The sequence below is a fragment of the Lepidothrix coronata genome, unplaced genomic scaffold, assembly GCF_001604755.1.
Source record: "Lepidothrix coronata isolate B3197 unplaced genomic scaffold, Lepidothrix_coronata-1.0 Scaffold16, whole genome shotgun sequence".
Classification (NCBI taxonomy): Eukaryota; Metazoa; Chordata; class Aves; order Passeriformes; family Pipridae; genus Lepidothrix; species Lepidothrix coronata.
In genome coordinates this window covers 6,739,311-6,790,432 of record NW_016690196.1, presented here as the reverse complement: position 1 = coordinate 6,790,432, position 51,122 = coordinate 6,739,311, and the positions used below count along the sequence as shown (strand labels likewise).

Below are 51,122 nucleotides of genomic sequence, written 5' to 3'. Positions count from 1 at the left end.
AAGAGACATTATAATCACCTCAAAAGGGACTGAACTTCTCTTACGTTTGTCTAATTTAAGAGAAACCAGACTATTTCTCTCAACTCATAGATCTCTCTATTTTCCTGTTCTGGAAAACTGAGCATCAGTGAAGTAACAGGAAATAGCTGAAAAATTAGCAAAAAAAGGCCATTACAAAAAAAATGAAGTGAAAATGAATGACACCACCGTGAAATATATGACTGTAGTTAAAAAATCCTTTCAGTGCATCCTCAGAACTTGTTGCTGAACTATCAGTTTTTAAGAGTCAGGACTTGTGTCCCCACATAACTACTACACTAGAGTTTTACAGTATCAACCTTAGAGGCTTCCAGTTCAGAGAAGGAAGGCTACAATTCAACTTGCGTTTGCAACATTCTATACCCATCTTCATTTTCAAACATCTGTCACACATGCTACATTTCTCTATCCTTCACAAAGTTCATAGCTAAGAACAGGCTCACAAAGGACTTTTGCTCTGGGGTCAGTTACAGCATTCTGGTTCTTCAATACACAGCTTCAATTAACTTTGCTGCCTGCTTTTGAGCTGTGTCTTATTTTCCAGAGATCCATAATGTGCCTTAAACACAATAGCCACTACATAAGTCTTAAGGAAGTCTGCTCACAACTCTTCTTGTTTTTAATATTTGCTAGGCCGTGCTCAGCTGAGATCAGATCTCAAATCAGTTCTTTCCCCTGAACTCCCTTCTTTACCCAGAAACCGCAATGGGTGTAATGGGCTATTAAACAATTTATGCTACCTAAAACCTTGTTCTAGAACTGTATCAACTTGTTTCTTAAACACTAAGGGTCACAGCCTGTTTTGACCCATTTATGAACTCATTAATCAAAAGGGGGGAAAAAATGAAAAAAACTTTGAGTTGTTTAGCTCAGCCCTGAGTGCACCGAGCATTCCCTACCCCAGCTCTCACAACCTGCACCTCTGACCTCCTCACTCACCTGGGGCCTTGCCAATCAGGTACACACACAATAATACCCTGCAACTGCAGCTACTCACAGACCGACCTACTTATTCCCACGCACATCCCTTTCCATTTTCACCAGAGGAAGGTTTCTTCATGTGTTCAGGCCCTTCCTCACTAACACCTCAATACCACAAGAAATCTCAAGACTCAGAAGCAGCAGGCATGACTGGGAGGCAAACTGAAGTACCATCCCGAGAGAGTTTAAAGCATCCTGCAACACCGATACCAACTGTGTGGAGCACTCGCCTCGTCTTTGGTATACCCCAAGCTCCAGGTGAGAAAGCACACTCCAACAAAAAGCAGGCAATTAGTTAACTCTGAAACAGATTTTCTTTCTGAAATGAAACACTTGTGAGCTCTCACAATTCCCCTCTTTCCCCCAAAAAAATCACACTGAGCCAGCAAAAGAAATGGTGATACAATGTAGGAGCCTAAATCAACCTGCCCCTTTGTGTTCATCTCAATTTCTCCCATCTGCAAAAATATGGTAAGATTAACAATTTCTTTCTATTTTTTAGACAAAATTAAGATTGCAATGGTTCTTTCTGGTACAACATCCATAACTCCTCACTACCGAGTCTCCAAACCAGAAATAGCTGCTGGGACTTAAAAGATCAATGCTGCTCATATATCACAAGAATCTTTATAGCTTTGGATGATGCACACTTCATCTACCTCAAACTCGATTTTATACGTCTGAATTCATACAATTCCCAGATCAAAATGTTTACATGAGATTTTAAAAAAGCTTAAAAAAAAAAATCACACCAATTCAAGGCTGTGAAAAGAAATAATGTAGGTTTATTCTAAAGAGAGAGCATTCTCTTGAAGTTCTGGCTATCAATTAGGATTTAAGAGATGTAGGTTTAACTCCTAGTTATTACTTAGATTCCCTGCAGCAACATATACAAAATCTCCAATCTTACCTTGAGTAGTATGATTACTAAATTGATTTTCATCATCTGAAGTAGAACTGAGGGTTAATCCCAAATCTTCCAGCCTCTTCTTCTGCTTATTTTGGGGGCTGCTAAACTCGGGTTCTGTCCTTCTCTTCATTTTTTTGCTGAAATGCTGAAAGAAGATAATCACACTTGGCAAACATTAAGCAAATTAACTTTCTGTAAGGTACAGCAGCATAGTGACATAGATCATTTTATGGACTGCTCGCTATTATGCTTCTCAAATTTATTTAGATAACTTAACTACATGACAGTTGATTATTACTACTACTGAATCAAAGACACATTTTTTGGTGTGGTTGAGTAAAATGAAAGATCAATCTAATGGAGAATGTGCAAGGTGGAACCAGTTTCTCACAAGAGACTCTGAACAACTCTGACCTCACCTCTGGAAATGTTAATTAATAAAGGAGCTTTCCTACATGACTTTTGTAACAGAACATTATTAAACATGTGTGCTCCAGTTGGGGGTGGGGGTGTGTTTTTCACCGGAAATCACTGGCAAGATAAGAAGCTTCTAAGTGTGGCTGATAAATTTCACATAAACCCAGAGAAAAGACAAACGCTTAAGACAGAGTTAACAGAAGCCAGCTGGGAAGGCCTGCAGAGTACAAGAACCAAGAAACAGGAAAGCAGGTGAAAATTAAAAGGCAGAAACACTTAGCACGCTAGCTAAAACCTCCCTGTTATTGAACAAAAAAAAAAAAAACAACAAACAATTAAACCCCTATTGGTGTTTATTATTCTACATAGGAACACTGGGCTAGAAATGGTGCCCCAGGTCACCAATTCAAACCCTCTGTTATCTAACTTATTTCCGCAAGCACATACAGGGCCGTTTAAGGCCAAAAGCTTTATTCATCCCCACAATCCTGACTGCAAAATGATCCCATAACGTCACTGCACTATGGCTAGAAAATCTTTTCCATTCTACAAGAAATTCTGTTACAGACAACTCACCTTTATCTGCTCTTGCCTCAATTTAGGGTTTTGCTTTTTCCCCTGCTTCTAACAAACTGGCCATTTTCTATTTTTTCTGAGATAGTCTCTTATTAGGCTAACATGCTCTTAGTTTACCCCCGACAGCTCCCTCTAGAGAACCCCACTAAGAGTCGCTCACTGCATCTGCCTTCCTGACAGATTTCAAACCAAGAAAAATTAAGGGCAAAGTCAGTCCGTCGGGAGGCCCTCTGCTGCACCACCGATGTGCCCGCGGGGCGCTCCCAGCCGGCCTCGCACAGAACCACAGAATCAATTAGGTTGGAAAAGACCTCTGAGATCATCGAGTCCAACCTATGGCCGAACAGCACCGTGTGAACTAGACCACAGCAACAAGTGCCACATCCAGTCTTTCCTTAAACACCTCCAGGGAATGCGACTCCAGCACCTCCCTGGGCAGCCCATTCCAATGTCACATCATCCTTTCTGGTAAGGGACTCCTCCTGATGTCCAACCTAAACCTCCGCTGGTGCACCCTGAGGCCATGTCCTCTCCTCCTGTCGCCTGCTGGCTGGCAGAAGAGGCCGACCCTACCTGGCTACAACCTTCTCTCAGGCAGTCGTAGACAGCAATAAAGTCCCCCCGAGCCTCCTTTTCTCCAGACTGAACACCCCCACCCACTCCTCACATCACTTACCCTCCAGACCCTTCACCAGTTCTCCTGCTCTTCTCCGGACCCTCACCGCACCACCCGCACCGCAGCCCCCGGTGCCGGGGCCGAGCCGCGGAGCCGCCCGGGGGGAGGGAGCCCGCGGGAACCGCTGGCGGCCGCGCCCCACGCTGACTCGCACACGGCCGGGGCCCGCGGGCAGCGCTGCGCTGGAGCGGGCGGCAGTGGCGGCAGCACCGGCCGGGGTGGGCTCCGGAGGGCTCCGGCTTGTAGAACACGGCGGGGGAAGGACGGGAGGCCGCCGCTCCTGCTTTCGTTTCCCCGCTCGGACGCGGCGCCGGCCCCGCCTCCGTCCCGCCCCTCGCGCGGGGCCTGCCCGGCCCGCCGGCGCGCGGCAGTGACGCACCGCCCGATCCCGCAGGCGGGCCGGGGGCAGTCCCGGGAGGTGTGCGAATGTAGCGGGATGCGATGTGAAGTGCCAGATATTTTTTTTTTTTTTTTTTTAAATATGTTGGATGGGTAAACGTGTGTCTGTCGTGTGTCGTATCCGGAGCTGGGGTTGTTCATCCTGGAGGAGGTTCAGGGGTGACCTCGTCACTCTCTACAACTACCTGAAAGGAGGTTGTAGCCAGGTGGGGTCGGCCTCTTCTCCTCGGCACCTAGAGACAGGACAAGAGGACATGGCCTCGACCTGCGCCAGGGGAGGTTTAGGTTGGGCATCAGGAGGAATTTCTTCACAGAAAGGGTGATTGGACACTGAAACGGACTGCCCAGGGAGGTGGTGGAGTCACCGCCCCTGGAGGTGTTTAAGGAAAGGCTGTTCATGGCACTCAGTGCTATGGTCTGCTTGGCAGGGTGGTGTTAGGTCAAAGGTTGGACTCGATGATCTCAGAGGTCTTTTCCAACCACAGTGATTATGTGATTCTGTAAGCTGCCTTGTACTTTGCATTAAGCTGTAAACCTGGGGACATACAGCTCAGCACACAGGCCTGAATGCTTAGTCTCAAAAACAAAAGCAAACATGGTAACACCAAAGGATAGGAGGATCCTACTTGAGAAGTGTAGTTCAAGATTATCTAGTTGCTGTTTGTGTTGCTGTTTGTTGTGTTTGATTAGGTCAAGTTATGGCAAAAGGGACCAGGAGGAGGGAAGGACAAGGAGGAAATAAAACATTGACTAGTCAGAATACACCTTTGGAAAAGAAAACCCAGACTTTACCTGGGGGGAGAGGGGCACAGCTGGAGTATTAATTTGCCTGTTACATGTCCTGCAAAGTTAAATGACAGTTGTTGCTAAGGCTCTGCAACAATCTGTAGCAGGATGCTCTGCCTGGAACGGGGAAAACAACAATGCCCTATTTGCAAAGCTGTCAGTGGTAAATGAAGAAGGGGTCATCATGCTGCTTTTGGTGAATCCAGTCTGACTTCTTAACACCAGTTAAACATCCTGATAGCGAGATGAAGATGTGATAAACCTGGTGAAGTATCCAGATAAAGGAATAAACAAGTGATACTACTGATAACATACCTAAAGCTGCTGAGCTGACACAGCTGGCCTGGAGACATATGACTGACAGTCAGTCACTTTATACTATAAAAGCCCAGTCCCAAATTTAACGGGCAGGGTCTTCTGACATACCCCTTCTTGGAGTGTATGTGTGGAGATTCCTGCCTTGTGGGGAGACACCCTTCAAGGTTACTCCTTGAGGCTGAGGAAAAGAGATTTGGTCATTGGTATGGGTTGAGTAACATCAATCTCTACTTAATAATTGGGTTTTGCTAGCTTTAATACAATTGCTTTAATATAATTGCTCCAATACTGCTTCATAGTGCACTACAATAGTTGTTATAGCTCCTATAATGTGTAGTAAATAATTCCAATTAAGATATTTTTGTCTGATTATTGTCATAATAAATGATATATATATATATATATATATATAAATATTTCTGGTTTGCCATCCCACGGGACACAGTTGTATAAAGGTTCAATTACACCTATATAATCCTTTACACTTAAACCGTTGACAAAGCCTGGGGCTAAGGCTGGATCCAGCCAGGCTGCTCTCAGAGGAGTTTATAAAGCAAGGGTGCCCTTTCTGCACCTCGTTACTCAACGGGAGGCCTTCTTAATAAACTTTTGTCTGAAGCTCCCATTCTGCCTGTGACAGGCTCACCAAATACTAAGATGGTAGATTTTTCTTGCACATGTGATTGTCAGATTCATCTTGGTCTCTGTAAGTCTCCATGAGTTAAACATTCCCCTGTGATGTGATGATCCCCTTCCATAATCCATTAGCACTCCTTCCCAACTATTTCTCTGATGCTGATAGACAATGTATTCCTCTGAAATTGTTTGATTAACACACTGCTTGACAGCTGTCTTCCAGTGGAAAGCAGCAAGTCTTGAACCTGCATCAAGACTGCTGTGCACCAGCTGTGACTAGCTCAGCTGTAACCTGAATTCTGGAAGCACTTGATGCCATCCCAAGACAGGAATGTTATGATCAGGATATAACGTCTCCAAGGGGACACTTAGATGTACAACCAAGTAGAAGAAAGGATCCAGAACTTAGACCAAAGGAGAGCACACTGCTAGAAACACAGGTCTGGTTTTGTCAGTGAAAAGCTTTTGCAAGTGAACAGTATTATTACTTCACCTCTCTCTGTGGACCTTTATACATTATGCACCAATAAGAGTGGAAATGGTTTGGTATACCACTTACATTCTTCATGTTCTAGTGAAAAGAGGACACACTCAGAAATTGCACCAAAGATTACCATTCTGTTACCCGGGCAAGTGTTCTCCTTCTCTGCAACACCAATATAATAAAATATATATATATTTCACAAAATGAAATGAGCAAAAAAAACATGGAAGAGATACACAGTAGAAGAATTTGCAGTCCTAGGTAACCAGAGTATTTTCCTTCTACTCCTCTTCATTGAGAATGCCTGTTTTACATCAGCCTATTTCATGAGCATTTTGAGGAACATTCTTTTGCACATCCTAGAAAGCACATATTCACAAAAGAAACTTTCAAAAGCACATACAGCAAGTGAATATTAAAAGAGAAAGAAGAATGTGCAAGACATAATGTCTCCTTCACAAAAGAAATCTTACACTAAAATTTTAAGCAAGTTGCCTGGCCCTCAGATCAGCCCCCCCCCCGTTTAAGTCCTACCAATCAAATGTCAGAATGCACTAACTTCCTAAGGACAGCATCACCTTTTTAATGGGATCTTTCTTCCTGTGGAAGAAGGTAAGAGGTATGATTTGTACCTACTAAATCAGCATTAGGCTAGTCACAGTCTTTTATCAGTGCCTCAATACAAGAGTCTTTCAAGTAACTTTACATACCCACACTGCTTACAGCAGTCAAAACATGAAGCAAAGTCATTAAATGAGATGGCCTCTCTTTTCTCAAAAAAACCCCATAAAAATCTAAAGATGACTAGGAGAAAGACATTCATCTCAGTGGCTGCACAAAGGAAGACTAATGCAGAAATGGATTTATATTTTCGTTCTTAAACAAAATAAACATAGAAACAAAAGAGCACATACAAATAGCCGAAGACATACTACAGATGAGAAGGGCTTCCCCATCTTCTATGAGTCCTTTCCACGTAACAGCTAAGTCAAAAGCATAAGCCACTGGAAAATGGAACTTGATAGACAAATACATGATAGGATGAGGCAAGACTTGCTCAGTCTCTTAGGGACGAGTGATTTTCTGTGAGAGTAGTATAACCCACAGCTCAACAGTGATGTTTTGTAAACAATAAAATGAAGTGCTTCATTCTGTGGCTTGTGGTTGCCTACAGATCCTGCTTTCCTACCCTGCCAACAGGACATTTCAATAATTTGGAGAGCAGCACTTCTGAAGAGACAGAGGTTCCTCTCCGCTGCTGACTAAATGTTTCTGAAGTCACTGCTAATAATTTCTGGATTTGCTGCTTCCCAATTCTAAAACCCTTTATGCAAAAGCCTGAAGAGGGAGCAATCCAAAGACACTACATGAAAAGAGCACTAGCTAAGGAATTCTGGAAGATATAATCTCCTTCATCCCTACCTAATGGAAAATTATTTACATAAAAAGAGAGCTGATGACCAGTAGCTCAGCTCACAATGCACTTACGGCTGATAGGGTCCATAACCCACCCTTTATTACCTTTACTGCCCGAGGCCTGGGATGACTCTAGCTGCCATATGAAATTCAAGGGGAAAACCCACCCTGACACTTTTTCCTGACATACGAATTTCCTGCCTGCTGGTGGGGATGGCCAAGTTCTCAAATACCTCGGGCCATTCCCTCTGCTGCCTGAAATAAGGGAAGCTGATGTACACATTTAAACATGTCATTCACTGAGGAAAAGGGCAATGATGCAATACAAACTATTACATTACACCAAGCGGGTCACAAGCTATCATGGAAGCTTAGGGTTTGTAGGTCAACTAGCTAGCATAACAGCAGTTTGTTCTCTCCGACCCCAATTCTGTTTTAGAGATCAAGGTTCTGTATATTCATTGAAAAAACAAGGTACTTCTTCAAAATGCTGCTAGTTCTGAGCTTCAGCTTCTTCATAGAGTCTCTGCTTCCAGGTGTCCAGTCCGCTCCTCCAGCAGCACTCAACCAAACACCATTAGGTTGGTTCTGGGCAGCACACAGGCAAACAAGTCCGCAGTAACAGTGTTCAGATAATGTAATAGCTTTCATTATAGTAAGAATCCTCCTCAGACTCCTCACTGTCACAACTGCTTATCGACAAGATGGAGTAGGTGGAGGAAGTGACATTGTTGTCATTGTCTGTGGCTGGTTTCACCATCACATTCTGTTTCTCTGCATTCAAAACACACAGATACAAAAGTTAGCTGTGACTGCAGTACCCACAAGTGTTAATTACCTGTTGTCTGAAACTATATTATAGCCTCTCACTGAAGATTGATATATGTCTTTCAAGCTGCAGGGCATTGGCCTTTTTCTTTTCAGTTTTCAGTATTAAAAGAACAAAGGGTTGGGAGTTTTTCGTTTATTTGTTTTCTTAAGTGTTCTCTCTGTCTTTTCCTGTTAAGATAACAGAGATGAGGAGGAGATATTCTCCATCCCTTCACAGGCACACAACTGGCAATGGAAATGGCCAACTATTACAGTGCCTTGGCTAACTATTACAGGTAAGAAAGAAGAAGGAACAAAACATGGTAAGAAGCTCTCACACAAATAATAGTTGCTCAGGACACTTACAGGCCCATCAAAACCTTCATACATTTAAGACTGCAAGCTGTCCTTCTGGTGCCCATTCTACTAAGGCTCTTGGAAAAGTTTCTTGGAAGCTCTGACAGCTTCTCAAGTGCCACTTTCATCATTATTCTTCTTTCAGTGGGTTTACTTCTTAGGAATTAATTTCAAATAGACACATGGTTATCCTCATGTCAATCAAAATGTTTCCATCACTGAATAAAAAGATGGCAGAGAAACCATTTAACCTTCCTCCTCAAGTGTGTCACGGTTAAGTTAAATGATTTCCTTACAGATAGTCATTTATGAAGGTAGACTATGAGCTTATTTCCTTTTTTTTCAACCAAGGATGAAGACCATTGGTTTAGCATGCAGAGGGCTCCAATGAAGGCACCACTGCAGCCAGTCCTCATTAGCTACCTGATGAGACACTTCAGGAGCTATGGCATACTCTGCCTACATGCACATATGTCAGTTCTGCAGAGGTGAAAGCAATTCATGAAGCTGAGCCAGGCACTCTCTGAGCAGTGCAGCATTTCCTGAGGGAATCAGGCTGAGATGGTTACATAGGTTCTAATTTCAGGCTTGAACTAGCACTGCTTAGTGATGTCATTCTATGTCACCAAGGAGCATCTGAAACATTTCAAAAGCACCTTTCTTTCATTAGGTAAAAGGCTTGACACACTGCGAAATGAAGGATCATGCACTGACCTCTATGAAGCGAAAAGAAGACAATTACTTAAGGGAACAGAGCAATAAAAATTTGTTAAACAGCAGCAGGAAAAGATGTCTACATTTTAGCACCTAGATACCAGTGTCAAGTGCTCTAGAAACAAACCTGGAAGAAGGAAGCAAGAGTAGGAATAGCCCACACCAGAGTTTTTCTTAAAGCTATCTACACCATGCACTGTCTTTTAGCTACAACTAGGCAAGATGTTATGTCTTTAGACCACAGTGACTTTAATTCCACAAAAATAAACATGGCAGAGCAACTGCCAGTTCAGCCATACACTTACATGATATACCAATGTCCCTTTCAGAGATTTCCTATATAAATCTAGCACATGGAAGAGAATTCAGAGCTTCTTATCTGGCACTGCCCTGTTGAGTTTTTGAAATTGTGTACTCAACAGTTTAATTAAAAGTGCCTGGCAATTATTCAAGGACCATTCTATATAGTTTTGTTTTTATTTAGTGATCTCTTTGAAACAGCGTAACCTTTAGCATGATTAAATTAAGATACCCTGCTAGACTGTGCAATTCATACTTAAGTCTTTTTCCAAACTTTTTATTAATTTTATTTTACTGTGCAGTAAAGCTAGTTACTCAAGAGATCTCAGAATTACTTTTCTAGTGTTTCTGCTGCAGTACCCGAGCATCTTCTTGGTATATAGGTGCCAAAGAAAGTTGTACAAAATAGATGGAATAAAAGATTGTACTGATCATGCCACATCCACCCACCTCTCACCTTTCCGCTTTCTGATAAGGGTCAGGCGATGCTCTTTCATTTCCACATCCAGTTTTTCTACCATCCTGTCAATGCAGTTATCCAGCACAAGAGAGCGTGTCTTTGATTTGATCTCCTGCCTGCAGATGGGGCACTCCACTTTACGTTTCGTCCACTCATCGATACAGTAGGAGCAGAAGCTGTGCGCACAGTTCAGAGTGACAGCCTGTGGAATTCAATCAAATGACACTGGTCACAGCATGCCCATACAAGCATTGTAAAGAAAAAACATACTGAAGACAGAGAAACATTAGATGAACACTTCCTATAAGGAAAGAGAGGGGAGAGCCTAAAGCCCCTTTTCTCTAGCTTTAAAGGGGTTACACACACAAACTCTCCCATGCCAGAGGGCAGGCCAGTTTTACAAGCAAGTTAATGGAGTCACTGTAAGTCACAGCAAGGCAGAAACAAACAAAATGAATTAATTCTAAGTTTCCCTAATTTGAAAAGGATAAATTATGAAAAAGCTCAGATACTGCAGAATAGTATTTTAAATTACTGAGAAACTAGAAATTAAAATTTGAGCTAGCTCTTAATCTGTTATAGCAAGACTAAAACATCAGTTTTCCCCATAGTAGAAATTAATGTAATGCAACTGAAGGTCTAGCAAAACATGAACAAAACTAACAATCTCCATGTCAGAACATATCCTGTCAAATCTAGAATCAAATGAAAACAGACCAATTTCTCAAAGAAAGTGTTTATCTGAACAATATAAACGGTTCAGGATTTGATTGATCTAACCTCTCCATATATCTAAACCTGAAACAGTCCAAATCCAGCCAACTTAAAGCAAGGTCCACTACAAAATGATTCCTCCCCAATAAGGCCGTCGGCAGCAACTCAGAGTTCAAAAATCTGCACAAGTGCTCCAAGCTTATATGCATTTTAGGATTAAGCATGTCTATGCAGGTGGAGACATTAAAGTTGAATTTTCTGTCCAGAAGAGTCAGGGCAAACAGAATGGATTTCTGGATCAACCCTTTCCCATAACAACGCACTGCAGGTCTGTTGGGACTGTTAAACTAGTGAAATAAAGAAACAGGCTTAACTATTGCATTAACAGAACTAGGAAAAGCTACTCAAGTCTCTACTGGCAAACCCATACGGGTTTAAACATACCTCAATAAAGTGCTCAGAACAGATTGTGCATTGCAACTCATTCTCCAACACATCATTCATCTGATTCAGCACCTCTTCTTTTTGGGCTCTCACCTTTTCCTTCTCCTCCTAGTGGAATAGTACATACAGTCATGTGTCAACAAAGAACAAGATTTTACTCAATATAATATTGGCAGGAAGCACGTGTGCAGGAGAAGGTAGTACAAATAGAAAATCATACTGCAAGTCTCCACATGTCAAGTCTGTGCCTATTATAATACCCAGCTATGTAACCTCCCTCCTCTTTGTAGTCACAGCAGTATTGAGAATATTCCCATGCAGTGCAGAGAACTTAGATGGAAGAACAGCAGCCGCTACCAAAATTCCCTTCAGCCCTAAGAAACTACCAGCTGGATCACTTTTTCAGAATCTTTTCCAACCCATTCCTGGCATGAGTTTAGCTTAAGTCAACAGTTCTTTTGATGTCTGATATAAAAAGCATAACACCCAACAGACAAAACACCTCAAATGTTAAAAAAATGAAGCGTAAAAGTTTAAAACATTTACTTGCATTTAACAGCCCAATAATCTTTTTTTGGTTGTTTGGTGTTAAATTAGGCTGATTAGGCTAGGTACCTGCTTTATCTTCTAAAAATAACAGAGAAATTCTTCCAGTTGAAGCTATAGTTGAAACAGCAGCAGAGGTCCAAAGATAACATAAAAAAAAAAAACCAAAGCAAACTGCCAGAGGTAGATATTATGATAATTTCCAAGAGTAAGACACAGAAAGAATCTCCTTAATTATTTCCCACTCACCACCTTGTGTCATGAGCAGGAAGAAATACGGCTTATCTCATTCATTATTCAAATTCCATGTTGCTTTAGTCTTACACTCCTTTATACAACTGCTGTCACACTACAGTTTTACTTATATGCACTTTAACTGAAAATGAAACACCTCACTTTTCAAACATTTCTGGGTGTTTTTCTGTTGGTGTTGGTCTGGTTTTTTGTTTTTAAGGAAAGAGTAGAATAGGCCCATTTCTCCTGCACAATGCGCAGTTCAGCTGCTCTTGGCTTTCTTTATGACTGAGAAAGATCTAGTAACAACTGTTCAACAGTAGTTTATGAACAGGGCAAGGTGCATCCTCCCCCAGTCCTGGGAACCAGAGTCAGCTGCCACCTCAAAACACAGAAATTTCTGCACTATGGGAGGCCAGGCAGAACTAAGACAAATGTAAAATAAACTATTTTCTCTACTGCAGCATATCGTTTTTCACTTATGAATAAAACTGAGAATTCACTTATTCCTTACCTTTGTTTCTTCCAGTTCTTTATTCTTGGCTCGAATTATCTCCTCAAAGTCTTTTTTGCTACGGCTCAGCTCTTCCATCAAAGCATGATGCTGTAACAATACCATCCCAGAAGTTCTGAGTGGCCTTATAAACTATCCTATTAAATATACATGGTCATAGTCATAAGTTTCAGCATACTCATTTCTCCTCATCTCCTCCTAAAAGAGCAATATTGTCATTGCCAAACTCATATGTACATATGAGTTGAGCAGTTTATCCTTAGCTTAAAACTGGAATGTACTGACAGTTATTTATGACCTTCCCAGTGTCACTGCACTTTGCATTCCCTCTCCCAGCTACTCTTTCATTTCAGTTAGGTTTTACAGTCTGTTAGACACCAGATCAGCGATTATTGGGTCCGAACCACCTTGTGGCGAGTGTGTGTGTCTGTGGAGGGGGAAGGGATGGGTCAAACTTCACAGAGGTGAGGTGGATCTGTATCCCTCATGGCAGGCTCCTGGACCCCACATGGGAAAGCCCCAGAGTAGCTGTCAGCCACAAACAGTCTGGGAAAACTATAACACACCACACCTCTTGGAGCCCCTAAACCAGGCTCAGACTGGCAGGGACAGTGAGAACACTGCCCTTCACTCGAGGCTGGAGCCCCAGAGTGGCTGGTGAGTCAGAGACGCTGCCTGGAGGGGTTGGCCATAGGGACCAGAGTAGATAAACCATGTGTTTGCCTCGTGTCATGGCCCTGCTACTTGGACGTGTGAGAGCTGGTCTTTCACAAGGTTCCAGTGGTAGCTATATAATGTCTCTCCTTCTTCCTCCTTTTCTCCTTTTTGCTCTCTCTGCTTCTCTTTCTTTGCTCCTTTCTTGATGTTTTGAGTGGCTTTGAGCTGGAGGGATTGGATCTTAAGTGTTGTGGATTAACAGTATATGCTGAGTCAGTACTGTGGTGGAACATTTTTGTGTAACTTGTGTGGTGTGCTTTTGAACTTCGGCCAAGTTCCCTTATTTGCTCCCCTAAATTAATAAAGAAATCCCTTGGGAACAAGACCATGACTTATTCTCTTCATGCTATCTCAAAGTATTAAAGAACAGTGTATCTATATATTAAACTCCTAGCTAAGCCCAGGAGCCGGCAGCTCCTGGAGCTGGAGTCTTACACAGTCAGCTAAGGCAAAGTTCTCATCTTCTACTAAGAGGCCACAGCAGCAAGAAAGATTTAAACATTCAAGTCAAAAAGTTAGACCAAACCTAGACTCATAACCACTTGCCTCTTGCAGGACCTGGGCCAGCTGCTCCTTCAGATTCTCTTCCCCATGTTGCCACTTTTCTCCCTGGGTGGGGTAAGAAGTGAGACAAAAAAAAAAAAAGACTTGAAGAAAGCAAGAAACAGAAAATTACTATTCTGCATCCTCGCTTTAGAGGATATGCTTAAAGAAAGAACACTGGTTTTCAAAAAACCCTGAGATGTCCCACTCTAGTGTACCACTGAAATTAGAGTTATCATTTACTGTGAAGAATTAAAATGGATATAACATTTGCAGTTACATTTTTGGAACACCTCCACAGTATTCTAGCTCTTGAAGGCACCAGCATGTTCGTAGAAGCAAAGAGGTCAGCAACAGCTTAAAAGCTGCAACTCTATCTTTGAGCACATCCAAAGAGGTCAGACATACCTAAAGCTGAACTTCACACTGTGCCTGAGGACAGAACTCCAGACTTTCTGTACTTCTGATACTGGTATCTTGCCTTTAGCAGTAGACTTTAGAGGAAGTAACTGATAAATTATTAAACTCGCTCCAAGATGAATCTTTACTTTTTTTAAACTATTTTCGAGAAGTTTCAAGTTTGAGCAGTTTCAGTTTGTTACCTAAAAAGCTATTTATCAACATACATGTACTGCTTGAAGATACGGATTGCAAGAAAGGTTTCTTTGAAAGCAGGAAAATAAAAAATCTCCATCCCTCCAAGGATTAAGGTATGCAATAAGTCATTACTTGGAAAGAGAGTGGATTTGCCATGTAAACTGGACATTATTTCAGCCATATACCAAGAGAAATTCACACTCAAAGTAAATACTTTTCAACTTGTCCTCTCTGTAACCACAGGAGATCAGGCAGAGACTTTTCAGTTTTTATTAAAAAGCAAGCTTCTTTACCAACTGAAATGCTTTACTTTCCACCTTTTTCCTAATTCCCCATACAGCCAAATCTCTTCCATCTCTGCACTTTCTTTTGGTACAACTTAAGTACGTCCATGAAAATTTAACAGGGGTAATTCACACAAACACTATTTGCGTTACTCTATAGTTTCAGAGCTATTTTGGATTCCACAAAAATGAAGACAGGCAAAAATGATTACCACCATTATACCTCTAGCTTCTGCTGCTCTTTACAAAATGTCCTCTCCAGCTCTTCCACCTGCTGCTGCTGATGCTCTTGTTCCATGCATAGCTGGTTCTGCAACTCCTGCAACTCCTGCTCCATTACCAGGATCTCCTTCTGAGCACACTTTCTACGCCTCTGCTTCACATTCAGAACTGCTGTCTGCTTCTCCTGCACTTTGACCTTTAATTTCATTACATCTACTAGAGTTTTCCTCAGCATTTTCAAGCCAGTCCACGACTCTGTAAGACCAGAGCCTTTCTGGTCCTTATGGGGGACAGACACAGCTTTCTTGGAGTGAACAGGGCTAGTATGCACTGGACCGCTATCCCCCTCACTTGGTCCAGGAGCAGGCAGCTTGATATCCATCTTCTCTGTTAACTGTTTGGCCTCTTCTACCCGTTCCCATGATTTATCCAAAGGTTCGTTGTCACAGGACACTCTGTCTCTTTTGCATCTGGAGTTCGAAGGGCCTTCTGATCCAGATGTCTCTAATTCCTCCAAACTAAATTTACGTTTAGTTCTTGAACTCTTAGCTTTCCCCAGGTCACTTCTTTGTGCTAAAAAGGGCCTAATTTTCTCCCATTCCTCTTTAATTACTTCATACTCATATTCAGCAGTCTCTCTGTTTTCCAAAGGCACTCCCAACTGGATACGGTCTCCTTCAGCAATAGGATAGACTTTTGATGGATCCAGGCGCTGTTTGTTAAGCCAGACTCCATTTAGACTCTGCCAACAAACACAGAATCAGCAAAATTTAATATGTAGTTACAAACTCCTCTCCAGGTTATTTCTGGCAACTGTAAACATATCCAACCTCTTCAGTGCTGCAATAAGAATAAGGCACCTCTTTAAATAAACCTTGCAATATCCAAGTTATTGGCTGGGTGTTCTGTTTATTATTTGCTACATTGCATGATTTACTGTGCATTATTCTTGCAATACAGATTTTGTGTACAAGCACTAAGAACAACATTTTAACATGCACGCTAGTGCAAAACTAAAAAAGGAAGTCTGAAGGGAAAAACTAGCACAAAAGCTTGTTGAACATTTTTCTTCTACCAGTGCTGTTTTAAAGCAAATTACTGATTTTACAGTTTTCAGTCCGAATGAGAATGTGGCAAGATCACAATTCAAAAAACAGATCACTGAAGTCAAAGAGAGCCCTGAGTGATGACTCTCAACATTTTATTCTAATTAGCTGAGAAGGACTTCCAGGAGAAACTTGTTTGAACATGAAGCATGTCTTTTCTAACAACAGATTCTTATTGCAGTTGATAATAATTAAAGCACCTGTGTCACTACAATAAGGAGTTCCAGCTTATTCTTTCATTCGCACTACAAGAACACTATCCTTTTGAAAGGATAAAATCCTACGCCAAAATTCATAGGATTTTTTTAATAGAAAGCAACACAAAACAGGTTCACAGACTGCAAAGCGCCCTTGGCAAGGCCACAATGGTCTGAAAAATGCTAAACCAAAAGGTGAATACATACAGAAAGTAATACCATTTGCATCCAAATTGCAGCAGACTGAATCTTCCTGAAGGGAGTGCACAACAGGCAAGACACATTCCCCTGAACCTTCTATCACACTTACATTACACTATATCATGGCCCATACATTGCTTGATCCCAACAAGGCATTCTTTTCAATCAATCTCAAGAGTACAAGGTCTTCAGTAAGTCTCTGTACCTTGTTATCCTTGACAGTCCACTGCCCTTCTGCATTCTGCTGGAAAATACAGTGCTTACGAGAGATCATCAGGGGACAGGTTTTTGACACCAGCTGGTACGTGATATCCAATCCTCGGCCTATAGTTACCTAAAAATAAAGTAGTTTAGTAACTGCAATCATTAACATGGTAAATTCAGTTTATGTCATTTAAATTTAAGTACAGCAAAACTCTAGCATCTTATAGGTATTTCCAAAGAGCCTGGCATAATATGATGGGGGGTTTTTTGCATTTAAATTCAAGAGTACATAGAAAATGGAAACCTACAAATTTTGAAGTATTATCTTTCTCTCCCACTGAGGAAAATTTGATTTCTCTGAGGCACATTACAGCCTCATGGACCTCACGGTTTCATGGACATCTTCCTTCAGCAGCAAAGCTGCTCAAAGCCACTCTCAATCCATCCGTGTTCCACTTTAGTCATTACCTAACTAAACGCCATTTCTCCAAACCAGCACTATTGTTTGTGGGTCTGAATATTATTTCTTACCCTCTTCTTTTGGTGGCTGCATCTGTTCAACTGTCTGTGAACAAGAAAGCTGCAGGAAAAATAGCCCAGAAAACTGCCACAGAAAAGTGCACACACAACACTGCCCTAAACGCACGATACTTTTGTAAATCACACCATCAATCTTATGGCTCAGAATCTAAGCTACATGCAGCTCATAACCAGTAGTGAAAGTGATCTAAATAATCTAATTACACTCTAATAGTATCTTCTGGAAGAAGGGACACAATTTAATTGTACCATTTCACAGTATCTTATTAAATCCCATCTAACTGCAGATTGCCATTTAAAGCACGTCTCCGCTCTACCTCCCTCCACTGCCCCTTCTGCACACTTTTCTTATTCATCTGTGCATTGCACATTACCTGAGCAGGTCTCACTTTGAGTTTAAAGCCAGAACTTAGACTCCAATGTCATAACTAAATGCAAGGAAGCAAACTAAAATGACAAAAGCAAACTTTACCGCATTGTTCCCGTCTTCTTAAATATTTCATATACGTTAAGGTTCTGTCAATATGGATTGCATCTTTAAGAGATACAGAAACTCAGGTGGATAAAGAGTCCCCACTTCATGTGGACTCAAACATAAAATCAGCTTTGCACTTGTCCCTGCAGCAGCAAGAGAAGTGCCTAAGCCACCTGAATGATTCTTATGGCCCAGGCACACCCATCTGCAAGGCCTCACATACGAATATGAGCGAGACCAAGTATGGCTGGCCACAAAACTTCCCCTTGATCAAGTTAATTTAGCAAACAGGGGTCCAAGACGTGTTACCACTTGCCTGCCGGAGTTCAGTGCTGCCCACAGCAGTACCAGCACACCACAGCACATCCCCATGCCTTGGGCATGCCCTTTGGCACTGAAGCGGTCACAGCACCAAGCCTGACAAGAGTTCAAGAAGCATCTGGACAATGCTCTCAGGCATATGGTGTGATTTTTGGGGCTGTCCTGTGCAGGGCCAGGAGCTGGACTCAATGATTCTCGTGGGTCCCTTCCAACTCACAATATTCTAATATTGTGATTTGAATCCCAGTAAAACTGGTTTGTGCTCTGTGGCCTGGCACACCTGTAGGACCAGGACGCTGTCAGCCCTCTTGCTGCCTGTGAGAAGTGCCATGCAGACAACTGGAGCAATAACATCCCGAATGGCATTCTCTGCACAATTAGTGGAGCTCTGGCTGCAAGTTCTGCAGATGTATGAGCTCCAGTCCTTCACTAAGCATACTTGCACACCTCAGGGCTTCAAATCCATGATGGGAGAGTAAGAAAACTATATTTGCTTAAAGACTTAACTAGTACTGAAAAGTGAGTTTGAAGGGGCACCTTCTGCAGTGCGTAAACACAAAGAAGTTGGCCACAGCATCATCCACACCACCTAAATACTCACCTGGTTTTGACCACCAGAACAGCAACTCCTCCTACACTGCCTCAACCTCACCACACATCTTTGCCTACTAAGTTTAAGGGAAAGAATACAAGGGCCCATTTGGCCTTTTCAATTAAAATCACGATTGCTAAAAAAAGGTTATTCCTGCACCGCACCAAAACACAATCAAAACATATTTAAAACGTGACCTCGTTTACACCTGAACACCTTAAACCACACAAGTGCAGTGCCTTATTTAACCTCGCCAAAGCACCGGCTTGTTAATTAGGCTATGGGCTCCCTCCCCCATCCGCACTTAGGTTACTGTCACACAAACAACCCCTATCTAAATACGACATAAGACTTTTAAAGATAATAACAACCTAAGACTCGACTGCAGCGCCCGGACCCGCCCTGCGCTCCCTCCGCGTCACCGGGGCTGCAACGCGCCCGCCCGGGCCGCCCCGCGGGGAGGCCGGGGCAGCGCTGGGGCGCACGGGGGGCCCCTCCGAACGGCCACGAGCGGCGGCTGCTCGTTAAACGGGGCTTTCTCCTCCTGGGAAGCGCCATAAGGAACAACGAAGCTCCCGAAACAAAGCGCTCCGAGGGCCGCTCGCCCGCTGCCCAGGGCGGAGCCGGCCGCGGCAGAGCTCAGCCTAAGCGGGACCGGCACTGGCTGCCGGCACTGGGGGCCGGCTCCGAGGGCCGCGCCCCGGCCACCCACCCGCCCCCTCCGAGCGGCCCGCGGGGAGCCCAGCCCAGCCCAGCCCGGCCCGGCTCACCTGCGTGCCGGCCTCCAGCAGGAGCCAGTCGCAGCTGGCCCCGACTCGGCGGAGGCACCAGACCAGGCGCGGCACCCCGCGCACGGCCATGGCTGCCCCCAGAGGGATGGCGGCGGCGGCAGTGACGCGGCGGCCTCGCGCGGGGCGGAACACGAGGCACCGCCCCGCTGCCCGGCCCCGCGCGTGCGCCGCAGGAGCCCTCCGGGCCGCTGGCGCTATCCCATTATCCCGCGGTGCTTCCCCGCAGTCCCGCCGCGCTCTTCCGTGTCCCGCCCCTCCGGCCCCGGCACGGCCCCCGCACCGCCCCTTCCGGGCGCCCCCGCGCCGCTATCCGGCCTCAGGCTCTATGGCTGCGGCCGGTCGGCTGCGGCGGCGGCTGCTGCTGATGGTGCCGTGGCGCTGGCCCTGCAGCCCCCGCCGCGGCATTGCCGGCTGCCCGCCGGCGGGGCAGATCCGCGCCGCCTTCCTGCGCTTTTTCCAGGAGCGCCACGGCCACCGCTGCGTGCCCTCGGCTCCCGTGCGGCCCCGCGGCGACCCGCGGCTCCTCTTCGTCAATGCGGGCATGAACCAGGTGCTTCCGCCGCGTCCCGCTCCCGCACGTCCCCGTCTCCGGCTCCCTGAGTGTCTCCAGGGGAGCGCGGCCCGCCTCCACTAGCGTCCTGTCACGGAGGTGTCCGGCAGTGCTCTGGCCTGACCGCGCCGCTGCCCTCCCTGTCGCCTCTCGCAGTGCCAAAGTGCCGTTGGAGTCTCCCTTGCTGGGGATATTCAAGAACTGTCAGGACACAGTCCTGTGCCATGTGCTCTAGGGCGACCCTGTTTAAACAGGGAGGTTGTATCAGATGACCCACGGTGGTCATGACCCATTCTGTGTCTGTGTTTCAAGAGCCCCAGGCATTGTCCCCCCGCTCTGGGTGGCATCTAGCAATAGCAGGTGTCTCTCGTTTCCAGTTCAAGCCCATTTTCCTGGGCACGGTGCACCCCCGGAGCGAGCTGGCGCAGTACCAACGGGTAGTGAACAGCCAGAAGTGCGTGCGTGCAGGAGGGAAGCACAACGATCTGGAGGATGTGGGCCGAGATACCTACCATCACACGTTCTTCGAGATGTTGGGGAACTGGTCCTTTGGAGATTACTTTAAGGTGAGGTGATAGGAGCAAACCGTCTCCAGGGGAAAACGTGGCCTTTCTTTCAGAGCTGTGCTGTAGTGTCATAGGACTGTCAGCAGAAGACATTTTGGTAAGCTCCTTATTACTCCTTGGGAGCTCTGTGGCCTGGAGCAGAAGTGGTCAGCTGGTGGGCTCTGTCGTTAAACGTGCCCTCGAAGCCTGTCAAAGCTGTGAACAACACACACAAATCAAAGTTCTTTGTGAGAATGCCGGTATAGACCATTTAATATGGTGAAAAGAGGTTACCAGTTCATTTGATGCATATTACTAGGAAGTTTGAAAAGGGAAGAAGGATAAAGGATGCTACTTTTTGTTAGTGAGTATATTTTTCCCTTGGAAAGAAAATAATCCATGGAACTCTGCTGTTAAACACACAGAAGTAAATCATGCTGTGATTTACAACAATTTAGGAATGCCAGCTTTTCACAGGCAGCAGAGAGCTGTCTCACTCTCCTGACCCTCATCCTGCTCTTTGAAGTGAGGCTTAAGATTGGAAAGGGAGAGAGCAGCTGAAATTAACTTCTTTGGTGTTTCACTCCCATTCTAAAGAGCCTTCCTGCATCACTATGCATCCTGGCTTACAGTGCTTCATTTTTGTTCCCTACCTGCTCAGGAGGAGGCATGTAGCATGGCCTGGGAGCTCCTGACAGAGGTCTACGAGATCCCCAAAGATCGTCTCTACGTCACCTATTTTGGTGGAGACTCTACCTTGGGGCTGAGTGCAGATGAGGAGTGCAGGGATGTGTGGCTCCGCCTGGGGTAAGTGTGTTAGAGAAGGGTTCTGATCAGCAGGTGCTGACATTTCGATCTCCACAGTTTCCCATTTAATTCCTAGTTGATGTGGGGGCCAAAAGTTATGGTTTAAACTTATTTTGTTTCTGGTTTGTTTGGGCTGGTAAAAGTCAGCTGGGCTCTGACTAGGGCACTTGACCTTTAAGCTCATTCTTAGGTGGTATCACTAGGGGAACTATGTGCCTGACACTGGCTGGCCTAGATGAAGTGTGTGAACTATCTTCAATTCTTTGCTTTCTCTCCATCATGAGCTGTGGAAAGCATGTTCTCCTAAAGCTAGCGATTGCTAGTGAGAGGGTGAAGCCATTGCAGAACAGTGCTGTGCTTTGGAAGCTTGTTCCAGGCTCTGTGTGGGCTTTGAACCCAAGGCAGCCAGCTCTGTGCTACTGCTGGTGTACAGTCTTGTCTGTTGTGATCAGGTCTTGCCTCTGCTCCAAGGAGGAGGGTGCTCCACAGACCCAGCGGAGAGCATGTCTCCCTCAGCAGGGGCCAGGCTGTGTTTGCCAGTTGTTCTAGGCAGAGTGGGATCCTGTCTGGTTTAGCCCAGCTTGTTCTTGCTAAGAAGAGTAATTCTGTGTGAACAGAAGCAGAGGAATTCCAGTGTTTGCTTATTGAGTCTACAGTGGGAAGAAAGTATTCCTCCCTTCCAACTTTCTGAGTGATCTAGGCTACTGTGTGCTTTGTGCTTGTGCCTCAGTGCTGCCACCTCTGTTGTTTGCCTTTCCAGGGTGCCTGCCAGTCACGTGCTTCCTTTCCCCTTGAAGGACAACTTCTGGGAGATGGGGGACACAGGTCCCTGTGGTCCATGCACAGAAATACACTATGACTATGTGGGCGGTGGCAGAAATGCTGCAGCACTGGTGAACCAGGGCAGCCCTGATGTAGTGGAGATCTGGAACTTGGTCTTCATGCAGTACAGCAGGTACCAGGTGTCTTGTCTGAACTCCAAAGCCTTTCCCTCTTGTCTGACTCCAAAATCACATGTGTATACTCTGACATCCCACTGCTTTCCAGAAGCAAGAGGGAAACTGGGAGGATGTTCCAGTATAGTTATTGGTCTGCTTCACTTTATTTGCCCTGTCCTCCTTCAACCTTTGCTGTCTATTCTCCCTTACTGCTGCATTTCAGAGGTCTCTTGAGGTTTGCAGCAGCCCAGAGAAACCTGCAGAAGGAGGAGAAGGCCTTTGGCCCTGTCAGGGAAGGCCTTTTTCCTTACATTACAGCCTATCCTGACTGTCGGATGGTCAGATCCTGGCTGTTTGACAGTGCCAAGGCAGGCTGCTGTTAGTCTTGTCCCTTGAGCTTCCTTTTGCTTGGTCTCCCACTGTTTCCATCCCCTGTCACTCTCCTATTCGCTTTGATTTACATGCTCCTTTTGTTTTTTGTGCATGAACTGACCCTTTCTTCTCTTTTGCCATTTATTTTTCCTGCCTGGCTGACAGAGAGGTGGAGGGGAATCTGCTTCCCTTGCCACAGCACCATGTGGATACAGGAATGGGTCTGGAAAGGCTGGTGACAGTTCTGCAGAACAAACGCTCCAACTATGACACAGATCTCTTCATTCCCATCTTGGATGCCATTCACAAGGTGATGGTGCTTCTGCTCAGAATCACAGCTCAGCAGAAGATCCTTGAATGCAGACCGCTTGCCTGGTACCATAATACAGCCTTCTCTACATGCACATTTTGAGATGGTTATGTCTTGAGAGGAGATTATGTCTGGCCAGGTCCAGAGCAACATTTTAGAAAAACTGGGGAGAATTTCAGGTTGGAAATCTGCTGGATTATTGGCATTGCTGATGCAGTTTTCCTCCAAAATTTCTTAAATTTCTTAGTGCTAGGGCATTGGCTGACCTGTGTTAGGTATGGACGTGTTGGTTTATAATGCTATAGAAGGATTTAATGAGTACATCTAGGTGCATGAGGTTCAGAGGTAGTTGAGAAACATGACGTCAAGTGTGAGTGGCTGCCTCTTGTATTGAAACTTGTTCTGCAGCCATTAGTTTCTGCTAATTTATATTCCTACTTTCTCTTTTAGAGCTGCGGGGCGCCCAGATACCAGGGTCTGGTCGGGGATGCTGATGTTGGGCGTGTGAACATGGCCTACCGTGTGGTGGCAGATCACGTGCGCACCTTGTGTGTGTGCATCACTGATGGCATCTATCCAGGCTTCTCTGGAGCAGAGTAAGGACATAAGGAAATGGTGTAGGGTGGAAGGAGTGAGGTCTAGAAAGGAATATGGACAGCCAGGGGAAAGGTTCTAGTGTGGGCCTAAGATAGGGAGTGCATGAGCTTTGGGAAGGCAGGAAGGTGAGAAAATGTAAAGGGTTCCAATCTGCAGACTCATCCTTGGCTGGGTGTAGAGTGGGGGGAGCAGCTGTCCTGTGTTGATGAATCAGACCAGAGGATCTGGGGGATGCTGGTTGTGGGAGCTGGGCAAGGACGCTCACATGCCTGCCTGACGAATCCTGCCCCGTTTTCAGACTGGTACTGCGCCGTATCCTGCGCAGGGCTGTCCGCTTTTGCTCTGAAGTCCTTCAGGCTCCACCTGGGCTCCTGGCCTCCCTGGTGCCTACTGTAGTGGAAGTGCTGGTGAGTAAAACTGCTGCCTTGGGGAAGAAAGATTATCACACGTGTCCCTTTCAGCCCCATGTCCCTTTCCTGCACACTGTCAGGAGACAATATTGGATGTGAAGGAGCTCCAGGAAGATGTGTACTTGATGCTATGCATTGCAGCAGTAAAAATCTTTTGTCCCCTGATCATTTGTGATGGGAGGGAGGGGCCTAGTGTGACCTTTGGTACAGTCAGTCGAAGCACATGTAAGTGTATGCAAGTGCACGTTGCTGTTTCTAAGGGCAGTGACTTCCAAGGTGTTGTATCTGGAGAAAGCCATCTGAAATTGGTCTCTGTTAGTACTAACAGCATCTTCAAAGACAATCCTTTTTTCCTGTTGTGAACGGATGTGTTGGCCAAGGGATGCTGTGCAGGGTCTAGCAGAGGCCAGTCACAGGGAGACAGGCAGGAGATGGTCCAAGCATGATTCTTGCTCTGCACTGCTGACCCTGGAGCTGTGCGCTGGGGCTCCCTTCACATGCACCTACCTGAGAAACCTCTATAATGTTTGTGGCATACTCTGAGATTCCCTGAGGATGATGCTGAGAATGTTATCACTAACTGAGGTTCACTCCACAGGGAGATGCTTATCCAGAGCTGACGAAGAATGCAGACCAGGTGAGCAATGTGGAATCCCCTGGAGAGAAACCTCCATCTCGCTGTCTTTGTGAGGCAGTGCTCTCAGCAGCAGCAGTCAGCCCTTCTTTGGGACTTAGCTGGAGGAGTTTGCATAGCCTCCTCCATAACCATGTTCTTGTGGGTGGGCTGAAATGTGCTGGGCACAAGAAGTATCTGTGGCAGATTTTTGTGTGGGAGCTCAACTAGATCCTTACCAGGGACTTCGTGTCCTGGTGTAAGGCAGCTGTTGCTCTAAAAAAGCTACAGGAGTTCTTTTACTGAGTGCAAGGACAGCCTGTCCTAGCCTGGGTGCCCTTTGTTTAAAGTGGATTGGTGATTTAAGGCTAGAACTAAGTTGCTTCTGCTGACAGCAGCTATGACAAGCAACTTCTCTGGCTGTTCCAGACATACAGTTGTAATTGGGTCACAGACGTGAATGTCTGACAGAGACCATTTGTCAACTTAAAGCTTTACCCAGGTGTATGGCCAATATTTCCTTGACAGGAGTGGTGACAGGACGCACAATGACTTTGGCACTGTTTAATGGTGCATTGGAGACATGTTGTGATGGATACTTGCAGAACAAAAAGTCTGGCTGATTTGCTTTGAGCTGACTGAGCAGGGCTGAGCTGAGCGGGAGAACTCCCTTAAGTGTTGTGGCTAACCCTTCTTCTGATCCTTGGGCAGATCATGGATATCATCAATGAGAATGAGGCCGCGTTTCTGTCCTCCCTCGAGCGTGGGAGGCACATCATCGAGCGGACAGTGCAGCAGATGGAGCCCTCCACGAATTTCCCAGGTCAGTCTCCCTCTGACAAGCTGCATTTAGAGACATTTTTCTCCAGATCCTGATCCTCACAAGCACTGCAGTCAAAACTGGTGGATGTCTGCCTCCCCCACATCTTTTGTGGCTTTATAGCCCCAGGCATAGGAGCAGATGTTGCTTCTTTCTCCACATTGCAGTTGTTTTCTAGTACTTTGTTCTCACAACAAACTGGGCACCAGGAAAGTTAGAAACATTCCCTTGCTGCTTTATTGACTGATAACTAGGTCCTTACAAGACACAGCTGAAAGGAGCGGTGCAGAACCCAACCAGTGTGGTTGCCTGTCTAGATGTGCTGCACTGAATTTCAGCAGGAATGGGGCTGTGGAGCATCATTAATATTCAATCCCATACAAGAACAGCATGGTGTCTCTTTCCCATTGGTGGTGTAGCTGCACACAACACAGGTGAATCCAGTTACCAAGGCACACCCTAGACTGGTCCCATCCAAATCTTGAGATGCCTTTGCTTTTGTATTCACACAGAGTTCCTGTCCTTTTTGTCTTACAGTTGAAGTAGCCTGGTCTCTCTATGGGAATTTAGGATTCCCTCTGGATCTGATTGACTTGATGCTTGAAGAAAAGGGAATCAGTTTGGATTCAGCTGCCTTTAACAAACTTGCTCTGGAAGATGCAAAGGTAAGAGGGAGACTCACTGTATCAGAAGAATTCAAAGCTTTCTCTCTCTCCTGTGAACGTGGAAGTAGAATCCTTTTCACTGCTGAGTCTCTTTGAATGCACCATAGGGCCACATGGCTTCTCCCTGAAGGGGTCTGAAATAGCAGTGTCATCACAATGCCTTTGCTTGTGAGTGTGGGACTGAGAAGTGTTGGCTGGTGATTTTCTTCAGGTTGGTAGAAGTGTTTTATTATGCTGGAGTGAAGGTTATAAGAGAATTACGTAGATTAGGAGAGTGCCATGTGAGTCTACATGTAGTCCAACTTCTCTCACAAAGCAGAGCCAGCTTAGAGAGCCCAAGCAGCAATATTTATGAAGAGTTTACAAAATCTCCTTGGCCTCTGTAGTACTGGAAGACTTGTGCTGCCCACCCCACCTGTGCAGTAATTGGTTCAAGGCCTTGCTCTCCTGAGCTTTAATGGCCTGGAAGTTTCGCAGCTACACAGCAAGCTGTGCCAGGGAGGTTGTGTTAGCTGTTGCTTATGGCCTGGCTCAAGGCCAGCACAGAGTGGTATTGAGTGCTTGTGAGGTTTGAAGGAATGGAGTTGGTTTAGCAGTAGGCTCCATCAGCCTGGATCTAAACAAGCCTTTTTCACAAAGGGGGAAGCAGTTGTTCCTAGACTATAGCACCACTTACTGGTGTGTGTGCCCCCCAATGTCTCCCATCTAACTGTGCCTGTGCTCTGCTGCAGCGGAAGGCTGGTGGCCCACAGGCAGCACAACCAGAGAACACAAACACACACCTTGATGTGCACTCACTGGCTCAGCTGCGGAGCAGCAACGTGCCTGCCACCGATGACTCCCCGAAGTACGCCTACACGCTTGGGCAGCACGGGCAGTATGGTAAGTGACCAGTAAGGCAGGTTCTGCCTGAGGGCACTGGAGTCCCTCACAAGCCTGCTTTTACTGCTTGACCCTCATGCATGGAGAACGTGTCCATTGTGGTCCAAACCTGTTCGCCTTGCTGGCGCATCTTTTCCCTGCCCCTGTACCTCATCCCAAAGTAGGTGCTTTTCTTGGTGCTGAGTCTCTAGGAAGCCTTTGGGCTGGTGTCAAGGCTGTGAGCTCTGGGTTGGCACCACTGCGTGCAGTGGTGAAGAAGGGACTGTTGATTTCTTCTAGAGATGAATCTGTCTCCAACAATTAGGCTTGTGGGTGTGTGCGCTCGGGAGAATAAAGGATAGTTACGCAAAGGGGTTAGGTAGTTGTCTGAAACAATGCCTTTGCTATTTCCGTGGCAGACCACTAGATGCCAGCACAGGCTCTTTATTATTTAGGTTAACTGAGATTGCTGATGCTCTAGGGAAAGCATGAAGATAAACCACAGAGAGCAAGAGGTGGTGTGGCTGTCACAGACAATTAGAGATAGCTGTGCCCAACCAGCTCCCTCTTACCTAATGTGCTGGTGGTAGCCCATACTAAGCAGAAAGCGAGGCAATTCAAGCTATATATAATACAGTAAGAGCACAATGGAGGCAAAAACCCAGCAGTGACATTGGCTGAAATCTCCAAGCTAGAACTGTCTCACCTCCTCAGCCTCTAAATCATGTAATAATTCAGGTTGAAGGGGATCTCTAGAGGTCCAATTTCTTGATAAAAGGAACATCAGCTTCACAGTCAGATCAGGTTGCTCAGAGCCTTGTCCATTTAAGTTTTCAGTATCTTTAAGGAGATCCCACAGCCTCTCTGTTCCCTGTTCTTTATCACTCTTAGTGTGAAAAGTTTTTTTCTTTACATACAGCCAGAATTTCCTGTACTCTAAACGTAGTCTCAAAAATGCTAAATAGGGATGAATAATTTCTTTCTTTGACCTGCTGGTTATGTTTGTGTTCAGACAGCCCAGCAGGCAGGCAGTCTTCCTTGCTGAAAGGGCACCCTGTTGGTTTGTGCCCAGCTTGCTCCCGAGGACCCCAAGATTTCTGTCAGTCCATTTCTGTAGCCTGCTGAGATGCCTTAGAAGAGCAGCCCAGTTTTTCAGTGTATCAACCAGTGCCTGCCAAGTCATTGCCATACACAAGTGGGATATGGGTACATCTCACCTTGTCATGGATAGTTATTAAGGAAGATGTTAAATGGTGTTGGCCCTAATATAAGCCACGAGGTAGCTCTACTAGTAACTGAATATCAGTTGAACATTGAACTACTGAGCAATTCTCTGTGGGGCCAGCGGCCCAGCCAGTTACCCATCCACCTTATGGTCCACCTCTCCAGTCTATATTGCCCAAATTTGGCTTGAAGGAACCTACAGGAGAGTATATTAGAAGCTTGCTGCATCAAGGAAAGTAACATCTGTGCTGTCCCTTGTCCACCATGTCTGTCATCTCTTCATAAAAATCAGGCAGGTTTGCCAAGCTTGCCATATAGCAGGATGCAGATGTCTGTGCCACATTTTCTTCTATCAGGCTCATGTGGAGCCAGATTGGGTGTCCCTGCCTATGTAGCTGCTACTCAGCAGTTCTGTCATTAGTTAAGTGAGGGGTGACTTAGTTCCAGTTAACAGATCTTTTGTCCTTTCTGCCAGTAGCTGTTCCTCTCCTACCAAGGCAAAGTGCCAGCTTTCAGTATAGCCTGGATAGTGGCAGGGTTGGCATGGGGAAGTGATGCCTCCTTTCCTGTTGCAATCTAACAGGGTGTATGCACTAATTGCTGCTATCTTCTTCCCCCTGACAGAGTTCAGCCCATGCCGGGCCACTGTCCTGATGCTGTACAGAGATCAGTGTCTCCAGAAAGAGGCTGGGGCAGGGCAACGCTGTGGTGTCATCTTGGACAGGACTAACTTCTATGCAGAGCAGGGTGGGCAAGACTCTGACCAAGGCTACATGGTACATTTAGGACAGCAGGTAAGGCCCTTTGCTGCCTAACCCAAGGCCGCCATGGATACTGAGGCCAGGCAGAATTCCCCAAGTGATGAGCTCTTTTACTGTGTAAATTTGCAAGATGCTGATTCTTGACAGTTCCCTTGGCTTTGCATCAGGGTTGATATGGTGAAGCAGAAGCAGCAGTAACTTTACAGAGGTGTACTTGCTGCTCTGGTTGTCTCTTCAGTGCAATTTCATCTTGCTAGGGAAGACTGTAGTCTTCTTAGGTCTCCCTTCAATGTGCTGTATTCTTGCCTGCTGGGAGTGTAATGCTGAGAGAGGGAATCAATGATCAGAGAGTCCATGAGCTGAGTAACTTGTCTCTGGCCAGTCCTGGATGACTGCAAGCAGTGCCCAATCTGAGACCCAGTGGAAAATCTCTTATCCCTCCCGAGAACATCAAGAAGGACCTCCACTTCTGCAGCATCTTCCTTCAGCCTTGCCAGAGGGAGAGCTTTGACCCTCTCATGGAAAGTTACACAGATGCAGCTTTTTCTGCTTCCCACATTCCAGCTCTTGATAATCACTCCTGGGCATTGATTCTGCCTTTTTAGCCTTGCAGAATGTGATAGTGCCTTGCTCAGCACTTCTTCCCAAACTGAAGTAGGGATCCAGTTTCTGTTGCCAGCCCAGAGAGGCAGAATTGGCACCTTGGATGCCTGAGACAAGTGCCTTGGCAAACGCTGTCCATTTTCTCATGAACAAGCATCCTTGTTAGGAAAATTCATCAGCATGGGTGGTGTTACTGCCCCTCCATTGCAAGCTGGCAGCCTCAGCATGTTGTGCAAAGAGTGGCTGGGTGCAGGGAAGGTCTGAGGCACTCTGGTTACATTTGCAGCAAGCTTCTCTCTGCTTTTTCCACCCAATCCCTGTCTTTTAGGGATCAATGGGTATTGTGTTTCCTGGTCGGATCAAGCAGGTACCTAGCACAGGTATTTGGATATTCCCTGTGTCCTAATTCATCTTTCTGTCTCTTTGCTCAGGATGTACTCTTCCCTGTAGAGTCAGTTCATCTCTGTGGTGGCTACGTAATCCATGAGGTCACTGCTGTGGAAACCCTGCATGTTGGTGACCAAGTGCAGCTCTTTGTGGATGAGGTGATAACTCACTGCCCTTAACCTTTTCCTTGTGATGTCCTGAGTAGCCTGCGCACAGCAGATCTTTGTCCCTTGTATTCTTGAGACTGTTCCTCATTGTAATGTGCAGTAAGAAGGAAACGTTACAAGTGACTCTCTAATTTTCTGTGAACCACTGGTCTGTCCAAAAGTACCTAGCCTACCCTTTGCTTTTTTGCAGAGGTGATCCCACAGGAAAAGAATTTAGATCTTCCCTGCAACATATTTAATCTGACGGCTGTACTATCCATTGTTCTTCCCCCATCTTCTCCCATCCCTTCACGTGCAGCCTTTCCCTTATCTCTTCATGCCATCCCCTACTCCCCTGAGCTATGGAGAACCAGCATTCCCTGCCAACCTCCTGTCTGTGCTTTCAGGCACAGCGTCTGGCCTGCATGACCAACCACACCGCTACCCACCTGCTGAATTTCGCGCTCCGTCACGTCCTGGGTGACAGCACAGAGCAGCGTGGGTCCCATGTGACAGCAGAGCGGCTGCGCTTCGACTTTGATACCAAGGTGACTCTGAACTTCAGTTTCCTTGTTCTCAGCAGTACCAGCATTCCAGTACTGGCCTTCTCTCCAGGGATTTTTCTCCTCTCACCATAATCACTCCTTGGAGATGGGTCACATTTTATCTGAGCAATGAAGCTTGGCCAACTCTGGATGTGATGGGGTCTGCTTTGCATTGACCTGACCCTGAGCAGGGTTTGCTGAAGGGATGAATGGGCATCAGAAGGAAAACGCTTAGCAAGGCCAGCGGTCATGGGACTGACATTAAATAGTGTAAAGGGGTCTTTGAGAGATGGTGCTTGGCTGTGACACATACCTGGTGTGGACATCCAGGTAAGAGTATTTGGGAACTGAAAGGTGTCTGGTCAGGCTGAGTGCTGGCCCTGGTAACCTGTCACTCATTGCAGTATCTCTTCTGAAGGCTTTGGCTGATGCTCTTCATCAAAAATCCTTAATCTCTCATGGGAGAAGGGGATGGGAGGGCCATGATGCTCACAGTTCCCTTTTACAAGTAGAGAAGATGAGACACGGGAAGAGTGGTGTGCCCAAGCTGAATTGCCCAGTGGCCCTGCCCCACTTCTCCTCCTTCATTCTGTTCCTCTCAGGAGGCTTCTCCTGAAAGTGGGTGATTTACTTCCTCAGGGCCCTGTGACTGTGGAGCAGCTGCAGCAAGTGGAGCAAGTGGTCCAGGATATGATCAAAAGAAATGAGCTTGTGCACATGGCTGAGGTCCCCCTCACACTGGCAAAAAGAGTTCAGGGACTCCGTGCAGTGGATGAGGTATGACTGGATAGCAGCACACATCTTCATGAGCCTTCTCCTTCAGCAGGAATCATCTGGGACACGAGATGTTGACGCAACATGTTTCTGCGAGGGAATTGACTCCCAAAACCGAGAAAGGAAAATAGGACAGAGATGAGATCTCAGGACACTGTGTTGTAAAACATGGAGGCTGGTGATGCATAGGCTTTCTGCTCATCCCTTTGGACCAAAAGCCTGTAGTGTCACCCGACTGTTTCTTTCTCCCCATGGTGGCTGCTGGTGGGGGAGAAGTAGTTGCTGCCCCTGACTCTGGGGCTATTCTAGAATAGGGGAAAAATGAGGCCGACACCTGAAGCCATGTAGTTAGTCTGTAAGTGCCCCTGAAGGACCATGTTGTTAGCTGCTGATCCCTGTCTCCTCTGTCAGGGGTATCCAGATCCAGTGAGGATAGTGTCTCTGGGGGTCCCTGTGGAGAGTGTGCTGACCTGTGACTCCGAGGCTGCAATGCAGACCTCTGTGGAGCTCTGCTGTGGGACGTAAGTGACTTTTATTTGCAGTGAGAAGGCATGTTTTTGGGCACCGGTGGCTGAAGTTAGAGATGTCATTGCGAGCTTAACTCCCATCCTCGTGAAATTAAGTTTCCTCACTGGGAAGATATTGTGAGGACAAGATTGGCTAGTTGTGAAGCTTTGGAAGTCCCAGGTTGAGCAAACTTTAATGAAATGCAAAGCGTTTCCCTTACTTGAAAGTCTGAAACCAACCTAGAAGTCACAGGTCACCAACAGGGTATGGGAAAGGTGTGTGTGGCCTGTCACACCAGTGCTTTGCCTTTGGGGATGCAGGAGGGCTGGGGACCCAACTGGAGACTCCAAGATCATTGTGCAAATTTGAGACTGCTCAGATTATTTTAATTAATTATCTTCACTCTCTTTTGCTTTTAGCAGTAATGGGAGTAGAAGAAAAGTTAATCAATCTTAGGACAGTGCTGACAAAAAAAAAGAAAAATCAGGAACAAATTGGCCTTTGAGCAGATAGAGCTGAAAATGAGCAATTTTCTAGCCATGAGATCATTCTTGTAGGAGTAGTGGGACAAGAAACTGCATGGGAGTAGAGATGATCAATTCTTGTGAAGCTGTCTGAAATGATTACTTGTGGAAACAGAACCTGAGACACCATAGTTTTCATATCCAATGTTAAACAACCAAGAAGGAAAGGGGAAGTTGTCAGAGCCCTGAAACTGCACAACTATCCTGTGACTGGAGTCTACTGGCCAGGCTGGGAGCTGGCCTGAGAGCTCTCCACCACAAGAGAGTGGTGGAGTTGGAGCATAAGATTACTTTCTACAAGATTTAGTAGCAGCTGAGTAGAAGAGAAAAATCCCAATTTATCCCATTGCTGAGGGAAAGGTGAGGAAAGGAAGGCAGAACTTGGCTATTATGCATCATTGACAGAACCCTGCTGGGCAGGTAGCACAGAAGTTCCTATGAAGTAGCCGCAATGCCGCTGTCTCTTGCCTGACAGGGTGCCATCAGGATTTTAGGGATAGGAAAGGATTCGAGCTGTTGGGATTGGGAAGGGGCTGCTGGACTTCAGACTTCTTTAAAAAGAAAGCAGGCTTACTGATTTCTGTTTCAAGAGAGCAGCTTGTTTTATTTCCTGTTCTCTGCTGACCTTTTAGGCACCTTCTACAAACAGGATCTGTGGAAGATCTGGCCATCATCAGCGAGCGTCAGCTCGTTAAAGGGATTAGCCGTGTCATTGCAGTGACAGGGAGCCAAGCCAAACAGGTAAGAAGGGGGGAACTGAGATTTCTGCCATGTCAAGGCAATGCCAGAAGGACCAAACTTTGTAGATTCCTCATAGACAATTAGCTCCCGGCTGCTTTGGTTGGAGCCTCCCTGCTGTGCTTGATCTGGCTTCCTGCTTCACCCCTGGACTCAGCTCTGCTGCCGTACCTCACCATTCACCTCTTTTACCCACATCCTAGTCTTCTGTCTCCTTGACCTTCATTCTTCCCCCAGACCTATTTTTCCAAGAGAAAAATTTGGCACAAAATATCAGAAAGTCTCTGGTCTATAAATTTCAGCCCCTGGGTTGACACTTAAAGCTGTGATCCTTTGTGCATTAGTTTCACCTCCTGCCTATCACAGTTGGATTTGGACTTTATGATTACAGGGCTTTGGCCTCATTCTTACAGCCCTTTTGCTTCTTTTCTTTAGTCTTTTTCTTGCTAAGCTGTGATTCTGGTCTGGTTGGATCTGTATAAAAAGTAAGCAACCTACTATTGTGTTCGTGAGATCGCTCTGTCCTTTAATATCTGGAAGTGTCGGGTGCCCCACTAGCTTGTTCATTTCCTTTAAGGCTGCAGTCAGAGGAGAGTGACTCATAGTCAGTGGAATTGGAAAGACTAAAGGCAAAGCCCACCCCTGCAAATCTGTTACTTTTTGGCTGGCTGTCCCCTGTGCATCTGTGTCCCAGTGAGGCTTTTGTTTGTGCAGAAGAACAAAAAGCTGCAGGGCACATCTGCATGCTTTGCTGGAAATGCTGACCTGGAGAAGCCTCCAAGAGGAGCTCTGTGCATGTGTTAATGAAACAAGGGAGACTGCAGGCATGAGGGAATGACTTGAAACAAGGATTGTGTACCCTAGCTAGGCAGAGCAGTCCACAGTTTCCACAGCTTTTCTCATGTACTCTCTGCTGTCCTGGTTTGAAGTCTCACAGGACCATCATGGGCACAGAGATCTGGCAGGAGGAAATGCTCCAAACCATAAGGATTGTCACTGATGAGAAAAGCCTGTAATAGCTTTTTTTTTTTTTTTTAATTAACGGTAGCATTGTTGTTGGGGAAAGCAATAAGAAATACACCAAGATAGATGAACCGAGGAAAGATGCTCGAACAGCTGATAAGGTTTCTTTTAGTTTTAGTGTTTATTTTGTTTCTTCAGTCAATAGTTTCAAGATCGCATTTGCTAATAGCTCTAATATGCCATTTGCTCCCCAGTTTTTCCTCAATGAAATCCTGATGATTTGGTGCAAGATAGTGAGGAAACACAAATGCTTGACAGCTCGGTCTCTGGGGTGTAACCATCTAGTGTTGGTTGCAAATCTGGAGCAGAACGTTCTATTTCAGAGTCTTGTGGGAACAGTCATTCTTAAAACATCTGTAGGTGTCTTTCCACTGGATCCTGAGCAACACTTCAGTGTTTATGACCCTGCTGCCTCCCTACTTTCTCCATCCCTAGTCATTTTTTCTACTGCTACATTTCAAGCTTGCATTCTTTCTACCTCTCCAGGCCCGGGAAGTAGGCCAGTGCTTGGCTATGGAAGTGGACTCTGTCTCCCTACGAATGAAGCAGAGGAGCACCTCTATTCCTGAGATGCAGAACCTCTCCAAAGAAGTGGGCCAGTTGACCAAAGTAAGGACTACACTCCCATACAGAAAGATCCTGGCATAGGCTTTATACGCTTGAGGCACGTGACTTTTTTCCGACCAGGTTAACGTGTTACCATGGTCAATAGCAAGGGCAAATTGCTACCTACTATTGCAGGATTTTTTACCAGTGCCCAGATGCCTCTGTTGTAGATAGCCAGCTGAAAAAGAAAGCTACTTACCACAGTGACTGGCTGGCCTGATCACATGGGCTGTAGGAGAGTCTGAAAAGAGACCAGGCTCCAGCCTGACCTCCCAGAGAACTGGCAGTTTACGTCTAGAGGTACAGTTTAATGTTCTTACACAGGAAATTGTCTTGCAGGTAGTGTCCACCACTGCAATGCCCCAGTGGCAAAGAAAAGAATTACAAACCATCCTCAAAGCCCTACAGCGAACAGCCAACACAGCTATCAAGAAACTGGAGCTGCAGCAGGTACTGTGGCAACAGCACACTGACTTGCAGCCAGCTGATAGCATGTGTGGCACACACCAGTGGACCTGGTGTCTCTGTCACACTTCACAGCCACTCAGTCAGTAGAGTCCCACTAGAAAGCAGAAGAAGGCAGGTACAATCCACACACAGTGCCACACGCCCTGTGTTGGGTTGATTTCACTGGCATTGTCTGATACTGTTGCTTAAAATGCAGTGAATGACTGGCTGGGCTTTTAGCAGCTGCAGAATCCCCACATCTCTACCTGTGAGGATGGAGAGCCCCATACCAGCACTTTTGGCCAACACCAACAGGGAGTTAGGCATCATTTCCTTGTTTATATGTGGAAAAGATGAGATGGTTGTCACAGTGGGCTTAACGAGGTCATACACTAAGACAGAGGCAGGACAGAGCCTTTCTCCCAGCTATGTGAATATTGCTGTGGCTTCCCACATGTGTTTGTATTCTGCCAATTTACATTGAAAGCCCTTTGGAAATGCTTATTGGTGACTTAAGAGATTTCAGCAAGAACTATCCCTTTCTTACAAGTAGAAGCATCTTGCCAAAGAAGCCTTCCTGAGATCTGTGGTGGTGTATAGGTCCAGGAGAGGCTGGGGACTGAATGGGTCACTGTCTATTCCACTTTTGCCAGGGGTTCATCTCTGCTTGCTTTCAAGGAAGGAGGGCTGTACAGGTCTCCACATGAAGATTTCAGTCTGCCAGCCTGATTTCTGCTATCATACAGCTCCCTTCTGTCCCACAGAGCAGCACTTGCATTCCCTTTTTATATTTGTTGCATGCATATATCCCCATCCAGCCCACCCTGTGCCACCTGTAGCCTTTCAAAATGCTGTGTATTTCTCCCTCCAGGCTGAAAAGAAGGCACAAAGCCTGCTAGCAAAACATTGCAACCAACCTGTCATCATTGATACTGTCCCAGCTGATTCCCTGTCTGTGAGTAATCCACATTCCTTGTTGGCCCAGCGGTACCTCAGATACCGCAAACAGTAAAAGGGAATTGCTAGGCACATTTTCTGCTGGATGCCAGTCTCCTTTGCTGTAGCCTGACCCCCCTTCTTCCTGTCTCTCCTAGATCCTAATGAAGGTAGTGAATCAGCTGTGTGACAAGTCTCCTGGCACATCAGTCCTGCTGCTCAGCCCTCAGGCTTCTGGTGAGGTGCTCTGTGCCTGTCAGGTGTCCAAGGTAAGCAGAACCCTGGCAGAGACACGGGGAACCTGCCTGCAAAGGGGCATTGGACCCACTGGTCTGCAGATCCTGCTTGAGGCTTTTCCTGGGATTCTGCCCAGAGTTGGTGGTTAATCACACAGGGGCAGGACCTGAGATGACCCTACTGGGACCAGACGTGCTTTCAGACTCTGCTGGGCACAGATATCCCTGGATCTTCCAGGTCATGTTTGCCCAAGGGCAAGACACAGCATTAACATGTAAGCTCAGCCTTTGTCATCCTCACAGTCATGGCTGCCTCAGGATAGTGAGTGCCCAGGCTGGGTGAGGAGAAGATGTTTTTAACTTTATTCACACTTCAGAGTGCTCCACAGTCCAAATGACTTTTCTGTGTCTCTTCCCCAGAACTGCCTCCCTGCATTCTCCGCTGCTGACTGGGCCATGGCTGTGTGTACACAGATGGAAGGCAAGGCGGGAGGCTCTCCCATCGTTGCTAAGGGCAGTGGAAATGCCAAAGGCATGCAGGGAGCCCTGACTACTGCACTGGAGTTTGCTCACAGTAAACTGTGATGCTTTAGTGCCAGGACAGCTGTATGCACCCACTGCAAGCTATGCGTACACTTGATATTGAGCATGTACTTCTGCTGGTCTGAAAAGTTTACCAGCTCCCACACTGAACATTGCTGCTACTACTGTATTGGAGCACTTGACTTCTGACCATCCAGGATCAGCAGAGACCCTGCTCCTGATCCCACTGACAGAATGATGCTGCTTGTTCTTCAGTGTGAGCATATGGGGATAGAGCCTTGGAAAGCTCTAGTTGCAACAGCAGGTCCTTCTCTTGGAACAGTGCAGTTCTTGCCACAAGACCAGCACGGAGACTCTGTGAGAACATGGGGAGATGGCACAGTGTTATCTTAAAGCTATTAAAGGGTAGAGAGTGTCTGATCCCCTGATGTTTCTTGTTAGCGCACCGTTTTTTTCTCTTCTGGCAGAGGGGTCTTCTGTAGCTCTGGAAAACAGCACACACTTGTGTCTAAGGAAGTGTGTTTCCTACTGCAGAACTCAGGACACCCCTCTGATTAAAAATGCTACTGTAATTTAGAAATGGGAAGAGAAATCCCACCTTGCTTGTGGGCTCAGGCTTTTTAGGCTATGCAGTGCGTAGTGCTGAAGCCAGTCCTCAGCATGGAGGGAACAGAATCATCCCAGTCTCCACCTCTTTGTTTTGGATGAATGTTCCTATCCCTGTTTCTTCCTTGTAACTCCTTCCTTCTGGTTTCTTACCAGCTCCTACCTAAAAATCACCACTGATCTGGTGAATTGTGTGAATGAGAACTGTTGCTGTGTCACAGCATGTAAGTCCCTGCAGTAGGACACCTAGTCTTGAGGTGAGCAGGTCTCTCTCATAAACTGATCATTTTTCACAAGCAGTAGCAGACCCAGCAAATTCAATTCATAAAGACATTTCAGACTTCATTGTTAGAGTGATGTCTAGAGCTCCTGGCCAAAGCACATTATTTGAGACACAGTTTTGACCTAAATAGAGATCACAAACGGTAGCTGAGGCAAAGGTGCAATGGGATAGTGATACAAGCAGATTTCACTGTAAGAGCAGCCTGACAGGGATGAATTTCACCAGCAGGTAGGGTTGCCTGGCACTGTGAAGGGAGGTGGAGGAGGCAGTAGCTGCCTGCTTTTGGGGAGAGGGGGCAGGGTTAGAAGCATGTGATGCTGATGGATGGGTAGCAGGCAATGGCTGTCACACAGATAAGGGTTGGTGAAGAGGATGTAGAGGGGAATGGCCCAGTGTCCTAATGAGAGACTTCCCACTTAGCTGTCTGCCTCAGGGAGGGAGGGTGAATAGCTGCTGTGAGCAGAGCCTCATTTCCCTTCTCTCTTCAATGAACAGGTCATCTCAGGAGCGGTGGGGGGATAATGTGGACTTAAGGGGCATCACTAGCAGACAAGGGGTTTTCTTCCCTATCTCAGAGGTTTGGGCTCTCCAGCCCAAAATCTCATATGGGGCTTAATGTGGCTCCTACTCATCTTTGCAAAGTGCCAGCAACTGTTTTTGCATTGGATAAGTGCCAGATATAAATGTGAGGACTCAGAAGAAGAAGGAAGCCCTTTAGGGGCTGCTGGTGCTCCCACTGTCCTCCCCTGCTCCCCCAAAGTACTGACAGCTGCAGCAATAGTGCAGACCTTAAGCCTTTGGTTCAGTAAATGCTGTTTCCAGCCAGGGAGCTTAAAGCAGAGCTTGTGGCAAAGGGGTCTGTGAGCCAAGGTCTCTCGACATTGCCCTTGCTGCCACGATTTCAGCCATCAGAGGGGTGCATAGGCCCCTTTCTCTCATCACCCTGCCAGTGGGGCAGGTTGCTGTTCACCCCAGACCCCATCTGCTTTCCTCTATGCTGTAGCAGAGCAGCTTGGTGCTTTCTCAAATTTCTTTCCACTTCTGAATGCAGAGGTACTTTTGGTGCTCGTAACATCTCTCCAAGGAACCTGAGCCCTGGAGAGAGCTGGAACATCTAGCCTGGGGCTTTGGGGACCTTGTGACAAGGCTGGTTAGGTGCTGGAGAGTGTGTGTGGAATCCTAGGGAATGGTTCGTGCCATCAGTTGAAAGCAGCATCAGTGCTCAGTGTTGCACAGCCCCTGTGTTTCACTTGGGCCACAGCAGTACCAGGTGTGGGAAGGGGAAGGGGTGCTCTGTCTTACAGGGAAAGCGCTTTCCCAGAGTGATTTTGTGTTACTGTATTAATAGCTGCTACAGGAGATGATGTCTCCTTTCCGTATTGGAGAGTAGGTGTGAGGAGGAGGAAAGGAATGCTGGGTTGAGCTGCTCCTGCGTGATGCTCCAAAAGCAGAGCTTGAGCTTGCCAGCAGCAGCCTTATGTAATTAACCCTCTTTGGCTTGACTGTTAGCTTAAAAACCACTGACCCCTCGTAGATTTTTGTCCAGCCCCTTAAGGGGCAGAGGTGTGGGTGCTGACCTTCAAGGTAATGCCTTTACTGATGGGGAAGTTGAGCCGTTGTTGTCATTCCCCTGGAGGGCCAAGGGCTGCTGCTACAGAGGCTCCGTGGAGCAGTGGCTCTTGGGGCCGTTGGAAGGAGGTCCATCACGCCTGTAGGAACTGTTAGGCTCTCAGCACTGTGTGAAGAGTGAGCAGCCAAGGCCTGATGCCTTGGCACTCCAGCTCTGTCCCCTCCTGTGTCCCATGAGAAAAGTGGCTTCCTGTTCTTATGGTATTTGCAGCAGCTCCAGTACCCACTGCACCGAGGGCTGCTGCATCTCCTGCACCTTCCTATAAACCTTAAAAACCACCTAGTCAGCAAGCAGGGCTGCAGCCTGCTGCAAAGGCACTGGCTCTTCTGCCTCAGCTGGGGCAGTCTTGGAGAGCCCATTTTCTTTCTCCTCCTTTGCTGCTCTTGGCTTTTATGAACATGAAATTTGTATTTCCCTTCCCCTTCCTGAGCCTGCAAGGATCAATGAAGTCACAGCATAACCAAGTCGTGATCTTACTAGATCTTATAAGCTCAGTTGCACTAAAACTGCTCTGTAATCAAAGAAGAAAAAGGATCTTACCCTACCAAATAGTGGTTCTGTGGAGGTACCTGTGGTGCCCCTATCACCTCAAGCTGATAAAGTGGGTTGCTGCAGTAGAAATGCTGGGATTTGTGCTGCAGCCATGCCAGGGCACCACTGATTCAGGAGAGAGCATTTCCTGTTCTGTTGAGCCCCCAGCGCCCATACTTACTTCCTGTCCTCCTTTTTTCCCTGCCGCACAGGGACAAGGCATTCACATCCCATGCTGCAGCTGCAGTAGTTGCCACATTTCTGCCTGGCTTGCCCTGCATGTCAGCAGCAGGGCGAGCAATGATCAGGTGGGAGGACTTCAGGGAATGAAACACAATTTTGAAATACAGTTCTCTGGCCCAAATAGCAGCCTGCATTCCCCTACAGCCATCAAGGATCTAAGGTCCAAGCAGTATCCTGGGCAAACATTTGCAACTCCGAACACATGCACAGAAGGGACAGCAGGAAGTGGGAAACTAATTGAAAGACAGAAGCGTTTTTGCTGTGATCAGGTGCTGTCAGGTTGGCAACACCTCAGTAAGGCCAGATGGACCCTGAGGTCTCTTAAGGGCACCTGCAATGCAAGGGCTTGCTGGCCTCAACCCCAAGCAACTACCTGACATCAGCAAAAGGGGAGCAGAAAGTACTTGGGTGTCTCTTCTGACCCACTTTGCTCCAGGAGCTTCACTCTCTGTATCCTGGGCTGCAGCATGAGAGGCAGTGCCTGCAAGAAGCCCACTCTCCTTAGGCACCCCTGCCACCCAGTCCCTGGGGCAGGCTGCTGTAGGGACTTGAGGTGCTACACCTTGGGTCCTGAGGGACTCATTTCAGGAATGTACTGGGATTGTAGTGGTGGCAGAGCCGAGCCATGCAGAGGATGCCATATGCATGCTGAGCCACAGGCTCAAAAGCTGTGGGGCTTGGTCCCTTACAGCTGGAACTGAACATCTCCCAGAGACACTGAACATAATGCAGCATGTCCAAGCTAAGCCCTGCAGGGAGGAAAAGCAGCTCAGTGGTGGGGAATCAGAGGTGACCTTTAAAGGTCCTTCCCAACCCAAACTATTCTGTGATTCTACATGCATAGTGATAGTGTGCACCGAGCTAGTCACATCACACATGTACACACATGTCATCCAGGAACCCACACATCCACCTATCTGTGGGTTTCTGCGTTACCCTTGCAGGCTTTCACCATCACAGTGCCCTGTGTTGTGGGCCCCCTGCTCCTGCAGCAGCCAACACCCACACATGAGCAGCTGCTGCACAGCACAGACAAGGCTGCAGTGGTGAACCACGGACCCAGAGCACTGGTGACAAGGTGGGACTTCCCATCCCTCAGGAGTGGCTCAGAACCACCACGAGCTGGTGCTGCTGCTCACCTTCTGTGTCCTAGATGCCTGGGAAAGGAGCGGATGGCTCTGTGCTAGAGGCATTCGGATGGCTCTGTGCTAGAGGCATTCGGCTGAGGGACAGGCAGCATGTTAGGGCATGTGGGCAGGGCAGGAAAGCCCCGTGGCCAAATCACCCCTCTGGTCTTGGGCCCTCAGCTTCTGGGGAGCATTCCTGGGAAAGAGAAGTTTCCACTGCAGCAGAACAGTGCCCACAGCAGCACACTGAGAGCCTGAGGAGGCAGGAGAGGCATTTTGTGGGGAATCCCAACAGCTTGCCTTTGCTGCATGCCCTTCACGGACAGCCAGTTCCCTGCGTGAGAGCGCTGGCGCCTTGCAGTCAGCTCCTCAGATTGGATTGCAGCTGGCATTTCTGTGCTGCTTGCCCAGAGGCATGATTTGCTCAGCTACAACCCAAACCTCCTCTCTCCTCCAGAAAGTACCAGGAAAACCCACAGGGCTGGAAAAAGGGTTCCGCTTCCCCCTACATCTTCCCCACCGCCATCCCAACTGCTGACAGGAGCACCCTGCTACTGAGCCCACCCTTCTGAAAGGGCACACCTCATTTCCATGGAGGGATGAATTTTGATTTATTGATGTCATTCTGGGTCTCAGTCTATTGGAGGATGGCTGTGGGGTCCCAGGATGTCAACACAGAGGGTATGCAGTGAGGCTGTTGTGGTGTTACCTGGGCTGCATCCAGATCCATCATCCAGAGATCTGCATGCTGCTGCATCTGTTGTGCACTGCAGAGCTGCTCATCCTGCAATTGTGCAAACGTGGCAGGCCCTTGTGGGAAGATGAGCAAAGCTATGCTCATGACCAGCCCCAGGCATTGGGGTGCTGCTGCCCACCACCTGTAATGGCTCCCTTGAGGCTGGAGGAGGAATGGAAGGTGACCCTGCCCTGTAGGGTCTGCTGTGGTGTAGACTGGCTTAGACTATTCTCATCTGAGTCCATATTGCACAAAGTGCCTGTGTGTCACTTTTGCAAGCTGGAGGGCTTCAGACTAAGTTGTGAAGTCCTACCATCCACAATCACTTAAGACTCCCATGGGGGCTGTCAGCCTCAAAGTACTGCTGCAACTCCAGTTCAAAACTCTTCCTATGTTTTCAGCTGGCTGTGGGATCCCAATGCCAAAGCTATTGCCATCAGATAGTCTGTTTTTTCTGAGACACTCCACCCTGAGCCTGCTGCAGAAGTTCCTGAGGCTATGCAGACACTGGGTTACTATTCCAGTCCCCAACCAAGATCCCTGCATCTCCTAGTCCTTGCCCAGCCTTGTGTCACGCACTTTCTTCTTGCTTTGCATCAGAGGTTGCCTGAGCTTGAGCTCCAGGAACAGGGAGATAAATCTGAGCCTACATAGACCTTCTTTTCACATGGTGAAGAATTATTTACACTCGGGTTGGGATTTGCTGCTCTACTAATTTTGTTGTCTCCTCGTTTGCCTGTTTGTCCCACATTCCACACAGTGTTTCCTCCCTCCCTCCCCCTTCCTTCTCTCACTGCCCTCACTTGGAGGTGTCTTTTCTCCGTCCTCCTGGCTGGCCAGGTTAGGTAGGTGCAAGAAGATGCACAAGGAAGACAATCCATCAACTCAAATATCACCGAGTTTTACAGAAAAGGGGGAAAGAGAGACAAAACTAAATGACCTTTAAAACAAGCGAGTTCTCAGGCTCCCTCCCCCACCCAGAAGTGGCTCCTCTGCTCTGCTGTAACCTCCTCCCTGCCCCAGCACTTATTTATAAGCACCATCAATAATTAAAAAGCTGCCTGCCTGCCTGCTTGCCTCGTCTGCAGTGTTGACAGAGGCATTTCTGATGCTTCGTGGCTCAGCCTGGCTGCTTTGCTCACTTGGGCTTTTAATTTTCTTCCCCTGCCTTATTAGAAACACAGGAATCACCCACCTGGAACAGACCAGAGGTTTGGAGAGCCAGGAGAGTTCCTGCTGGAGCTTGTAGCCCCAAGAGTGACCCAGGAGTTGCCAGTTCTCACGGCCCTGCAGCAGCAGCATGAGCTAGGATGTGTAGGGTGTCCCTGCTATGGGCACCACCGCTCCCTACCAGAGTCAGGCTCTGGGAGAAGAGACCCCCTTGTCCACCTCTGAGGGCCAGTGACCTCCCACAGTGGCTTTCTTTTGTGGAAAAAAACCAGCAAGTGCGGGCTCTGCAGCAGGGCTTCCCAGCCCTGGGGGAGCAGCATCACCCTGGGCACCCAGTCCTGGGCATCTAGCCAGGGAGATGGAAGAAGGAGAGACCCAGCAAGCAGTGCAATCAAAAAGCACAGCTAAGCAGGATAAGTTGGCCCTATCAGGCAGAACTGGAGGCCTTACTGTAGAGGGGTACAGCTGGATTTAGAAATCAGAAATGGAAAGCTTTACACTGGTCCAGAGGACGCACCACAGGGCATAAGCCAGGGGTAGACCAGGCACAGAGGCAGCAGCTGGCCTTGGCACATTGCTGGCAGTACAGAAGTCCTTGGGAATGCTCCAGGTTGCTCCTCTCGGGTTCAAAAGCACTCTGGAGGCATCAGGCAAGTTCTGACCCTTAAACGAAAAAAGTGTGGGTTTTCCAGACAGCCTGGCTCAGCAGCTGCAAGCAGAGCCTGCAGCATGCCAGGGCTGAGCCCAGCTCCCTTTACCAGTGCAATCCCAATGTGGTGATGGGGCACAAGAGGGAAGCCCAGTGTTTCTCCCTGAGCTGGCCTGCGATGCTGCTGGACATGGCAGAGACATTCAGGAAGCAGTGGCAAATAGCTGCAGCCAGAGGCATTTGGCAGTGTGCACCCAACTCCCTCCAGCACACGGCGTGATGCTTTGGGATCCCCTGCTCCACCAGCTGAGCCCTGAAAGGGAACACAAAGGGGACTGTGGCTCTACTGTGGCCCCCGTTCCTCTGCCATGGCCCCCACACCCTGCTGTGAGGCCAGAGAGTGCCCAGGAGCTGGGTGTTGCAGCAGTGAGAAGCAGATCTGTCACAGAGCATGGCTCTGGAGGGACAGTGATGGCAGCTGGCAGCTCCCGAGCTCTACCGGTGCTGGGCTCCGCTGGTTTGGGGAGAGGGCACCAAAGGACAGTGTCAACTCAGCAGCCCTTGGCGCGCAATCTCCCAGGCTGTCCTATCCCATCAGCGTCCGACTCCCACCACAGTGACTGCCCCAACATTGTCCTTGCTGTGATGGGGTGGACAGGGCCTGCCTTCAGCCTCCACAAGTTGCCCTACACCAGACCCTGCAACTGCTGATACAAGATATATGGAGCTGCTGCTGGGGGACACCAAGGGTCTGAGAGACAGAAAAGGTGCCTCCTTCCTCAGGTACCTCCATGGCCCCAGCCCATGCAGCCCAGCTGACCCAGGGATGCTGGAAGAGCTCACCCCTTCCCACTCCTCTCCTTCTTCTATCCGTCAGTCTCCAAGCAGCATCCCCAGCCTTCAAGGGAAGGGGTGTCCCCATGCAAGGGGTATCGGGTGTCCCCATGCAAGGGGTATCGGGTGTCCCTCTGCGAGGGTTATCATAGCCAAGCTGGCCTTGAAGGTAAATAAGGCAAGCACGGATGATGCCCTCATTTTAAATATAACAAGGACATGGACCTCTGAGCTGCTTTTGGGTGCCCGCATGAAGGAAGGATGCTGCACTGCCTGCCCCAGGATTTTCAAAATCTCCCTGTGCTCTGCCTGTGCTGTAGGATCTGATCCCGTTTCACATCTCTCTAGAGCACTTATCCTGTTGCACGCACTTCGGTTTATCAAAACACAGTACGACAGGGATAGGTGGAAATGGGGGCAGTGAAGGGAATGACACAGAGTCACAAGCTAAAATGCAAAGCATGGACCACCCTGAGGAAAAAAGAGACTATGCAAAACCAGTGGATCATCACCATGAGAGTGCTGGAAAACAGCCTCCCACTAACGCTCATCCCCAGCCTGGAAAGGGAAAAGCTTCACACCTGCTCTGAATGTCGTGAAGTCTGCAACAAGCCCAGACAGGAATAGAAGTCACTAACTAGATGCTTTCCCTCCTCCAACCAAATATGCAGCCAGCTCTCCTCTCCCACATGGCACCCCAGCTTGGCTCACACATCCACTGCCGGGTTTGTCGAGTGAGGTGATGCTGTCCACTTGCAGAGCCTTGCAGCCAGCAGCCAGGTGTACAGGGAAGGTGGAGTGTGACCAGCACAGGTGAGAGAGCTGGCCACAGCTGGCATCCTCAGCAAGGACACAGCAGCACCCCATTCCCCAGGAACTGAGGTGGAGAGGAGGAGGGCTAGCAAAACCTTAGTGACCAGGGTTTCTGTATCAAATACCTCCTTCATGACCCAGACTGCTGCAGCTAGGCCTGTTTCTGTGCATGTCTCTTCCTGGACTCTACTAAAGGAGATGTCTTCCTGATCCCCTCCGAGGAGCTGAGTGACAGCAACCTGGCAGTGAGGGGACACATGCTCCAGGGATGGGATCTGTGGGGATTGCTGTAACACAGTAGTGACAGCTGAGACCCTAGAGCTCAAGCAGTGCTAATGGAGAGGCCCCTCCCTGAGTATCAAGAAGAGCTGGCAAAAAGTGCCAGAATCCCTACAGGAAAGGAGGGATCGCTCAAGGGGCCAGTTCTGAGCCAAAAGCAGCAGGCATTGTGCTAACGCAGCTGTCTGAAACACAAAGGCTGGAAGTATCTGACCACATCCTCCCCGGGTTCCTTTTGCTGTCCAAACACAGCCTCATGCTCCCAGCAGGGCTCACAAATAGAACGTTTCTGCTGCCCACAGCCTCTGCAACCCACTGTCTGGTATGACAGTAGCTCTGCTTATCCCCTCCTCCTTTTTTCAATATAGGGGACCTCGGCACTTGTCCTACACAAGAGAAGCTTTCTAAGCCTTCAGATCTTCTGACCTGTAACTACCTTTGCAGGCAGTTACCCAGTGTTGGTGAGCAACCCTGGATGAACAAGAAATTTTCCAACAAGTAAGGAAGGAAGCAGGGCCGGGGGAGCATGGAGGAAGCAGTGGCTGCGGTTGTGTTCTCAGCATTGCTTCTTAATTATAGCAGAGAGCTGCGCACAGGGGAGAGCTTCAGAGCTGCTCCTCTCTTCCCTGGCACCCCTTGGTCTGGGGTACTTTCAGTACCTCCCATTCAATCCCACTGCAACTGGAGCTGAAGGCTGGGGAAGTTGGCACAAACATGGTAGCCTGAAATCTGGCAGTGCTGGTTCTCTGTCTGTTTTCTGTAGATTGAAGGGTGGAGAGAAAGGGAGGGGAGCCTGGCACAGCTCCTTCCCGAGCCTAGAGTGCCATCTGGCACTTGGATGCAACACAAGGGGCTGAGTGGGAGTCAGTAGAGGGACCTGAATCTTCTGGTCTGACGTTGGAGAGATCCTGGAGAGAGGGAAAGAGAGAAGACTCCAGCAGCAAGGAGACAGGGGTTTTTCAAACAGGAGCCAGGAGGTCCCTGGGCACAGATCCTGCCCAGAAGAAGGTTTTCTAGAATCAGTTAAGAAAACATATGATCTGGGGAAAAAAAGAAATTAAAAACTAAGAGGAGGCAAATAAACTGCCTTGCCTAGGGAGGTTCAGCTTGGTAGGATGGAATAGTGCGTCTGCCCTTTTGCTCTCACCCTGCTGCAAGCAGCAAGGATCAGTGACAGCAAGGGGTTCCTGTGGTGGAAGGTGTTACTAGCTATTAAGCTGAACCAAGCAGGGAAAAGGCCAAGTTTTGGGGAACAGAAAGGATTCATTAAGACATTGTGGCTGTTCAGGTGGACTGAGTGGGGTTAGTGAAGTGCAACCTTACTAAACATCTTGGGCAAACACTGGTGCAGAGGGTGTCCTGCCCCAGAGCCAGAGTCTGGGATGTTCACGAAAGATTTAACAGCCACCCACATTTTCCTCCATCTTCTTGGGATGTGATTCCTGGGAGGCATAGTCTCAGTGGATGAAGAAAACCTCGTGCACTATTTTTGCAGTATTTTTGAAGTAAACTGAATGAACAAAACCTTCCTACTTCAGAGTTCAGGCCAGAGGTGCAGTGGCATAAGATCAAAAACATCCCTCCCTTAGGCAGGTCATATCCTGACTAACCCCATGGCATCTAGGCTGTGCCCTGTGGGAGATGGGGGCCAAATCCAGGTGTATTTTGCTGTTTTGCACCAGCAGTGGAGGAAGGATGCCCCATTTCACAGACCTTGGTGCAATTCATTATGATGGGGATGCCAACCATAACGACAGGTCAGATTCCCTGATTATTTCTTTCCCTGTTTTGTTTTTTTAATTAATCTCAAAGAGAGAGCACACCCACACCCTCAGGGTTAGATGGGATCATTTATCTGCCTCCCCACAGGGCTCCTGTGTGCCATTGGAAAGACCAGGCTGAGATGAGCTGCTGCAGCCTGTCAGCTGGCAGGCTTTGCCTCCACCCCTGTGCCCATCATCCATGGGCAAGGCCTGCAGGATGTCCTGGGGAGATAAGCCTCCACTCCTGCTGCCAAGCCCTGCTCCCCACAGAGCCAGTGCAGGCAGCAGATGAGCTGGTCTCTCCCTGCCAGAGCAGGCAAGGGGGCTGGAAGGTAGGAGGTAGAACCAGTCTCATTAAGGGTAATTACCATTCATCCCAGGAAGCAGTAGGAAAAAGAGCCCACATTCTCCCCATCTATTAATAGCTGTCAGCAGCTGCATGGTTCCTGCTGGGACCTAGGGAGACCAGAAAGCTTTGGGAGAGTGACAGCACAGAGAGCATCCTGCTCCCCATTCCTTGAGCACTGGCTGTGCAGGGGCCTTTTTCCTCCTTCCAGGATGTCATTTGTTTTGCTGCTTCCCCCAGGACTCCAGGAGCTGCTGGCTGCTTGTAAGCAGTGTTTTCCAGCAAGAGCTGCAGGGAGCCAGCAGAGAAGGGCCTGGAGACAGGGCTTTGGAGCCAGTCCCTGCTCCTCAGTATCCTCAATTTGCTGAGTCCCTTCCAGTTTTGGCAATTTTCTGTGCTCTTCATTGAAAGAGTAGAAGCCATTCATGAAAGAGGACTCCACCAGTGCCAAGGACAAACCTTGCTGGCTCCTGCCCTAACAAATCCCTTTAGTGTCAGGCAGAAATCAAACACCAACAGCCTCCTCTCAAACCTGACCTTCAGCTGTTCCTGTGGTTCTTCCCCATGGAGAGATGAACCACATCTGACAGATGGGTGTAGCCTTGCTCTGGGTAGCAGCTAGAGAAGCTGCCCCACGTGGAGTAAAGGACTCAAATAAATGATATCATGGATTGGTATGGTGACTTCTGGCAACACAAGAGGACTTCTGTCTGTCATGGTGGGGTATGAGGACACAGGGTGCTGCAGAATATGTACCAGCAGAGCTGAATAGGAGGACACCTGCACAGAGGGGTTTTCTTTTCCTCTCCTGCTACCTCCAGCTGCCAGAGTAAACAAACAGCCTTCCACTTGCCATGGGCAGAAGCCTCACCAGATGTGTTCCTGCAGTCCCCGAGGAGACAGCTGGTCCTGGTACCAGAGGAGAGGAGAGGAGAGGAGAGGAGAGAGGAGAGAGGAGGGGAGGGAATGGGAGGGGAAAGGAGGGAAGCTGCTTGGCTGCAAGGTGTCTTGGTGGCTGAGCAAAGCCAGGGAGGATAACATGTTACTTTTCCATCATGCCTAGGACACTAAAAAAGGTTGTCACCCTACAGCCATATCTCTGTTTCCAGAACAGCACCTGAGTCTTCATATTAGCAGCAGAAGATGCCTTGTGGGATATGTTCCTCCCACACAAGGCACTGCAGGACCTGTCTCCTGTCCTATTTATTTGTTGTGATATGAGTTTTGACTACTGTTACGCTGTCCTCCAACTCCAGGCAAAGCTGGCAGAGCTGATAATGCACAACGCCGACACAGGTGCTGTCTGGGAGAAATCTGAGACCTGGCAGCTGCAAGGATACAGAAGGCATCTGTGGTCTGCTGGTAGGACAGTGCTCTAGTCACTAAGGCCAGGAAGCAGCAGCTTCCCTCATCCTCACCCTCAGATGTGAACAGGGAGAATGGGAATGGATATGGGTATTTTACCCTGCACAGTCAGCTACTCCACAGCACTTGAGAAAGAACTGCCACTGCACACCCCACTGGGAACAGGTGCTGACGCCTACAGAGATGGAAATAAATGCTAAGGCAGATAAAGAGTTAACACAGCTATTTTTTTGACTACCATTCCTTGTTTTCAGCATATGATTCAACACCAGATTGCATCCAGTTCAACAACTGACTGCAATACTTGGGCACCGTTTCTCTGCGAATCAATGACTGGACAGACACAGCTGGACTCCATGGGACTGTGAAGTCCAAAATATGACATTTGCATTATGCTAGCCATGAGGTGGGCTAAAAATGTCAGTTGATGGCTTGTTGAAGGCTCAGCTCAGAAATCGATCACTGTTGTGGAGGCAACTAAGGGAGGCTATTTCTTTGTTTCCCGTTTGGCTATCTCCTTTGCTATTCAGGAGTCTGACTGAATGCATGCATGGGAATCAGTGCAAGATAAAATATTTCTGGTCTTATATTGCTCTCGTTTCTCCTTTTCAAGGTCTCAAAAGGCCTGAAGATGTGTTCCCGGGAATAACATGGTCAGTGTGGGGTCAGTGTTTTTGAAGGGCTTTGCAAGGCTTATGACACCCCCACTGTGTTAAACACCAGCTTGACTCACAGGCAGTGTCACTGTCTTCTGCGGAGTTGAGTGACAGAATCAGGCCACACCTAGAAAAAGAAGTACATTGCTGCCAAAGCCTAACTTCCCATCTTTGAAACTCACAAAGGAGGCCTCAAAATCTTGATCCCGTTTTTAATCTATGCCTCTTTGCATTTATTGTTATGTTGCTGGGCCTTTTGGGTATTCTCAGATCATGCTTGTAACATCTTTTTCACGACCAGGAGGTATATTTTATACGAAAGTCAGCACAGCTTCCTAAAAATGCCAGCTATTATGGGACTTGCAGGACAATCATGAGAGCTGGCACCAGTGTTATGTATGCTCCCACAGGGCACAGGCTGGCTGTGCTCCTCACGTGCCCACTACTGAGTGTATCAGCATTCTGATGAAGAGAAAGAAAGACACATTTCAGTCTGAAAATCCCCTGGGAAATACTGAAATGCTTAGATCTGAGGAATGGAAAGAGGAAGTGAATGTTTTTATCCCTTTGTTTACTCTTTATATTCCACAGCATTATGTGTGTGTAGTCACTGCCTTGATGAGAATTCCAGTCTTTCCCCTCCTCTACAGAGGATGCTTAACAGCAGAATGAAAAAAGAGCAAATCAAGGAGGAGAGATGGGCACACAGCAGATGGACCAAGATCTTGCCTTCAGTGGAGTTCTCAAGTTTGCTTTTCCCCCCCTCGGACCTGCCTGTGATCTGCCGTTCAGGGGTAACAGCCCCAAAATATGAGACCTTGAAGCAAGCCTGTTTCACGCACTGACAGCATACTTTTAGCATTACAAACACGCAATAAAAAACAGCATTCGCCCTTTGAATATTGGTACCGAACCATTCACACGCCTTGCTCCATTCTTTCCATGATGCCGCGATGCCACAGCAGCTGTCGCCGCCGGAGTGTCCGGGACCTCGGCCCCTCCCGCCCCACTCCAGCACCGCCGGAGCATCCCCGTGAGGGACACGGTGGTGAGCTCACACATTTCCTCCGTGCTCGAAGAGA

General features: G+C 47.6%; 3 protein-coding genes across 6 annotated transcripts in view; 1 reads left to right on the top strand and 2 right to left on the bottom strand.

Moving 5' to 3' along the window:
- CMTR1 (cap methyltransferase 1) overlaps positions 1–3,702 on the bottom strand; it is a 27,242-nt gene extending 23,540 nt beyond the window's left edge. The window contains exons 1-2 of the mRNA XM_017806724.1: positions 3,600–3,702; positions 1,931–2,075 (exon numbers count right to left, since the gene is read on the bottom strand). Coding sequence (XP_017662213.1) covers positions 1,931–2,060 — 130 coding nt within the window. The 5' untranslated portion in view covers positions 2,061–2,075; positions 3,600–3,702. The remainder of the gene's footprint in view (positions 1–1,930; positions 2,076–3,599) is intronic.
- Positions 3,703–6,336: 2,634 nt separating this feature from the next.
- Positions 6,337–19,627, bottom strand: RNF8 (ring finger protein 8). Of its 4 annotated transcripts, none has more exons than XM_017806742.1 (8): positions 19,501–19,627; positions 16,804–16,932; positions 15,096–15,836; positions 13,995–14,057; positions 12,732–12,821; positions 11,438–11,545; positions 10,270–10,481; positions 6,337–8,412 (listed from the first exon to the last, which is right to left on the bottom strand). In XM_017806742.1, the coding sequence occupies exons 1-8, from the start codon at positions 19,588–19,590 to the stop codon at positions 8,373–8,375; spliced, it is 1,473 nt and encodes a 490-aa protein (XP_017662231.1). In that variant the 5' UTR covers positions 19,591–19,627; the 3' UTR covers positions 6,337–8,372. The 4 variants fall into 4 exon arrangements, with proteins under 4 accessions (XP_017662231.1, XP_017662230.1, XP_017662233.1 ...); XM_017806741.1 differs by having other exon boundaries at positions 10,277–10,481; XM_017806744.1 differs by having other exon boundaries at positions 10,277–10,481; positions 16,804–16,922; positions 19,501–19,607.
- Positions 19,628–19,815: 188 nt separating this feature from the next.
- On the top strand, positions 19,816–37,437 carry AARS2 (alanyl-tRNA synthetase 2, mitochondrial). The gene is made up of 22 exons (XM_017806740.1): positions 19,816–20,071; positions 20,449–20,637; positions 21,278–21,423; positions 22,184–22,378; positions 22,899–23,043; positions 23,494–23,639; positions 23,939–24,047; positions 24,649–24,687; positions 25,375–25,486; positions 26,021–26,148; positions 26,880–27,030; positions 28,858–29,027; positions 30,029–30,142; positions 30,538–30,678; positions 31,315–31,452; positions 31,861–31,970; positions 33,113–33,221; positions 34,728–34,850; positions 35,187–35,297; positions 36,166–36,249; positions 36,389–36,499; positions 36,887–37,437. Exons 1-22 carry the CDS (start codon positions 19,847–19,849, stop codon positions 37,049–37,051), a joined length of 2,961 nt encoding a protein of 986 aa, XP_017662229.1. The 5' UTR covers positions 19,816–19,846; the 3' UTR covers positions 37,052–37,437.
- Positions 37,438–51,122: the final 13,685 nt, after the last annotated feature.

Bases quoted from the DNA above. Each gene is read 5' to 3' on its own strand.
- RNF8 (XM_017806741.1), bottom strand. From the start codon at position 19,590: ATGGCCGTGCGCGGGGTGCCGCGCCTGGTCTGGTGCCTCCGCCGAGTC. The intron at 12,822-13,994 runs GCAAGTGGTTAT...GTATTGTTACAG, and splicing joins TGGCCCAGGTCCTGCAAGAG to CATCATGCTTTGATGGAAGA. The intron at 8,413-10,276 runs GTGAGAGGTGGG...TTTTGAATGCAG, and splicing joins CCTTATCAGAAAGCGGAAAG to AGAAACAGAATGTGATGGTG.
- AARS2 (XM_017806740.1), top strand. From the start codon at position 19,847: ATGGCTGCGGCCGGTCGGCTGCGGCGGCGGCTGCTGCTGATGGTGCCG. The intron at 24,048-24,648 runs GTGAGTAAAACT...TTCACTCCACAG, and splicing joins CTACTGTAGTGGAAGTGCTG to GGAGATGCTTATCCAGAGCT. The intron at 35,298-36,165 runs GTACTGTGGCAA...TTCTCCCTCCAG, and splicing joins AGAAACTGGAGCTGCAGCAG to GCTGAAAAGAAGGCACAAAG.